The following is a 66,599-nucleotide window of genomic DNA, read 5'->3' on the forward strand; positions in this document are numbered from 1 at the left end:
TTGGGTTTTGGTTTAGTTGGTGTTGGGGGCTGGTTTAGTTGGTGTTGGGGTTTGATTTTGTTGGTGTTGGATCTGGTTTAGTTGATGTTGGATCAGGATTAGTTGGTGTTGGCGTCTGGTTTAGTTGGTTTTGGGTTTTGGTTTGGTTGGTGTTGGGGTTTGATTTTGTTGGTGTTGGATCTGCTTTAGTTGGTGTTGGATCTGGTTTAGTTGGTGTTGGGGTTTGGTTTAGTTGGTTTTGGATCTGGTTTAGTTGGTGTTGGGGTTTGGTTTACTTGGTGTTGGATCTGGTTTAGTTGGTGTTGGGGTTTGGTTAGGTTGGTGTTGGGGTCTGGTTTAGTTGGTGTTGGGGTTTGGTTTAGTTGCTGTTGGATCTGGTTTAGTTGGTGTTGGGGTCTACTTTAGTTTGTGTTGGGGTTTGGTTTAGTTGGTGTTGGATCTGGTTTAGTTGGTGTTGGTGTCTGGTTTAGTTGTTGTTGGGGTTTATTTTAGTTGGTGTTGGATCTGGTTTATTTGGTGTTGTGCTCTCGTTTAGTTGGTGTTGGGGTTTGGTTTAGTTGATATTGCGGTTTGATTTAGTTGGTGTTGGGGTTTGGTTTAATTGGTGTTGGGGTTTGGTTAAGTTGGTGTTGAGGTTTGGTTTAGTTGGTGTTGGGGTTTGGTTTAGTTGGTGTTGGGGTTTGGTTAAGTTGGTGTTGGGGTTTCGTTTATTTTGTGTTGGATCTGGTTTCTTTGGTGTTGGGGTCTGGTTTAGTTGGTGTTGTGGTTTGGTTTTGTGGGTGTTGGGTCTGGTTTAGTTGGTGTTGGGGACTGGTTTAGTTGGTGTTGGTGTCTGGTTTAGTTGGTGTTGGGGTTTGGTTTAGTTGGTGTTGGATCTGGTTTAGTTGGTGTTGGGGTCTGGATTTGTTGGTGTTTGGGTTTGGTTTAGTTGGTGTTGGATCTGGTTTAGTTGGTGTTGGGGTCTGGATTAGTTGGTGTTGGGGTTTTGTTAAGTTGGTGTTGGGGTCTGGTTTAGTTGGTGTTGGGGTTTGATTTAGTTGGTGTTGGATCTGGTTTAGTTGGTGTTGGGGTTTGGTTTAGTTGGTGTTGGGGTTTGTTTTAGTTGGTGTTGGGTCTCGTTTGGTTGTTATTTTGGTTTGGTTTTAGTTGGTGTTGGGGTCTGGTTTAGTTGGTGTTGGGGTCTGATTTAGTTGATGTTGGGGTCTGGTTAAGTTGGTGTTGGGGTCTGGTTTAGATGGGATGGGGGTTGGTTCAGTTGGTGTTGGGGTTTGATTTAGTTTGTGTTGGGGTTTGCTTTTGTTGGTGTTGGGTCTGGTTTAGATGGTGTTGGGTCTGGTTTAGTTGGTGTTGGTGTTTGGTTTTGTTGGTGTTGGGGTCTGGTTTAGTTGGTGTTGGGTCTGGTTTAGTTGTTGGGGTTTGGTTTAGTTGGTGTTGGGGTTTAGTTTTGTTGGTGTTGGGGTCTGGTTAGTTGGTGTTGGGGTTTGGTTTAGTTGGTGTTGGGGTCTGGTTTAGTTGGTGTTGGGATTAGGTTTAGTTGGTGTTGGATCTGGTTTAGTGGGTGTTGGGTCTGGATTAGTTGGTGTTGTGGTTTTGTTTAGTTGGTGTTGGGGTCTGGTTTAGCTGGTGTTGGGGTTTGGTTTATTTGGTGTTGGATCTGGTTTAGTTGGTGTTGGGGTCTGGTTTAGTTGCTGTTGGGGTTTAGTTTAGTTGGTGTTGGATCTGGTTTAGTTGGTGTTGGAGTCTGGATTAGTTGGTGTTGGGGTCTGGTTTAGTTGGTGTTGGGGTTTGGTTTAGTTGGTGTTGTGTCTGGTTTAGTTGGTGTTGGGGTTTGGTTTAGTTGGTGTTGGATCTGGTTTAGTAAGTGTTGGATCTGGTTTACTGGGGGTTGTGCTCTCATTTCGTTGGTGTTGGGGTTTGGTTTATTTGGTGTTGGGGTTTGATTTAGTTGGTGTTGGATCTGGTTTAGTTGGTTTTGGTGTTTGGTTTAGTTGGTGTTGGATCTGGTTTAGTTGGTGTTGGATCTGGTTTAGTTGGTGTTCGTGTCTGGTTTAGTTGATGCTGGATCTGGATTAGTTGGTGTTGGCGTCTGGTTTTGTTGGTTTTGGGTTTTGGTTTAGTTGGTGTTGGGGGCTGGTTTAGTTGGTGTTGGGGTTTGATTTTGTTGGTGTTGGATCTGGTTTAGTTGGTGTTGGATCTGGTTTACTTGGTGTTGAGGTTTGGTTGAGTTGGTGTTGGATCTGATTTAGTTGGTGTTGGCGTTTGGTTTAGTTGGTTTTGGATCTGGTTTAGTTGGCGTTGGGTTCTGGTTTAGTTGGTGTTGGGGTCTGGTTTAGTTGGTGTTGGGGTTTGGTTTAGTTGCTGTTGGATCTGGCTTAGTTGGTGTTGGGGTCTACTTTAGTTAGTGATGGGGTTTGGTTTAGTTGTTGTTGGATCTGGTTTAGTTGGTGTTTGTGTCTGGTTTAGTTGTTGTTGGGGTTTATTTTAGTTGGTGTTGGATCTGGTTTATTTGGTGTTGTGCTCTGGTTTAGTTGGTGTTGTGATCTCGTTTTGTTGGTGTTGGGGTTTGGTTTAGTTGATGTTGCGGTTTGATTTAGTTGGTGTTGGGGTTTGGTTTAATTGGTGTTGGGGTTTGGTTAAGTTGGTGTTGAGGTTTGGTTTCGTTTGTGTTGGGGTTTGGTTTAGTTGGTGTTGGGGTTTGGTTAAGTTGGTGTTGGGGTTTCGTTTATTTGGTGTTGGATCTGGTTTCTTTGGTGTTGGTGTCTGGATTAGTTGGTGTTGGGGTTTGGTTTAGTTGGTGTTGGTCTCGTTTAGTTGTTGTTGGGGTTTGGTTTAGTTGGTGTTGGGGTTTGGTTTAGTTGGTGTTGGGGGCTGGTTTAGTTAGTTTTGGGGTTTGATTTTATTGGTGTTGGATCTGGTTTAGTTGGTGTTGCATCTGGTTTAGTTGGTGTTGAGATTTGGTTTAGTTTGTGTTGGATCTGATTTAGTTGGTGTTGGGGTTTGGTTTAGTTGGTTTTGGATCTGGTTTAGTTGGTGTTGGGTTCTGGTTTAGTTGGTGTTGGATCTGGTTTAGTTGGTGTTGGGGTCTGGTTTAGTTGGTGTTGGGGTCTGGTTTAGTTGGTGTTCGGGTTTGGTTTTGTTGGTGTTGGGTCTGGTTTAGTTAGTGTTGGGGTCTGATTTAGTTGGTGTTGGGGTCTGGATTAGTTGGTGTTGGTCTCGTTTAGTTGTTGTTGGGGTTTCTTTAGTTGGTGTTGCGATTTGGTTTAGTTGGTGTTGTGTCTCGTTTAGTTGGTGTTGGGGCCTGCTTTAGTTGGTGTTGGGGTTTGGTTTAGTTGGTGTTGGGGTTTGGTTTAGTTGGTGTTGGGTCTCGTTTAGTTGGTAATTGTGGTTTGGTTTAGTTGGTGTTGCGCTCTCATTTAGTTGGTGTTGGGGTTTGGTTTAGTTGGTGTTGGGGTTTGATTTATTTGGTGTTGGGGTTTGGTTTAATTGGTGTTGGGGTTTGGTTAAGTTGGTGTTGAGGTTTGGTTTACTTGGTGTTGGGGTTTGGTTTAGTTGGTGTTTCGGTTTGGTTAAGTTGGTGTTGGGGTTTCGTTTATTTGGTTTTGGATCTGGTTCCTTTGGTGTTGGGGTCTGGTTTAGTTGGTGTTGGGGACTGGATTTGTTGGTGTTGGGGTTTGGTTTAGTTGGTGTTGGATCTGGTTTAGTTGGTGTTGGGGTCTGGATTAGTTGGTGTTGGGGTTTTGTTTAGTTGGTGTTGGGGACTGGTTTAGTTGGTGTTGGGGACTGGTTTAGTTGGTGTTGGGGTTTGATTTTGTTGGTGTTGGATCTGGTTTAGTTGATGTTGGATCAGGATTAGTTGGTGTTGGCGTCTGGTTTAGTTGGTTTTGGGTTTTGGTTTGGTTGGTGTTGGGGTTTGATTTTGTTGGTGTTGGATCTGCTTTAGTTGGTGTTGGATCTGGTTTAGTTGGTGTTGGGGTTTGGTTTAGTTGGTTTTGGATCTGGTTTAGTTGGTGTTGGGGTTTGGTTTACTTGGTGTTGGATCTGGTTTAGTTGGTGTTGGGGTTTGGTTAGGTTGGTGTTGGGGTCTGGTTTAGTTGGTGTTGGGGTTTGGTTTAGTTGCTGTTGGATCTGGTTTAGTTGGTGTTGGGGTCTACTTTAGTTTGTGTTGGGGTTTGGTTTAGTTGGTGTTGGATCTGGTTTAGTTGGTGTTGGTGTCTGGTTTAGTTGTTGTTGGGGTTTATTTTAGTTGGTGTTGGATCTGGTTTATTTGGTGTTGTGCTCTCGTTTAGTTGGTGTTGGGGTTTGGTTTAGTTGATATTGCGGTTTGATTTAGTTGGTGTTGGGGTTTGGTTTAATTGGTGTTGGGGTTTGGTTAAGTTGGTGTTGAGGTTTGGTTTAGTTGGTGTTGGGGTTTGGTTTAGTTGGTGTTGCGGTTTGGTTAAGTTGGTGTTGGGGTTTCGTTTATTTTGTGTTGGATCTGGTTTCTTTGGTGTTGGGGTCTGGTTTAGTTGGTGTTGTGGTTTGGTTTTGTGGGTGTTGGGTCTGGTTTAGTTGGTGTTGGGGACTGGTTTAGTTGGTGTTGGTGTCTGGTTTAGTTGGTGTTGGGGTTTGGTTTAGTTGGTGTTGGATCTGGTTTAGTTGGTGTTGGGGTCTGGATTTGTTGGTGTTTGGGTTTGGTTTAGTTGGTGTTGGATCTGGTTTAGTTGGTGTTGGGGTCTGGATTAGTTGGTGTTGGGGTTTTGTTAAGTTGGTGTTGGGGTCTGGTTTAGTTGGTGTTGGGGTTTGATTTAGTTGGTGTTGGATCTGGTTTAGTTGGTGTTGGGGTTTGGTTTAGTTGGTGTTGGGGTTTGTTTTAGTTGGTGTTGGGTCTCGTTTGGTTGTTATTTTGGTTTGGTTTTAGTTGGTGTTGGGGTCTGGTTTAGTTGGTGTTGGGGTCTGATTTAGTTGATGTTGGGGTCTGGTTAAGTTGGTGTTGGGGTCTGGTTTAGATGGGATGGGGGTTGGTTCAGTTGGTGTTGGGGTTTGATTTAGTTTGTGTTGGGGTTTGCTTTTGTTGGTGTTGGGTCTGGTTTAGATGGTGTTGGGTCTGGTTTAGTTGGTGTTGGTGTTTGGTTTTGTTGGTGTTGGGGTCTGGTTTAGTTGGTGTTGGGTCTGGTTTAGTTGTTGGGGTTTGGTTTAGTTGGTGTTGGGGTTTAGTTTTGTTGGTGTTGGGGTCTGGTTAGTTGGTGTTGGGGTTTGGTTTAGTTGGTGTTGGGGTCTGGTTTAGTTGGTGTTGGGATTAGGTTTAGTTGGTGTTGGATCTGGTTTAGTGGGTGTTGGGTCTGGATTAGTTGGTGTTGTGGTTTTGTTTAGTTGGTGTTGGGGTCTGGTTTAGCTGGTGTTGGGGTTTGGTTTATTTGGTGTTGGATCTGGTTTAGTTGGTGTTGGGGTCTGGTTTAGTTGCTGTTGGGGTTTAGTTTAGTTGGTGTTGGATCTGGTTTAGTTGGTGTTGGAGTCTGGATTAGTTGGTGTTGGGGTCTGGTTTAGTTGGTGTTGGGGTTTGGTTTAGTTGGTGTTGTGTCTGGTTTAGTTGGTGTTGGGGTTTGGTTTAGTTGGTGTTGGATCTGGTTTAGTAAGTGTTGGATCTGGTTTACTGGGGGTTGTGCTCTCATTTCGTTGGTGTTGGGGTTTGGTTTATTTGGTGTTGGGGTTTGATTTAGTTGGTGTTGGATCTGGTTTAGTTGGTTTTGGTGTTTGGTTTAGTTGGTGTTGGATCTGGTTTAGTTGGTGTTGGATCTGGTTTAGTTGGTGTTCGTGTCTGGTTTAGTTGATGCTGGATCTGGATTAGTTGGTGTTGGCGTCTGGTTTTGTTGGTTTTGGGTTTTGGTTTAGTTGGTGTTGGGGGCTGGTTTAGTTGGTGTTGGGGTTTGATTTTGTTGGTGTTGGATCTGGTTTAGTTGGTGTTGGATCTGGTTTACTTGGTGTTGAGGTTTGGTTGAGTTGGTGTTGGATCTGATTTAGTTGGTGTTGGCGTTTGGTTTAGTTGGTTTTGGATCTGGTTTAGTTGGCGTTGGGTTCTGGTTTAGTTGGTGTTGGGGTCTGGTTTAGTTGGTGTTGGGGTTTGGTTTAGTTGCTGTTGGATCTGGCTTAGTTGGTGTTGGGGTCTACTTTAGTTAGTGATGGGGTTTGGTTTAGTTGTTGTTGGATCTGGTTTAGTTGGTGTTTGTGTCTGGTTTAGTTGTTGTTGGGGTTTATTTTAGTTGGTGTTGGATCTGGTTTATTTGGTGTTGTGCTCTGGTTTAGTTGGTGTTGTGATCTCGTTTTGTTGGTGTTGGGGTTTGGTTTAGTTGATGTTGCGGTTTGATTTAGTTGGTGTTGGGGTTTGGTTTAATTGGTGTTGGGGTTTGGTTAAGTTGGTGTTGAGGTTTGGTTTCGTTTGTGTTGGGGTTTGGTTTAGTTGGTGTTGGGGTTTGGTTAAGTTGGTGTTGGGGTTTCGTTTATTTGGTGTTGGATCTGGTTTCTTTGGTGTTGGTGTCTGGATTAGTTGGTGTTGGGGTTTGGTTTAGTTGGTGTTGGTCTCGTTTAGTTGTTGTTGGGGTTTGGTTTAGTTGGTGTTGGGGTTTGATTTTATTGGTGTTGGATCTGGTTTAGTTGGTGTTGCATCTGGTTTAGTTGGTGTTGAGATTTGGTTTAGTTTGTGTTGGATCTGATTTAGTTGGTGTTGGGGTTTGGTTTAGTTGGTTTTGGATCTGGTTTAGTTGGTGTTGGGTTCTGGTTTAGTTGGTGTTGGATCTGGTTTAGTTGGTGTTGGGGTCTGGTTTAGTTGGTGTTGGGGTCTGGTTTAGTTGGTGTTCGGGTTTGGTTTTGTTGGTGTTGGGTCTGGTTTAGTTAGTGTTGGGGTCTGATTTAGTTGGTGTTGGGGTCTGGATTAGTTGGTGTTGGTCTCGTTTAGTTGTTGTTGGGGTTTCTTTAGTTGGTGTTGCGATTTGGTTTAGTTGGTGTTGTGTCTCGTTTAGTTGGTGTTGGGGCCTGCTTTAGTTGGTGTTGGGGTTTGGTTTAGTTGGTGTTGGGGTTTGGTTTAGTTGGTGTTGGGTCTCGTTTAGTTGGTAATTGTGGTTTGGTTTAGTTGGTGTTGCGCTCTCATTTAGTTGGTGTTGGGGTTTGGTTTAGTTGGTGTTGGGGTTTGATTTATTTGGTGTTGGGGTTTGGTTTAATTGGTGTTGGGGTTTGGTTAAGTTGGTGTTGAGGTTTGGTTTACTTGGTGTTGGGGTTTGGTTTAGTTGGTGTTTCGGTTTGGTTAAGTTGGTGTTGGGGTTTCGTTTATTTGGTTTTGGATCTGGTTCCTTTGGTGTTGGGGTCTGGTTTAGTTGGTGTTGGGGACTGGATTTGTTGGTGTTGGGGTTTGGTTTAGTTGGTGTTGGATCTGGTTTAGTTGGTGTTGGGGTCTGGATTAGTTGGTGTTGGGGTTTTGTTTAGTTGGTGTTGGGGACTGGTTTAGTTGGTGTTGGGGACTGGTTTAGTTGGTGTTGGGGTTTGGTTTAGTTGGTGTTGGATCTGGTTTAGTTGGTGTTGGGGTCTGGATTAGTTGGTGTTGGGGTTTTGTTTAGTTGGTGTTGGGGACTGGTTTAGTTGGTGTTGGGGACTGGTTTAGTTGGTGTTGGGGTTTGGTTTAGTTGGTGTTGGATCTGGTTTAGTTGGTGTTGGGGTCTGGATTTGTTGGTGTTGGGGTTTGGTTTAGTTGGTGTTGGATCTGGTTTAGTTGGTGTTGGATCTGGTTTAGTTGGTGTTGGGGTTTGCTTTTGTGGGTGTTGGGTCTGGATTAGTTGGTGTTGGGGACTGGTTTAGTTGGTGTTGGATCTGGTTTAGTTGGTGTTGGGGTCTGGATTTGTTGGTGTTGGGGTTTGGTTTAGTTGGTGTTGGAACTGGTTTAGTTGGTGTTGGGGTCTGGGTTAGTTGGTGTTGGGGTTTTGTTTAGTTGGTGTTGGGGTCTGGTTTAGTTGGTGTTGGGGTTTGGTTTAGTTGGTGTTGGATCTGGTTTAGTTGGTGTTGGGGTTTGGTTTAGTTGGTGTTGGGTCTCGTTTAGTTGTTATTGTGGTTTGGTTTTAGTTGGTGTTGGGGTTTGGTTTAGTTGGTTTTGGGGTCTGGTTTAGTTGGTGTTTGGGTCTTGTTTAGTTGGTGTTGGGGTCTGATTTAGTTGGTGTTGGGGTCTGGTTAAGTTGGTGTTGGGGTCTGGTTTAGTTGGGATGGGGTTTGGTTCAGTTGGTGTTGGGGTTTGATTTAGTTGGTGTTGGGGTTTGGTTTTGTTGGTGTTGGGTCTGGTTTAGTTGGTGTTGGGTCTGGTTTAGTTGGTGTTGGGGTTTGGTTTTGTTGGTGTTGGGGTCTGGTTTAGTTGGTGTTGGTCTCGTTTAGTTGTTGTTGGGGTTTGGTTTAGTTGGTGTTGGGGTTTGGTTTAGTTGGTGTTGGGTCTCGTTTAGTTGGTTTTGGGGTCTGCTTTAGTTGGTGTTGGGGTTTGGTTTAGTTGGTGTTGGATCTGGTTTAGTTGGTGCTGGTGTCTGGTTTAGTTGTTGTTGGGGTTTGGTTTAGTTGGTGTTGGGGTTTGGTTTAGTTGGTGTTGGGTCTCGTTTAGTTGGTATTGTGGTTTGGTTTAGTTGGTGTTGTGCTCTCGTTTAGTTGGTGTTGGGGTTTGGTTTAGTTGGTGTTGAGGTTTGATTTAGTTGGTGTTGGGGTTTGGTTTAATTGGAGTTGGGGTTTGGTTAAGTTGGTGTTGAGGTTTGGTTAAGTTGGTGTTGGGGTTTGGTTTAGTTGGTGTTGCGGTTTGGTTAAGTTGGTGTTGGGGTTTCGTTTATTTGGTGTTGGATCTGGTTTCTTTAGTGTTGGGGTCTGGTTTAGATGGTGTTGGGGTTTGGTTTTGTGGGTGTTGGGTCTGGTTTAGATGGTGTTGGGGACTGGTTTAGATGGTGTTGGATCTGGTTTAGTTGGTGTTGGGGTCTGGATTTGTTGGTGTTGGGGTTTGGTTTAGTTGGTGTTGGATCTGGTTTAGTTGGTGTTGGGGTCTGGATTAGTTGGTGTTGGGGCTTTGTTTAGTTGGTGTTGGGGTCTGGTTTAGTTGGTGTTGGGGACTGGTTTAGTTGGTGTTGGGGTCTGGTTTAGCTGGTGTTGGGGTTTGGTTTATTTGGTGTTGGATCTGGTTTAGTTGGTGTTGGGGTTTGGTTTTGTGGGTGTTGGGTCTGGATTAGTTGGTGTTGGGGACTGGTTTAGTTGGTGTTGGGGTCTGGTTTAGTTGGTGTTGGGGTTTGGTTTAGTTGGTGTTGGGTCTGGTTTAGTTGGTGTTGGGGTCTGGATTTGTTGGTGTTGGGGTTTGGTTTAGTTGGTGTTGGATCTGGTTTAGTTGGTGTTGGGGTCTGGATTAGTTGGTGTTGGGGTTTTGTTTAGTTGGTGTTGGGGTCTGGTTTAGTTGGTGTTGGGGTTTGGTTTAGTTGGTGTTGGATCTGGTTTAGTTGGTGTTGGGGTTTGGGTTAGTTGGTGTTGGGGACTGGTTTAGTTGGTGTTGGGGTCTGGTTTAGTTGGTGTTGGGGTTTGGTTTAGTTGCTGTTGGATCTGGTTTAGTTGGTGTTGGGGTCTGGATTTGTTGGTGTTGGGGTTTGGTTTAGTTGGTGTTGGGGTTTGGTTTAGTTGGTGTTGGGTCTCGTTTAGTTGGTGTTGGATCTGGTTTAGTTGGTGTTGGGGTTTGGTTTAGTTGGTGTTGGGGTTTGGTTTAGTTGGTGTTGGATCTCGTTTAGTTGGTATTGTGGTTTGGTTTAGTTGGTGTTGTGCTCTCGTTTAGTTGGTGTTGGGGTTTGGTTTAGTTGGTGTTGAGGTTTGATTTAGTTGGTGTTGGGGTTTGGTTTAATTGGAGTTGGGGTTTGATTAAGTTGGTGTTGAGGTTTGGTTTAGTTGGTGTTGGGGTTTGGTTTAGTTGGTGTTGGTGTTTGGTTAAGTTGGTGTTGGGGTTTCGTTTATTTGGTGTTGGATCTGGTTTCTTTAGTGTTGTGGTTTGGTTTAGTTGGTGTTGTGCTCTCGTTTAGTTGGTGTTGGGGTTTGGTTTAGTTGGTGTTGAGGTTTGATTTAGTTGGTGTTGGGGTTTGGTTTAATTGGAGTTGGGGTTTGGTTAAGTTGGTGTGGAGGTTTGGTTAAGTTGGTGTTGGGGTTTGGTTTAGTTGGTGTTGCGGTTTGGTTAAGTTGGTGTTTGGGTTTCGTTTATTTGGTGTTGGATCTGGTTTCTTTAGTGTTGGGGTCTGGTTTAGTTGGTGTTGGGGTTTGGTTTTGTGGGTGTTGGGTCTGGTTTAGTTGGTGTTGGGGACTGGTTTAGTTGGTGTTGGATCTGGTTTAGTTGGTGTTGGGGTGTGGATTTGTTGGTGTTGGGGTTTGGTTTAGTTGGTGTTGGGGTTTGGTTTAGTTGGTGTTGGGTCTCGTTTAGTTGGTGTTGGATCTGGTTTAATTGGTGTTGGGGTTTGGTTTAGTTGGTGTTGGGGTTTGGTTTAGTTGGTGTTGGATCTCGTTTAGTTGGTATTGTGGTTTGGTTTAGTTGGTGTTGTGCTCTCGTTTAGTTGGTGTTGGGGTTTGGTTTAGTTGGTGTTGAGGTTTGATTTAGTTGGTGTTGGGGTTTGGTTTAATTGGAGTTGGGGTTTGATTAAGTTGGTGTTGAGGTTTGGTTTAGTTAGTGTTGGGGTTTGGTTTAGTTGGTGTTGGATCTGGTTTAGTTGGTGTTGGGGTCTGGATTAGTTGGTGTTGGGGTTTTGTTAAGTTGGTGTTGGGGTCTGGTTTAGTTGGTGTTGGGGTTTGATTTAGTTGGTGTTGGATCTGGTTTAGTTGGTGTTGGGGTTTGGTTTAGTTGGTGTTGGGGTTTGTTTTAGTTGGTGTTGGGTCTCGTTTGGTTGTTATTTTGGTTTGGTTTTAGTTGGTGTTGGGGTCTGGTTTAGTTGGTGTTGGGGTCTGATTTAGTTGATGTTGGGGTCTGGTTAAGTTGGTGTTGGGGTCTGGTTTAGATGGGATGGGGGTTGGTTCAGTTGGTGTTGGGGTTTGATTTAGTTTGTGTTGGGGTTTGCTTTTGTTGGTGTTGGGTCTGGTTTAGATGGTGTTGGGTCTGGTTTAGTTGGTGTTGGTGTTTGGTTTTGTTGGTGTTGGGGTCTGGTTTAGTTGGTGTTGGGTCTGGTTTAGTTGTTGGGGTTTGGTTTAGTTGGTGTTGGGGTTTAGTTTTGTTGGTGTTGGGGTCTGGTTAGTTGGTGTTGGGGTTTGGTTTAGTTGGTGTTGGGGTCTGGTTTAGTTGGTGTTGGGATTAGGTTTAGTTGGTGTTGGATCTGGTTTAGTGGGTGTTGGGTCTGGATTAGTTGGTGTTGTGGTTTTGTTTAGTTGGTGTTGGGGTCTGGTTTAGCTGGTGTTGGGGTTTGGTTTATTTGGTGTTGGATCTGGTTTAGTTGGTGTTGGGGTCTGGTTTAGTTGCTGTTGGGGTTTAGTTTAGTTGGTGTTGGATCTGGTTTAGTTGGTGTTGGAGTCTGGATTAGTTGGTGTTGGGGTCTGGTTTAGTTGGTGTTGGGGTTTGGTTTAGTTGGTGTTGGTGTTTGGTTAAGTTGGTGTTGGGGTTTCGTTTATTTGGTGTTGGATCTGGTTTAATTGGTGTTGGGGTTTGGTTAAGTTGGTGTTGGGTTCTGGTTTAGCTGGTGTTCGGGTTTGGTTTTGTTGGTGTTGGGTCTGGTTTAGTTAGTGTTGGGGTCTGATTTAGTTGGTGTTGGGGTCTGGATTAGTTGGTGTTGGTCTCGTTTAGTTGTTGTTGGGGTTTCTTTAGTTTGTGTTGCGATTTGGTTTAGTTCGTGTTGTGTCTCGTTTAGTTGGTGTTGGGGTCTGCTTTAGTTGGTGTTGGGGTTTGGTTTAGTTGGTGTTGGATCTGGTTTAGTTTGTGTTGGTGTCTGGTTTAGTTGTTGTTGGGGTTTGGTTTAGTTGGTGTTGGGGTTTGGTTTAGTTGGTGTTGGGTCTCGTTTAGTTGGTATTGTGGTTTGGTTTAGTTGGTGTTGCGCTCTCGTTTAGTTGGTGTTGGGGTTTGGTTTAGTTGGTGTTGGGGTTTGGTTAAGTTGGTGTTGAGGTTTGGTTTAGTTGGTTTTGGGGTTTGGTTTAGATGGTGTTGCGGTTTGGTGAAGTTGGTGTTGGGGTTTCGTTTACTTGGTTTTGGATCTGGTTTCTTTGGTGTTGGGGACTGGTTTAGTTGGTGTTGGGGACTGGTTTAGTTGGTGTTGGGGTCTGGTTTAGTTGGTGTTGGGGTTTGGTTTAGTTGGTGTTGGATCTGGTTTAGTTGGTGTTGGGGTCTGGATTTGTTGGTGTTGGGGTTTGGTTTAGTTGGTGTTGGACCTGGTTTAGTTGGTGTTGGGGTCTGGATTAGTTGGTGTTGGGGTTTTGTTTAGTTGGTGTTGGGGTCTGGTTTAGTTGGTGTTGGGGACTGGTTTAGTTGGTGTTGGGGTCTGGTTTAGCTGGTGTTGGGGTTTGGTTTAGTTGGTGTTGGATCTGGTTTAGTTGGTGTTGGGGTTTGGTTTTGTGGGTGTTGGGTCTGGATTAGTTGGTGTTGGGGACTGGTTTAGTTGGTGTTGGGGTCTGGTTTAGTTGGTGTTGGGGTTTGGTTTAGTTGGTGTTGGATCTGGTTTAGTTGGTGTTGGGGTCTGGATTTGTTGGTGTTGGGGTTTGGTTTAGTTGGTGTTGGATCTGGTTTAGTTGGTGTTGGGGACTGGTTTAGTTGGTGTTGGGGTCTGGTTTAGTTGGTGTTGGGGTTTGGTTTAGTTGGTGTTGGATCTGGTTTAGTTGGTGTTGGGGACTGGTTTAGTTGGTGTTGGGGTCTGGTTTAGTTGGTGTTGTGGTTTGGTTTAGTTGGTGTTGGATCTGGTTTAGTTGGTGTTGGGGACTGGTTTAGTTGGTGTTGCGGTCTGGATTTGTTGGTGTTGGGGTTTGGTTTAGTTGGTGTTGGATCTGGTTTAGTTGGTGTTGGGTCTGGATTAGTTGGTGTTGGGGACTGGTTTAGTTGGTGTTGGGGTCTGGTTTAGTTGGTGTTGGGGTTTGGTTTAGTTGGTGTTGGATCTGGTTTAGTTGGTGTTGGGGTCTGGATTAGTTGGTGTTGGGGTTTTGTTTAGTTGGTGTTGGGGTCTGGTTTAGTTGGTGTTGGGGTTTGGTTTAGTTGGTGTTGGATCTGGTTTAGTTGGTGTTGGGGTTTGGTTTAGTTGGTGTTGGGGTTTGGTTTAGTTGGTGTTGGGTCTCGTTTAGTTGTTATTGTGGTTTGGTTTTAGTTGGTGTTGGGGTTTGGTTTAGTTGGTTTTGGGGTCTGCTTTAGTTGGTGTTTGGGTCTTGTTTAGTTGGTGTGGGGGTCTGATTTAGTTGGTGTGGGGGTCTGGTTAAGTTGGTGTTGGGGTCTGGATTTGTTGGTGTTGGGGTTTGGTTTAGTTGGTGTTGGGGTTTGGTTTAGTTGGTGTTGGGTCTCGTTTAGTTGGTGTTGGATCTGGTTTAGTTGGTGTTGGGGTTTGGTTTAGTTGGTGTTGGGGTTTGGTTTAGTTGGTGTTGGATCTCGTTTAGTTGGTATTGTGGTTTGGTTTAGTTGGTGTTGTGCTCTCGTTTAGTTGGTGTTGGGGTTTGGTTTAGTTGGTGTTGAGGTTTGATTTAGTTGGTGTTGGGGTTTGGTTTAATTGGAGTTGGGGTTTGATTAAGTTGGTGTTGAGGTTTGGTTTAGTTGGTGTTGGGGTTTGGTTTAGTTGGTGTTGGTGTTTGGTTAAGTTGGTGTTGGGGTTTCGTTTATTTGGTGTTGGATCTGGTTTCTTTAGTGTTGTGGTTTGGTTTAGTTGGTGTTGTGCTCTCGTTTAGTTGGTGTTGGGGTTTGGTTTAGTTGGTGTTGAGGTTTGATTTAGTTGGTGTTGGGGTTTGGTTTAATTGGAGTTGGGGTTTGGTTAAGTTGGTGTTGAGGTTTGGTTAAGTTGGTGTTGGGGTTTGGTTTAGTTGGTGTTGCGGTTTGGTTAAGTTGGTGTTTGGGTTTCGTTTATTTGGTGTTGGATCTGGTTTCTTTAGTGTTGGGGTCTGGTTTAGTTGGTGTTGGGGTTTGGTTTTGTGGGTGTTGGGTCTGGTTTAGTTGGTGTTGGGGACTGGTTTAGTTGGTGTTGGATCTGGTTTAGTTGGTGTTGGGGTGTGGATTTGTTGGTGTTGGGGTTTGGTTTAGTTGGTGTTGGGGTTTGGTTTAGTTGGTGTTGGGTCTCGTTTAGTTGGTGTTGGATCTGGTTTAGTTGGTGTTGGGGTTTGGTTTAGTTGGTGTTGGGGTTTGGTTTAGTTGGTGTTGGATCTCGTTTAGTTGGTATTGTGGTTTGGTTTAGTTGGTGTTGTGCTCTCGTTTAGTTGGTGTTGGGGTTTGGTTTAGTTTGTGTTGAGGTTTGATTTAGTTGGTGTTGGGGTTTGGTTTAATTGGAGTTGGGGTTTGATTAAGTTGGTGTTGAGGTTTGGTTTAGTTAGTGTTGGGGTTTGGTTTAGTTGGTGTTGGTGTTTGGTTAAGTTGGTGTTGGGGTTTCGTTTATTTGGTGTTGGATCTGGTTTCTTTTGTGTTGGGGTCTGGTTTAGTTGGTGTTGGGGTTTGGTTTTGTGGGTGTTGGGTCTGGTTTAGTTGGTGTTGGGGTCTGGATTAGTTGGTGTTGGGGTTTGGTTTAGTTGGTGTTGGATCTGGTTTAGTTGGTATTGGGGTCTGGATTAGTTGGTGTTCGTGTTTTGTTTAGTTGGTGTTGGGGTCTGGTTTAGTTGGTGTTGGGGTTTCGTTTAGTTGGTGTTGGATCTGGTTTAGTTGGTGTTGGGGTTTGGTTTAGTTGGTGTTGGTCTCGTTTAGTTGTTGTTGGGGTTTGGTTTAGTTGGTGTTGGGGTTTGGTTTAGTTGGTGTTGGGGGCTGGTTAGGTTTGTTTTGGGGTTTGATTTTATTGGTGTTGGATCTGGTTTAGTTGGTGTCCATCTGGTTTAGTTGGTGTTGAGATTTGGTTTAGTTGGTGTTGGATCTGATTTAGTTGGTGTTGGGGTTTGGTTTAGTTGGTTTTGGATCTGGTTTAGTTGGTGTTGGGTTCTGGTTTAGTTGGTGTTGGATCTGGTTTAGTTGGTGTTGGGGTCTGGTTTAGTTGGTGTTGGGGTCTGGTTTAGTTGGTGTTGGGGTTTGGTTTAGTGGCTGTTGGATCTGGTTTAGTTGGTGTTGGGGTCTACTTTAGTTGGTGTTGGGGTTTGGTTTACTTGGTGTTGGATCTGGTTTAGATGGTGTTGGTGTCTGGTTTAGTTGTTGTTGGGGTTTATTTTAGTTGGTGTTGGATCTGGTTTATTTGGTGTTGTGGTCTGGTTTAGTTGGTGTTGTGCTCTCGTTTAGTTGGTGTTGGGGTTTGGTTTAGTTGATGTTGCGGTTTGAATTAGTTGGTGTTGGGGTTTGGTTTAATTGGTTTTGGGGTTTGGCTAAGTTGGTGTTGAGGTTTGGTTTAGTTGGTGTTGGGGTTTGGTTTAGTTGGTGTTGGTGTTTGGTTAAGTTGGTGTTGGGGTTTCGTTTATTTGGTGTTGGATCTGGTTTAATTGGTGTTGGGGTTTGGTTAAGTTGGTGTTGGGTTCTGGTTTAGTTGGTGTTCGGGTTTGGTTTTGTTGGTGTTGGGTCTGGTTTAGTTAGTGTTGGGGTCTGATTTAGTTGGTGTTGGGGTCTGGATTAGTTGGTGTTGGTCTCGTTTAGTTGTTGTTGGGGTTTCTTTAGTTTGTGTTGCGATTTGGTTTAGTTCGTGTTGTGTCTCGTTTAGTTGGTGTTGGGGTCTGCTTTAGTTGGTGTTGGGGTTTGGTTTAGTTGGTGTTGGATCTGGTTTAGTTTGTGTTGGTGTCTGGTTTAGTTGTTGTTGGGGTTAGGTTTAGTTGGTGTTGGGGTTTGGTTTAGTTGGTGTTGGGTCTCGTTTAGTTGGTATTGTGGTTTGGTTTAGTTGGTGTTGCGCTCTCGTTTAGTTGGTGTTGGGGTTTGGTTTAGTTGGTGTTGGGGTTTGGTTAAGTTGGTGTTGAGGTTTGGTTTAGTTGGTTTTGGGGTTTGGTTTAGTTGGTGTTGCGGTTTGGTGAAGTTGGTGTTGGGGTTTCGTTTACTTGGTTTTGGATCTGGTTTCTTTGGTGTTGGGGACTGGTTTAGTTGGTGTTGGGGACTGGTTTAGTTGGTGTTGGGGTCTGGTTTAGTTGGTGTTGGGGTTTGGTTTAGTTGGTGTTGGATCTGGTTTAGTTGGTGTTGGGGTCTGGATTTGTTGGTGTTGGGGTTTGGTTTAGTTGGTGTTGGACCTGGTTTAGTTGGTGTTGGGGTCTGGATTAGTTGGTGTTGGGGTTTTGTTTAGTTGGTGTTGGGGTCTGGTTTAGTTGGTGTTGGGGACTGGTTTAGTTGGTGTTGGGGTCTGGTTTAGCTGGTGTTGGGGTTTGGTTTAGTTGGTGTTGGATCTGGTTTAGTTGGTGTTGGGGTTTGGTTTTGTGGGTGTTGGGTCTGGATTAGTTGGTGTTGGGGACTGGTTTAGTTGGTGTTGGGGTCTGGTTTAGTTGGTGTTGGGGTTTGGTTTAGTTGGTGTTGGATCTGGTTTAGTTGGTGTTGGGGTCTGGATTTGTTGGTGTTGGGGTTTGGTTTAGTTGGTGTTGGATCTGGTTTAGTTGGTGTTGGGGACTGGTTTAGTTGGTGTTGGGGTCTGGTTTAGTTGGTGTTGGGGTTTGGTTTAGTTGGTGTTGGATCTGGTTTAGTTGGTGTTGGGGACTGGTTTAGTTGGTGTTGGGGTCTGGTTTAGTTGGTGTTGTGGTTTGGTTTAGTTGGTGTTGGATCTGGTTTAGTTGGTGTTGGGGACTGGTTTAGTTGGTGTTGGGGTCTGGATTTTTTGGTGTTGGGGTTTGGTTTAGTTGGTGTTGGATCTGGTTTAGTTGGTGTTGGGTCTGGATTAGTTGGTGTTGGGGACTGGTTTAGTTGGTGTTGGGGACTGGTTTAGTTGGTGTTGGGGTTTGGTTTAGTTGGTGTTGGATCTGGTTTAGTTGGTGTTGGGGTCTGGATTAGTTGGTGTTGGGGTTTTGTTTAGTTGGTGTTGGGGTCTGGTTTAGTTGGTGTTGGGGTTTGGTTTAGTTGGTGTTGGATCTGGTTTAGTTGGTGTTGGGGTTTGGTTTAGTTGGTGTTGGGGTTTGGTTTAGTTGGTGTTGGGTCTCGTTTAGTTGTTATTGTGGTTTGGTTTTAGTTGGTGTTGGGGTTTGGTTTAGTTGGTTTTGGGGTCTGCTTTAGTTGGTGTTTGGGTCTTGTTTAGTTGGTGTTGGGGTCTGATTTAGTTGGTGTGGGGGTCTGGTTAAGTTGGTGTTGGGGTCTGGTTTAGTTGGGATGGGGTTTGGTTCAGTTGGTGTTGGGGTTTGATTTAGTTGGTGTTGGGGTTTGGTTTAGTTGGTGTTGGGGTCTGGTTTAGTTGGTGTTGGGTCTCGTTTAGTTGGTATTGTGGTTTGGTTTAGTTGGTGTTGCGCTCTAGTTTAGTTGGTGTTGGGGTTTGGTTTAGTTGGTGTTGGGGTTTGGTTAAGTTGGTGTTGAGGTTTGGTTTAGTTGGTTTTGGGGTTTGGTTTAGTTGGTGTTGCGGTTTGGTGAAGTTGGTGTTGGGGTTTCGTTTACTTGGTTTTGGATCTGGTTTCTTTGGTGTTGGGGACTGGTTTAGTTGGTGTTGGGGACTGGTTTAGTTGGTGTTGGGGTCTGGTTTAGTTGGTGTTGGGGTTTAGTTTAGTTGGTGTTGGATCTGGTTTAGTTGGTGTTGGGGTCTGGATTTGTTGGTGTTGGGGTTTGGTTTAGTTGGTGTTGGACCTGGTTTCGTTGGTGTTGGGGTCTGGATTAGTTGGTGTTGGGGTTTTGTTTAGTTGGTGTTGGGGTCTCATTTAGTTGGTGTTGGGGACTGGTTTAGTTGGTGTCGGGTCTGGTTTAGCTGGTGTTGGGGTTTGGTTTAGTTGGTGTTGGATCTGGTTTAGTTGGTGTTGGGGTTTGGTTTTGTGGGTGTTGGGTCTGGATTAGTTGGTGTTGGGGACTGGTTTAGTTGGTGTTGGGGTCTGGTTTAGTTGGTGTTGGGGTTTGGTTTAGTTGGTGTTGGATCTGGTTTAGTTGGTGTTGGGGTCTGGATTTGTTGGTGTTGGGGTTTGGTTTAGTTGGTGTTGGATCTGGTTTAGTTGGTGTTGGGGTCTGGTTTAGTTGGTGTTGGGGTCTGGTTTAGTTGGTGTTGGGGTTTGGTTTAGTTGGTGTTGGATCTGGTTTAGTTGGTGTTGGGGTCTGGATTAGTTGGTGTTGGGGTTTTGTTTAGTTGGTGTTGGGGTCTGGTTTAGTTGGTGTTGGGGTTTGGTTTAGTTGGTGTTGGGGTTTGGTTTTGTTGGTGTTGGGTCTGGTTTAGTTGGTGTTGGGTCTCGTTTAGTTGTTATCGTGGTTTGGTTTTAGTTGGTGTTGGGGTTTGGTTTAGTTGGTTTTGGGGTCTGCTTTAGTTGGTGTTTGGGTCTTGTTTAGTTGGTGTTGGGGTCTGATTTAGTTGGGATGGGGTTTGGTTCAGTTGGTGTTGGGGTTTGATTTAGTTGGTGTTGGGGTTTGGTTTTGTTGGTGTTGGGTCTGGTTTAGTTGGTGTTGGGTCTCGTTTAGTTGGTATTGTGGTTTGGTTTAGTTGGTGTTGCGCTCTCGTTTAGTTGGTGTTGGGGTTTGGTTTAGTTGGTGTTGGGGTTTGGTTAAGTTGGTGTTGAGGTTTGGTTTAGTTGGTTTTGGGGTTTGGTTTAGTTGGTGTTGCGGTTTGGTGAAGTTGGTTTTGGGGTTTCGTTTACTTGGTTTTGGATCTGGTTTCTTTGGTGTTGGGGACTGGTTTAGTTGGTGTTGGGGACTGGTTTAGTTGGTCTTGGGGTCTGGTTTAGTTGGTGTTGGGGTTTGGTTTAGTTGGTGTTGGATCTGGTTTAGTTGGTGTTGGGGTCTGGATTTGTTGGTGTTGGGGTTTGGTTTAGTTGGTGTTGGACCTGGTTTAGTTGGTGTTGGGGTCTGGATTAGTTGGTGTTGGGGTTTTGTTTAGTTGGTGTTGGGGTCTGGTTTAGTTGGTGTTGGGGACTGGTTTAGTTGGTGTTGGGGTCTGGTTTAGCTGGTGTTGGGGTTTGGTTTAGTTGGTGTTGGATCTGGTTTAGTTGGTGTTGGGGTTTGGTTTTGTGGGTGTTGGGTCTGGATTAGTTGGTGTTGGGGACTGGTTTAGTTGGTGTTGGGGTCTGGTTTAGTTGGTGTTGGGGTTTGGTTTAGTTGGTGTTGGATCTGGTTTAGTTGGTGTTGGGGTCTGGATTTGTTGGTGTTGGGGTTTGGTTTAGTTGGTGTTGGATCTGGTTTAGTTGGTATTGGGGACTGGTTTAGTTGGTGTTGGGGTCTGGTTTAGTTGGTGTTGGGGTTTGGTTTAGTTGGTGTTGGATCTGGTTTAGTTGGTGTTGGGGACTGGTTTAGTTGGTGTTGGGGTCTGGCTTAGTTGGTGTTGGGGTTTGGTTTAGTTGGTGTTGGATCTGGTTTAGTTGGTGTTGGGGACTGGTTTAGTTGGTGTTGGGGTCTGGATTTGTTGGTGTTGGGGTTTGGTTTAGTTGGTGTTGGATCTGGTTTAGTTGGTGTTGGGTCTGGATTAGTTGGTGTTGGGGACTGGTTTAGTTGGTGTTGGGGTCTGGTTTAGTTGGTGTTGGGGTTTGGTTTAGTTGGTGTTGGATCTGGTTTAGTTGGTGTTGGGGTCTGGATTAGTTGGTGTTGGGGTTTTGTTTAGTTGGTGTTGGGGTCTGGTTTAGTTGGTGTTGGGGTTTGGTTTAGTTGGTGTTGGATCTGGTTTAGTTGGTGTTGGGGTTTGGTTTAGTTGGTGTTGGGGTTTGGTTTAGTTGGTGTTGGGTCTCGTTTAGTTGTTATTGTGGTTTGGTTTTAGTTGGTGTTGGGGTTTGGTTTAGTTGGTTTTGGGGTCTGCTTTAGTTGGTGTTTGGGTCTTGTTTAGTTGGTGTTGGGGTCTGATTTAGTTGGTGTGGGGGTCTGGTTAAGTTGGTGTTGGGGTCTGGTTTTGTTGGGATGGGGTTTGGTTCAGTTGGTGTTGGGGTTTGATTTAGTTGGTGTTGGGGTTTGGTTTTGTTGGTGTTGGGTCTGGTTTAGTTGGTGTTGGGTCTGGTTTAGTTGGTGTTGGGGTTTGGTTTTGTTGGTGTTGGGGTCTGGTTTAGTTGGTGTTGGTCTCGTTTAGTTGTTGTTGGGGTTTGGTTTAGTTGGTGTTGGGGTCTGGATTTGTTGGTGTTGGGGTTTGGTTTAGTTGGTGTTGGGGTTTGGTTTAGTTGGTGTTGGGTCTCGTTTAGTTGGTGTTGGATCTGGTTTAGTTGGTGTTGGGGTTTGGTTTAGTTGGTGTTGGGGTTTGATTTAGTTGGTGTTGGATCTCGTTTAGTTGGTATTGTGGTTTGGTTTAGTTGGTGTTGTGCTCTCGTTTAGTTGGTGTTGGGGTTTGGTTTAGTTGGTGTTGAGGTTTGATTTAGTTGGTGTTGGGGTTTGGTTTAATTGGAGTTGGGGTTTGATTAAGTTGGTGTTGATGTTTGGTTTAGTTGGTGTTGGGGTTTGGTTTAGTTGGTGTTGGTGTTTGGTTAAGTTGGTGTTGGGGTTTCGTTTATTTGGTGTTGGATCTGGTTTCTTTAGTGTTGGGGTCTGGTTTAGTTGGTGTTGGTGTTTGGTTTTGTGGGTGTTGGGTCTGGTATAGTTGGTGTTGGGGACTGGTTTAGTTGGTGTTGGGGTCTGGTTTAGTTGGTGTTGGGGTTTGGTTTAGTTGGTGTTGGATCTGGTTTAGTTGGTGTTGGGGTCTGGATTTGTTGGTGTTGGGGTTTGGTTTAGTTGGTGTTGGATCTGGTTTAGTTGGTGTTGGGGTCTGGATTAGTTGGTGTTGGGGATTTGTTTAGTTGGTGTTGGGGTCTGGTTTAGTTGGTGTTGGGGTTTCGTTTAGTTGGTGTTGGATCTGGTTTAGTTGGTGTTGGGGTTTGGTTTAGTTGGTGTTGGTCTTGTTTAGTTGTTGTTGGGGTTTGGTTTAGTTGGTGTTGTGGTTTGGTTTAGTTGGTGTTGGGGCTGGTTAGGTTGGTTTTGGGGTTTGATTTTATTGTTGTTGGATCTGGTTTAGTTGGTGTTCCATCTGGTTTATTTGGTGTTGAGATTTGGTTTAGTTGGTGTTGGATCTGATTTAGTTGGTGTTAGGGTTTGGTTTAGTTGGTTTTGGATCTGGTTTAGTTGGTGTTGGGTTCTGGTTTAGTTGGTGTTGGATCTGGTTTAGTTGGTGTTGGGGTCTGGTTTAGTTGGTGTTGGGGTCTGGTTTAGTTGGTGTTGGGGTTTGGTTTAGTGGCTGTTGGATCTGGTTTAGTTGGTGTTGGGGTCTACTTTAGTTGGTGTTGGGGTTTGGTTTACTTGGTGTTGGATCTGGTTTAGATGGTGTTGGTGTCTGGTTTAGTTGCTGTTGGGGTTTATTTTAGTTAGTGTTGGATCTGGTTTATTTGGTGTTGTGCTGTGGTTTAGTTGGTGTTGTGCTCTCGTTTAGTTGGTGTTGGGGTTTGGTTTAGTTGATGTTGCGGTTTGATTTAGTTGGTGTTGGGGTTTGGTTTAATTGGTGTTGGGGTTTGGCTAAGTTGGTGTTGAGGTTTGGTTTAGGTGGTGTTGGGGTTTGGTTTAGTTGGTGTTGGGGTTTGGTTAAGTTGGTGTTGGGGTTTCGTTTATTTGGTGTTGGATCTGGTTTAATTGGTGTTGGGGTTTGGTTAAGTTGGTGTTGGGTTCTGGTTTAGTTGGTGTTCGGGTATGGTTTTGTTGGTGTTGGGTCTGGTTTAGTTAGTGTTGGGGTCTGATTTAGTTGGTGTTGGGGTCTGGATTAGTTGGTGTTGGTCTCGTTTAGTTGTTGTTGGTGTTTCTTTAGTTGGTGTTGCGATTTGGTTTAGTTGGTGTTGTGTCTCGTTTAGTTGGTGTTGGGGTCTGCTTTAGTTGGTGTTGGGGTTTGGTTTAGTTGGTGTTGGATCTGGTTTAGTTTGTGTTGGTGTCTGATTTAGTTGTTGTTGGGGTTTGGTTTAGTTGGTGTTGGGGTTTGGTTTAGTTGGTGTTGGGTCTCGTTTAGTTGGTATTGTGGTTTGGTTTAGTTGGTGTTGCACTCTCGTTTAGTTGGTGTTGGGGTTTGGTTTAGTTGGTGTTGGGGTTTGGTTAAGTTGGTGTTGAGGTTTGGTTTAGTTGGTGTTGGGGTTTGGTTTAGTTGGTGTTGCGGTTTGGTTAAGTTGGTGTTGGGGTTTCGTTTATTTGGTTTTGGATCTGGTTTCTTTGGTGTTGGGGTCTGGTTTAGTTGGTGTTGGGGACTGGTTTAGTTGGTGTTGGATCTGGTTTAGTTGGTGTTGGGGTCTGGATTTGTTGGTGTTGGGGTTTTGTTTAGTTGGTGTTGGGGTCTGGTTTAGTTGGTGTTGGGGACTGGTTTAGTTGGTGTTGGGGTCTGGTTTAGCTGGTGTTGGGGTTTGGTTTAGTTGGTGTTGGATCTGGTTTAGTTGGTGTTGGGGTTTGGTTTTGTGGGTGTTGGGTCTGGATCAGTTGGTGTTGGGGACTTGTTTAGTTGGTGTTGGGGTCTGGTTTAGTTGGTGTTGGGGTTTGGTTTAGTTGGTGTTGGATCTGGTTTAGTTGGTGTTGGGGTCTGGATTTGTTGGTGTTGGGGTTTGGTTTAGTTGGTGTTGGATCTGGTTTAGTTGGTGTTGGGGTCTGGATTAGTTGGTGTTGGGTTTTTGTTTAGTTGGTGTTGGGGTCTGGTTTAGTTGGTGTTGGGGTTTGGTTCAGTTGGTGTTGGATCTGGTTTAGTTGGTGTTGGGGTTTGGTTTAGTTGGTGTTGGGGTTTGGTTTAGTTGGTGTTGGGTCTCGTTTAGTTGTTATTGTGGTTTGGTTTTAGTTGGTGTTGGGGTTTGGTTTAGTTGGTTTTGGGGTCTGGTTTAGTTGGTGTTTGGGTCTTGTTTAGTTGGTGTTGGGGTCTGATTTAGTTGGTGTTGGGGTCTGGTTAAGTTGGTGTTGGGGTCTGGTTTAGTTGGGATGGGGTTTGGTTCAGTTGGTGTTGGGGTTTGATTTAGTTGGTGTTGGGGTTTGGTTTTGTTGGTGTTGGGTCTGGTTTAGTTGGTGTTGGGTCTGGTTTAGTTGGTGTTGGGGTTTGGTTTTGTTGGTGTTGGGGTCTGGTTTAGTTGGTGTTGGTCTCGTTTAGTTGTTGTTGGGGTTTGGTTTAGTTGGTGTTGGGGTTTGGTTTAGTTGGTGTTGGGTCTCGTTTAGTTGTTATTGTGGTTTGGTTTTATTTGGTGTTGGGGTTTGGTTTTGTTGGTTTTGGGGTCTGGTTTAGTTGGTGTTTGGGTCTTGTTTAGTTGGTGTTGGGGTCTGATTTTGTTGGTGTTGGGGTCTGGTTAAGTTGGTGTTGGGGTCTGGTTTAGTTGGGATTGGGTTTGGTTCAGTTGGTGTTGGGGTTTGGTTTTGTTGGTGTTGGGTCTCGTTTAGTTGGTGTTGGATCTGGTTTAGTTGTTGTTGGGGTTTGGTTTAGTTGGTGTTGGGGTTTGGTTTAGTTGGTGTTGGGTCTCGTTTAGTTGGTATTGTGGTTTGGTTTAGTTGGTGTTGTGCTCACGTTTAGTTGGTGTTGGGGTTTGGTTTAGTTGGTGTTGAGGTTTGATTTAGTTGATGTTGGGGTTTGGTTTAATTGGAGTTGGGGTTTGGTTAAGTTGGTGTTGAGGTTTGGTTTAGTTGGTGTTGGGGTTTGGTTTAGTTGGTGTTGCGGTTTGGTTAAGTTGGTGTTGGGGTTTCGTTTATTTGGTGTTGGATCTGGTTTCTTTAGTGTTGGGGTCTGGTTTAGTTGGTGTTGGTGTTTGGTTTTGTCCGTGTTGGGTCTGGTTTAGTTGGTGTTGGGGACTGGTTTAGTTGGTGTTGGGGTCTGGTTTAGTTGGTGTTGGGGTTTGGTTTAGTTGCTGTTGGATCTGATTTAGTTGGTGTTGGGGTCTGGAATTGTTGGTGTAGGGGTTTGGTTTAGTTGGGTTTGGGGTTTGGTTTAGTTGGTGTTGGGTCTCGTTTAGTTGGTGTTGGGGTCTGCTTTAGTTGATGTTGGGGTTTGGTTTAGTTGGTGTTGGATCTGGTTTAGTTGGTGTTGGTGTCTGGTTTAGTTGTTGTTGGGGTTTGGTTTAGTTGGTGTTGGGGTTTGGTTTAGTTGGTGTTGGATCTCGTTTAGTTGGTATTGTGGTTTGGTTTAGTGGGTGTTGTGCTCTCGTTTAGTTGGTGTTGGGGTTTGGTTTAGTTGGTGTTGAGGTTTGATTTATTTGGTGTTGGGGTTTGGTTTAATTGGAGTTGGGGTTTGATTAAGTTGGTGTTGAGGTTTGGTTTAGTTGGTGTTGGGGTTTGGTTTAGTTGGTGTTGGTGTTTGGTTAAGTTGGTGTTGGGGTTTCGTTTATTTGGTGTTGGATCTGGTTTCTTTAGTGTTGGGGTCTGGTTTAGTTGGTGTTGGTGTTTGGTTTTGTGGGTGTTGAGTCTGGTTTAGTTGGTGTTGGGGACTGGTTTAGTTGGTGTTGGGGTCTGGTTTAGTTGGTGTTGGGGTTTGGTTTAGTTGGTGTTGGATCTGGTTTAGTTGGTGTTGGGGTCTGGATTTGTTGGTGTTGGGGTTTGGTTTAGTTGGTGTTGGATCTGGTTTAGTTGGTGTTGGGGTCTGGATTAGTTGGTGTTGGGGTTTTGTTTAGTTGGTGTTGGGGTCTGGTTTAGTTGGTGTTGGGGTTTCGTTTAGTTGGTGTTGGGGTTTGGTTTAGTTGGTGTTGGGGTTTGGTTTAGTTGGTGTTGGGTCTCGTTTAGTTGGTATTGTGGTTTGGTTTAGTTGGTGTTGCACTCTCGTTTAGTTGGTGTTGGGGTTTGGTTTAGTTGGTGTTGGGGTTTGGTTAAGTTGTTGTTGAGGTTTGGTTTAGTTGGTGTTGGGGTTTGGTTTAGTTGGTGTTGCGGTTTGGTTAAGTTGGTGTTGGGGTTTCGTTTATTTGGTTTTGGATCTGGTTTCTTTGGTGTTGGAGTCTGGTTTAGTTGGTGTTGGGGACTGGTTTAGTTGGTGTTGGATCTGGTTTAGTTGGTGTTGGGGTCTGGATTTGTTGGTGTTGGGGTTTTGTTTAGTTGGTGTTGGGGTCTGGTTTAGTTGGTGTTGGGGACTGGTTTAGTTGGTGTTGGGGTCTGGTTTAGCTGGTGTTGGGGTTTGGTTTAGTTGGTGTTGGATCTGGTTTAGTTGGTGTTGGGGTTTGGTTTTGTGGGTGTTGGGTCTGGATTAGTTGGTGTTGGGGACTTGTTTAGTTGGTGTTGGGGTCTGGTTTAGTTGGTGTTGGGGTTTGGTTTAGTTGGTGTTGGATCTGGTTTAGTTGGTGTTGGGGTCTGGATTTGTTGGTGTTGGGGTTTGGTTTAGTTGGTGTTGGATCTGGTTTAGTTGGTGTTGGGGTCTGGATTAGTTGGTGTTGGGGTTTTGTTTAGTTGGTGTTGGGGTCTGGTTTAGTTGGTGTTGGGGTTTGGTTCAGTTGGTGTTGGATCTGGTTTAGTTGGTGTTGTGGTTTGGTTTAGTTGGTGTTGGGTCTCGTTTAGTTGTTATTGTGGTTTGGTTTTAGTTGGTGTTGGGGTTTGGTTTAGTTGGTTTTGGGGTCTGGTTTAGTTGTTGTTTGGGTCTTGTTTAGTTGGTGTTGGGGACTGGTTTAGTTGGTGTTGGGGTCTGGTTTAGCTGGTGTTGGGGTTTGGTTTAGTTGGTGTTGGATCTGGTTTAGTTGGTGTTGGGGTTTGGTTTTGTGGGTGTTGGGTCTGGATTAGTTGGTGTTGGGGACTTGTTTAGTTGGTGTTGGGGTCTGGTTTAGTTGGTGTTGGGGTTTGGTTTAGTTGGTGTTGGATCTGGTTTAGTTGGTGTTGGGGTCTGGATTTGTTGGTGTTGGGGTTTGGTTTAGTTGGTGTTGGATCTGGTTTAGTTGGTGTTGGGGTCTGGATTAGTTGGTGTTGGGGTTTTGTTTAGTTGGTGTTGGGGTCTGGTTTAGTTGGTGTTGGGGTTTGGTTCAGTTGGTGTTGGATCTGGTTTAGTTGGTGTTGGGGTTTGGTTTAGTTGGTGTTGGGTCTCGTTTAGTTGTTATTGTGGTTTGGTTTTAGTTGGTGTTGGGGTTTGGTTTAGTTGGTTTTGGGGTCTGGTTTAGTTGGTGTTTGGGTCTTGTTTAGTTGGTGTTGGGGTCTGATTTAGTTGGTGTTGCGGTCTGGTTAAGTTGGTGTTGGGGTCTGGATAGTTGGGATGGGGTTTGGTTCAGTTGGTGTTGGGGTTTGATTTAGTTGGTGTTGGGGTTTGGTTTTGTTGGTGTTGGGTCTGGTTTAGTTGGTGTTGGGTCTGGTTTAGTTGGTGTTGGGGTTTGGTTTTGTTGGTGTTGGTGTCTGGTTTAGTTGGTGTTGGTCTCGTTTAGTTGTTGTTGGGGTTTGGTTTAGTTGGTGTTGGGGTTTGCTTTAGTTGGTGTTGGGTCTCGTTTAGTTGTTATTGTGGTTTGGTTTTATTTGGTGTTGGGGTTTGGTTTTGTTGGTTTTGGGGTCTGGTTTAGTTGGTGTTTGGGTCTTGTTTAGTTGGTGTTGGGGTCTGATTTTGTTGGTGTTGGGGTCTGGTTAAGTTGGTGTTGGGGTCTGGCTTAGTTGGGATTGGGTTTGGTTCAGTTGGTGTTGGGGTTTGGTTTTGTTGGTGTTGGGTCTCGTTTAGTTGGTGTTGGATCTGGTTTAGTTGTTGTTGGGGTTTGGTTTAGTTGGTGTTGGGGTTTTGTTTAGTTGGTGTTGGGTCTCGTTTAGTTGGTATTGTGGTTTGGTTTAGTTGGTGTTGTGCTCACGTTTAGTTGGTGTTGGGGTTTGGTTTAGTTGGTGTTGAGGTTTGATTTAGTTGATGTTGGGGTTTGGTTTAATTGGAGTTGGGGTTTGGTTAAGTTGGTGTTGAGGTTTGGTTTAGTTGGTGTTGGGGTTTGGTTTAGTTGGTGTTGCGGTTTGGTTAAGTTGGTGTTGGGGTTTCGTTTATTTGGTGTTGGATCTGGTTTCTTTAGTGTTGGGGTCTGGTTTAGTTGGTGTTGGTGTTTGGTTTTGTGGGTGTTGGGTCTGGTTTAGTTGGTGTTGGGGACTGGTTTAGTTGGTGTTGGGGTCTGGTTTAGTTGGTGTTGGGGTTTGGTTTAGTTGCTGTTGGATCTGATTTAGTTGGTGTTGGGGTCTGGAATTGTTGGTGTAGGGGTTTGGTTTAGTTGGGTTTGGGGTTTGGTTTAGTTGGTGTTGGGTCTCGTTTAGTTGGTGTTGGGGTCTGCTTTAGTTGATGTTGGGGTTTGGTTTAGTTGGTGTTGGATCTGGTTTAGTTGGTGTTGGTGTCTGGTTTAGTTGTTGTTGGGGTTTGGTTTAGTTGGTGTTGGGGTTTGGTTTAGTTGGTGTTGGATCTCGTTTAGTTGGTATTGTGGTTTGGTTTAGTGGGTGTTGTGCTCTCGTTTAGTTGGTGTTGGGGTTTGGTTTAGTTGGTGTTGAGGTTTGATTTATTTGGTGTTGGGGTTTGGTTTAATTGGAGTTGGGGTTTGATTAAGTTGGTGTTGAGGTTTGGTTTAGTTGGTGTTGGGGTTTGGTTTAGTTGGTGTTGGTGTTTGGTTAAGTTGGTGTTGGGGTTTCGTTTATTTGGTGTTGGATCTGGTTTCTTTAGTGTTGGGGTCTGGTTTAGTTGGTGTTGGTGTTTGGTTTTGTGGGTGTTGAGTCTGGTTTAGTTGGTGTTGGGGACTGGTTTAGTTGGTGTTGGGGTCTGGTTTAGTTGGTGTTGGGGTTTGGTTTAGTTGGTGTTGGATCTGGTTTAGTTGGTGTTGGGGTCTGGATTTGTTGGTGTTGGGGTTTGGTTTAGTTGGTGTTGGATCTGGTTTAGTTGGTGTTGGGGTCTGGATTAGTTGGTGTTGGGGTTTTGTTTAGTTGGTGTTGGGGTCTGGTTTAGTTGGTGTTGGGGTTTCGTTTAGTTGGTGTTGGATCTGGTTTAGTTGGTGTTGGGGTTTGGTTTAGTTGGTGTTGGGGTTTGTTTTAGTTGGTGTTGGGTCTCGTTTTGTTGTTATTGTGGTTTGGTTTTAGTTGGTGTTGGGGTTTGATTTAGTTGGTTTTGGGGTCTGGTTTAGTTGGTGTTTGGGTGTGGTTTAGTTGGTGTTGGGGTCTGATTTAGTTGGTGTTGGGGTCTGTTTAAGTTGGTGTTGGGGTCTGGTTTAGTTGGGATGGTGTTTGGTTCAGTTGGTGTTGGGGTTTGATTTAGTTGGTGTTGGGGTTTGGTTTTGTTGGTGTTGGGTCTGGTTTAGTTGTTGTTGGGGTTTGCTTTAGTTGGTGTTGGGGTTTGGTTTAGTTGGTGTTGGGGTCTGGTTTAGTTGGTGTTGGGATTTGGTTTAGTTGGTGTTGGATCTGGTTTAGTTGGTGTTGTGGTCTGGATGTGTTGGTGTTGGGGTTTGGTTTAGTTGGTGTTGGATCTGGTTTAGTTGGTGTTGGGGTCTGGATTAGTTGGTGTTGGGGTTTTGTTTAGTTGGTGTTGGGGTCTGGTTTAGCTGGTGTTGGGGTTTGGTTTATTTGGTGTTGGATCTGGTTTAGTTGGTGTTGGGGTTTGGTTTAGTTGATGTTGCGGTTTGATTTAGTTGGTGTTGGGGTTTGGTTTAATTGGTGTTGGGGTTTGGTTAAGTTGGTGTTGAGGTTTGGTTTAGTTGGTGTTGGGGTTTGGTTTAGTTGGTGTTGGGGTTTGCTTAAGTTGGTGTTGGGGTTTCGTTTATTTGGTGTTGGATCTGGTTTAATTGGTGTTGGGTTTTGGTTAAGTTGGTGTTGGGGTTTGGTTTAGTTGGTTTTGGGGTCTGGTTTAGTTGGTGTTTGGGTCTTGTTTAGTTGGTGTTGGGGTCTGATTTAGTTGGTGTTGGGGTCTGGTTATGTTGGTGTTGGGGTCTGGTTTAGTTGGGATGGGGTTTGGTTCAGTTGGTGTTGGGGTTTGATTTAGTTGGTGTTGGGGTTTGGTTTTGTTGGTGTTGGGTCTGGTTTAGTTGGTGTTGGGTCTGGTTTAGTTGGTGTTGGGGTTTGGTTTTGTTGGTGTTGGGGTCTGGTTTAGTTGGTGTTGGTCTCGTTTAGTTGTTGTTGGGGTTTGGTTTAGTTGGTGTTGGGGTTTGGTTTAGTTGGTGTTGGGTCTCGTTTAGTTGTTATTGTGGTTTGGTTTTAGTTGGTGTTGGGGTTTGGTTTTGTTGGTTTTGGGGTCTGGTTTAGTTGGTTTTTGGGTCTTGTTTAGTTGGTGTTGGGGTCTGATTTAGTTGGTGTTGGGGTCTGGTTAAGATGGTGTTGGGGTCTGGTTTAGTTGGGATTGGGTTTGGTTCAGTTGGTGTTGGGGATTGATTTAGTTGTTGTTGGGGTTTTGTTTAGTTGGTGCTGGGGTTTGGTTTAGTTGGTGTTGGGTCTCGTTTAGTTGGTATTGTGGTTTGGTTTAGTTGGTGTTGTGCTCTCGTTTAGTTGGTGTTGGGGTCTGATTTAGTTGGTGTTGAGGTTTGATTTAGTTGGTGTTGGGGTTTGGTTTAATTGGAGTTGGGGTTTGGTTAAGTTGGTGTTGAGGTTTGGTTTAGTTGGTGTTGGGGTTTGGTTTAGTTGGTGTTGTGGTTTGGTTAAGTTGGTGTTGGGGTTTCGTTTATTTGGTGTTGGATCTGGTTTCTTTAGTGTTGGGGTCTGGTTTAGTTGGTGTTGGTGTTTGGTTTTGTGGGTGTTGGGTCTGGTTTAGTTGGTATTGGGGACTGGTTTAGTTGGTGTTGGGGTCTGGTTTAGTTGGTGTTGGGGTTTGGTTTAGTTGCTGTTGGATCTGGTTTAGTTGGTGTTGGGGTCTGGAATTGTTGGTGTAGGGGTTTGGTTTAGTTGGGTTTGGGGTTTGGTTTAGTTGGTGTTGGGTCTCGTTTAGTTGGTGTTGGGGTCTGCTTTAGTTGATGTTGGGGTTTGGTTTAGTTGGTGTTGGATCTGGTTTAGTTGGTGTTGGTGTCTGGTTTAGTTGTTGTTGGGGTTTGGTTTAGTTGGTGTTGGGGTTTGGTTTAGTTGGTGTTGGATCTCGTTTAGTTGGTATTGTGGTTTGGTTTAGTTGGTGTTGTGCTCTCGTTTAGTTGGTGTTGGGGTTTGGTTTAGTTGGTGTTGAGGTTTGATTTAGTTGGTGTTGGGGTTTGGTTTAATTGGAGTTGGGGTTTGATTAAGTTGGTGTTGAGGTTTGGTTTAGTTGGTGTTGGGGTTTGGTTTAGTTGGTGTTGGTGTTTGGTTAAGTTGGTGTTGGGGTTTCGTTTATTTGGTGTTGGATCTGGTTTCTTTAGTGTTGGGGTCTGGTTTAGTTGGTGTTGGTGTTTGGTTTTGTGGGTGTTGGGTCTGGTTTAGTTGGTGTTGGGGACTGGTTTAGTTGGTGTTGGGGTCTGGTTTAGTTGGTGTTGGGGTTTGGTTTAGTTGGTGTTGGATCTGGTTTAGTTGGTGTTGGGGTCTGGATTTGTTGGTGTTGGGGTTTGGTTTAGTTGGTGTTGGATCTGGTTTAGTTGGTGTTGGGGTCTGGATTAGTTGGTGTTGGGGTTTTGTTTAGTTGGTGTTGGGGTCTGGTTTAGTTGGTGTTGGGGTTTGGTTTAGTTGGTGTTGGGGTTTGTTTTAGTTGGTGTTGGGTCTCGTTTTGTTGTTATTGTGGTTTGGTTTTAGTTGGTGTTGGGGTTTGATTTAGTTGGTTTTGGGGTCTGGTTTAGTTGGTGTTTGGGTGTGGTTTAGTTGGTGTTGGGGTCTGATTTAGTTGGTGTTGGGGCCTGTTTAAGTTGGTGTTGGGGTCTGGTTTAGTTGGGATGGTGTTTGGTTCAGTTGGTGTTGGGGTTTGATTTAGTTGGTGTTGGGGTTTGGTTTTGTTGGTGTTGGGTCTGGTTTAGTTGTTGTTGGGGTTTGCTTTAGTTGGTGTTGGGGTTTGGTTTAGTTGGTGTTGGGGTCTGGTTTAGTTGGTGTTGGGATTTGGTTTAGTTGGTGTTGGATCTGGTTTAGTTGGTGTTGGGGTTTGGTTTAGTTGGTGTTGGGGTCTGGTTTAGTTGGTGTTGGGGTTTGGTTTAGTTGGTGTTGGATCTGGTTTAGTTGGTGTTGGGGTCTGGATTAGTTGGTGTTGGGGTTTTGTTTAGTTGGTGTTGGGGTCTGGTTTAGCTGGTGTTGGGGTTTGGTTTATTCGGTGTTGGATCTGGTTTAGTTGGTGTTGGGGTTTGGTTTAGTTGATGTTGCGGTTTGATTTAGTTGGTGTTGGGGTTTGGTTTAATTGGTGTTGGGGTTTGGTTAAGTTGGTGTTGAGGTTTGGTTTAGTTGGTGTTGGGGTTTGGTTTAGTTGGTGTTGGGGTTTGCTTAAGTTGGTGTTGGGGTTTCGTTTATTTGGTGTTGGATCTGGTTTAATTGGTGTTGGGGTTTGGTTAAGTTGGTGTTGGGGTTTGGTTTAGTTGGTTTTGGGGTCTGGTTTAGTTGGTGTTTGGGTCTTGTTTAGTTGGTGTTGGGGTCTGATTTAGTTGGTGTTGGGGTCTGGTTATGTTGGTGTTGGGGTCTGGTTTAGTTGGGATGGGGTTTGGTTCAGTTGGTGTTGGGGTTTGATTTAGTTGGTGTTGGGGTTTGGTTTTGTTGTTGTTGGGTCTGGTTTAGTTGGTGTTGGGTCTGGTTTAGTTGGTGTTGGGGTTTGGTTTTGTTGGTGTTGGGGTCTGGTTTAGTTGGTGTTGGTCTCGTTTAGTTGTTGTTGGGGTTTGGTTTAGTTGGTGTTGGGGTTTGGTTTAGTTGGTGTTGGGTCTCGTTTAGTTGTTATTGTGGTTTGGTTTTAGTTGGTGTTGGGGTTTGGTTTTGTTGGTTTTGGGGTCTGGTTTAGTTGGTTTTTGGGTCTTGTTTAGTTGGTGTTGGGGTCTGATTTAGTTGGTGTTGGGGTCTGGTTAAGTTGGTGTTGGGGTCTGGTTTAGTTGGGATTGGGTTTGGTTCAGTTGGTGTTGGGGTTTGATTTAGTTGGTGTTGGGGTTTGGTTTTGTTGGTGTTGGGTCTGGTTTAGTTGGTGTTGGGGTCTGGTTTAGTTGGTGTTGGTCTCGTTTAGTTGTTGTTGGGGTTTGGTTTAGTTGGTGTTGGGGTTTGGTTTAGTTGGTGTTGGGTCTCGTTTAGTTGGTGTTGGGGTCTGCTTTAGTTGGTGTTGAGGTTTGGTTTAGTTCGTGTTGGATCTGGTTTAGTTGGTGTTGGTGTCTGGTTTAGTTGTTGTTGGGGTTTTGTTTAGTTGGTGTTGGGGTTTGGTTTAGTTGGTGTTGGGTCTCGTTTAGTTGGTATTGTGGTTTGGTTTAGTTGGTGTTGTGCTCTCGTTTAGTTGGTGTTGGGGTTTGGTTTAGTTGGTGTTGAGGTTTGATTTAGTTGGTGTTGGGGTTTGGTTTAATTGGAGTTGGGGTTTGGTTAAGTTGGTGTTGGGGTTTGGTTTAGTTGGTGTTGTGGTTTGGTTAAGTTGGTGTTGGGGTTTCGTTTATTTGGTGTTGGATCTGGTTTCTTTAGTGTTGGGGTCTGGTTTAGTTGGTGTTGGTGTTTGGTTTTGTGGGTGTTGGGTCTGGTTTAGTTGGTATTGGGGACTGGTTTAGTTGGTGTTGGGGTCTGGTTTAGTTGGTGTTGCGGTTTGGTTTAGTTGCTGTTGGATCTGGTTTAGTTGGTGTTGGGGTCTGGAATTGTTGGTGTAGGGGTTTGGTTTAGTTGGGTTTGGGGTTTGGTTTAGTTGGTGTTGGGTCTCGTTTAGTTGGTGTTGGGGTCTGCTTTAGTTGATGTTGGGGTTTGGTTTAGTTGGTGTTGGATCTGGTTTAGTTGGTGTTGGTGTCTGGTTTAGTTGTTGTTGGGGTTTGGTTTAGTTGGTGTTGGGGTTTGGTTTAGTTGGTGTTGGATCTCGTTTAGTTGGTATTGTGGTTTGGTTTAGTTGGTGTTGTGCTCTCGTTTAGTTGGTGTTGGGGTTTGGTTTAGTTGGTGTTGAGGTTTGATTTAGTTGGTGTTGGGGTTTGGTTTAATTGGAGTTGGGGTTTGATTAAGTTGGTGTTGAGGTTTGGTTTAGTTGGTGTTGGGGTTTGGTTTAGTTGGTGTTGGTGTTTGGTTAAGTTGCTGTTGGGGTTTCGTTTATTTGGTGTTGGATCTGGTTTCTTTAGTGTTGGGGTCTGGTTTAGTTGGTGTTGCTGTTTGGTTTTGTGGGTGTTGAGTCTGGTTTAGTTGGTGTTGGGGACTGGTTTAGTTGGTGTTGGGGTCTGGTTTAGTTGGTGTTGGGGTTTGGTTTAGTTGGTGTTGGATCTGGTTTTGTTGGTGTTGGGGTCTGGATTTGTTGGTGTTGGGGTTTGGTTTAGTTGGTGTTGGATCTGGTTTAGTTGGTGTTGGGGTCTGGATTAGTTGGTGTTGGGGTTTTGTTTAGTTGGTGTTGGGGTCTGGTTTAGTTGGTGTTAGGGTTTCGTTTAGTTGGTGTTGGATCTGGTTTAGTTGGTGTTGGGGTTTGGTTTAGTTGGTGTTGGGGTTTGTTTTAGTTGGTGTTGGGTCTCGTTTTGTTGTTATTGTGGTTTGGTTTTAGTTGGTGTTGGGGTTTGATTTAGTTGGTTTTGGGGTCTGGTTTAGTTGGTGTTTGGGTGTGGTTTAGTTGGTGTTGCGGTTTGATTTAGTTGGTGTTGGGGTTTGGTTTAATTGGTGTTGGGGTTTGGTTAAGTTGGTGTTGAGGTTTGGTTTAGTTGGTGTTGGGGTTTGGTTTAGTTGGTGTTGGGGTTTGCTTAAGTTGGTGTTGGGGTTTCGTTTATTTGGTGTTGGATCTGGTTTAATTGGTGTTGGGGTTTGGTTAAGTTGGTGTTGGGGTTTGGTTTAGTTGGTTTTGGGGTCTGGTTTAGTTGGTGTTTGGGTCTTGTTTAGTTGGTGTTGGGGTCTGATTTAGTTGGTGTTGGGGTCTGGTTATGTTGGTGTTGGGGTCTGGTTTAGTTGGGATGGGGTTTGGTTCAGTTGGTGTTGGGGTTTGATTTAGTTGGTGTTGGGGTTTGGTTTTGTTGGTGTTGGGTCTGGTTTAGTTGGTGTTGGGTCTGGTTTAGTTGGTGTTGGGGTTTGGTTTTGTTGGTGTTGGGGTCTGGTTTAGTTGGTGTTGGTCTCGTTTAGTTGTTGTTGGGGTTTGGTTTAGTTGGTGTTGGGGTTTGGTTTAGTTGGTGTTGGGTCTCGTTTAGTTGTTATTGTGGTTTGGTTTTAGTTGGTGTTGGGGTTTGGTTTTGTTGGTTTTGGGGTCTGGTTTAGTTGGTTTTTGGGTCTTGTTTAGTTGGTGTTGGGGTCTGATTTAGTTGGTGTTGGGGTCTGGTTAAGTTGGTGTTGGGGTCTGGTTTAGTTGGGATTGGGTTTGGTTCAGTTGGTGTTGGGGTTTGATTTAGTTGGTGTTGGGGTTTGGTTTTGTTGGTGTTGGGTCTGGTTTAGTTGGTGTTGGGTCTGGTTTAGTTGGTGTTGGGGTTTGGTTTTGTTGGTGTTGGGGTCTGGTTTAGTTGGTGTTGGTCTCGTTTAGTTGTTGTTGGGGTTTGGTTTAGTTGGTGTTGGGGTTTGGTTTAGTTGGTGTTGGGTCTCGTTTAGTTGGTGTTGGGGTCTGCTTTAGTTGGTGTTGGGGTTTGGTTTAGTTGGTGTTGGATCTGGTTTAGTTGGTGTTGGTGTCTGGTTTAGTTGTTGTTGGGGTTTTGTTTAGTTGGTGTTGGGGTTTGGTTTAGTTGGTGTTGGGTCTCGTTTAGTTGGTATTGTGGTTTGGTTTAGTTGGTGTTGTGCTCTCGTTTAGTTGGTGTTGGGGTTTGGTTTAGTTGGTGTTGAGGTTTGATTTAGTTGGTGTTGGGGTTTGGTTTAATTGGAGTTGGGGTTTGGTTAAGTTGGTGTTGGGGTTTGGTTTAGTTGTTGTTGTGGTTTGGTTAAGTTGGTGTTGGGGTTTCGTTTATTTGGTGTTGGATCTGGTTTCTTTAGTGTTGGGGTCTGGTTTAGTTGGTGTTGGTGTTTGGTTTTGTGGGTGTTGGGTCTGGTTTAGTTGGTATTGGGGACTGGTTTAGTTGGTGTTGGGGTCTGGTTTAGTTGGTGTTGGGGTTTGGTTTAGTTGCTGTTGGATCTGGTTTAGTTGGTGTTGGGGTCTGGAATTGTTGGTGTAGGGGTTTGGTTTAGTTGGGTTTGGGGTTTGGTTTAGTTGGTGTTGGGTCTCGTTTAGTTGGTGTTGGGGTCTGCTTTAGTTGATGTTGGGGTTTGGTTTAGTTGGTGTTGGATCTGGTTTAGTTGGTGTTGGTGTCTGGTTTAGTTGTTGTTGGGGTTTGGTTTAGTTGGTGTTGGGGTTTGGTTTAGTTGGTGTTGGATCTCGTTTAGTTGGTATTGTGGTTTGGTTTAGTTGGTGTTGTGCTCTCGTTTAGTTGGTGTTGGGGTTTGGTTTAGTTGGTGTTGAGGTTTGATTTAGTTGGTGTTGGGGTTTGGTTTAATTGGAGTTGGGGTTTGATTAAGTTGGTGTTGAGGTTTGGTTTAGTTGGTGTTGGGGTTTGGTTTAGTTGGTGTTGGTGTTTGGTTAAGTTGCTGTTGGGGTTTCGTTTATTTGGTGTTGGATCTGGTTTCTTTAGTGTTGGGGTCTGGTTTAGTTGGTGTTGGTGTTTGGTTTTGTGGGTGTTGAGTCTGGTTTAGTTGGTGTTGGGGACTGGTTTAGTTGGTGTTGGGGTCTGGTTTAGTTGGTGTTGGGGTTTGGTTTAGTTGGTGTTGGATCTGGTTTAGTTGGTGTTGGGGTCTGGATTTGTTGGTGTTGGGGTTTGGTTTAGTTGGTGTTGGATCTGGTTTAGTTGGTGTTGGGGTCTGGATTAGTTGGTGTTGGGGTTTTGTTTAGTTGGTGTTGGGGTCTGGTTTAGTTGGTGTTAGGGTTTCGTTTAGTTGGTGTTGGATCTGGTTTAGTTGGTGTTGGGGTTTGGTTTAGTTGGTGTTGGGGTTTGTTTTAGTTGGTGTTGGGTCTCGTTTTGTTGTTATTGTGGTTTGGTTTTAGTTGGTGTTGGGGTTTGATTTAGTTGGTTTTGGGGTCTGGTTTAGTTGGTGTTTGGGTGTGGTTTAGTTGGTGTTGGGGTCTGATTTAGTTGGTGTTGGGGTCTGTTTAAGTTGGTGTTGGGGTCTGGTTTAGTTGGGATGGTGTTTGGTTCAGTTGGTGTTGGGGTTTGATTTAGTTGGTGTTGGGGTTTGGTTTTGTTGGTGTTGGGTCTGGTTTAGTTGTTGTTGGGGTTTGCTTTAGTTGGTGTTGGGGTTTGGTTTAGTTGGTGTTGGGGTCTGGTTTAGTTGGTGTTGGGATTTGGTTTAGTTGGTGTTGGATCTGGTTTAGTTGGTGTTGTGGTCTGGATGTGTTGGTGTTGGGGTTTGGTTTAGTTGGTGTTGGATCTGGTTTAGTTGGTGTTGGGGTCTGGATTAGTTGGTGTTGGGGTTTTGTTTAGTTGGTGTTGGGGTCTGGTTTAGCTGGTGTTGGGGTTTGGTTTATTTGGTGTTGGATCTGGTTTAGTTGGTGTTGGGGTTTGGTTTAGTTGATGTTGCGGTTTAATTTAGTTGGTGTTGGGGTTTGGTTTAGTTGGTGTTGGGGTTTGGTTAAGTTGGTGTTGGGGTTTCGTTTATTTGGTGTTGGATCTGGTTTAATTGGTGTTGGGGTTTGGTTAAGTTGGTGTTGGGGTCTGGTTTAGTTGGTGTTGGGGTCTGGATTAGTTGGTGTTGTTCCCGTTTAGTTGTTGTTGGGGTTTCTTTAGTTGGTGTTGCGATTTGGTTTAGTTGGTGTTGGGTCTCGTTTAGTTGGTGTTGGGGTCTGCTTTAGTTGGTGTTGGGGTTTGGTTTAGTTGGTGTTGGATCTGGTTTAGTTTGTGTTGGTGTCTGGTTTAGTTGTTGTTGGGGTTTGGTTTAGTTGGTGTTGGGGTTTGGTTTAGTTGGTGTTGGGTCTCGTTTAGTTGGTATTGTGGTTTGGTTTAGTTGGTGTTGCGCTCTCGTTTCCTTGGTGTTGGGCTTTGGTTTAATTGGTGTTGGGGTTTGGTTAAGTTGGTGTTGAGGTTTGGTTTAGTTGGTGTTGGGGTTTGGTTTAGTTGGTGTTGCGGTTTGGTTAAGTTGGTGTTGGGGTTTCGTTTATTTGGTTTTGGATCTGTTTCTTTGGTGTTGGGGTCTGGTTTAGTTGGTGTTGGGGTTTGGTTTTTTGGGTGTTGGGTCTGGATTAGTTGGTGTTGGGGACTGGTTTAGTTGGTGTTGGATCTGGTTTAGTTGGTGTTGGGGTCTGGATTTGTTGGTGTTGGGGTTTGGTTTAGTTGGTGTTGGATCTGGTTTAGTTGGTGTTGGGGTCTGGATTAGTTGGTGTTGGGGTTTTGTTTAGTTGGTGTTGGGGTCTGGTTTAGTTGGTGTTGGGGTTTGGTTTAGTTGGTGTTGGATCTGGTTTAGTTGGTGTTGGGGTTTGGTTTAGTTGGTGTTGGGGTTTGGTTTAATTGGAGTTGGGGTTTGATTAAGTTGGTGTTGAGGTTTGGTTTAGTTGGTGTTGGGGTTTGGTTTAGTTGGTGTTGGTGTTTGGTTAAGTTGGTGTTGGGGTTTCGTTTATTTGGTGTTGGATCTGGTTTCTTTAGTGTTGGGGTCTGGTTTAGTTGGTGTTGGTGTTTGGTTTTGTGGGTGTTGGGTCTGGTTTAGTTGGTGTTGGGGACTGGTTTAGTTGGTGTTGGGGTCTGGTTTAGTTGGTGTTGGGGTTTGGTTTAGTTGGTGTTGGATCTGGTTTAGTTGGTGTTGGGGTCTGGATTTGTTGGTGTTGGGGTTTGGTTTAGTTGGTGTTGGATCTGGTTTAGTTGGTGTTGGGGTCTGGATTAGTTGGTGTTGGGGTTTTGTTTAGTTGGTGTTGGGGTCTGGTTTAGTTGGTGTTGGGGTTTCGTTTAGTTGGTGTTGGATCTGGTTTAGTTGGTGTTGGGGTTTGGTTTAGTTGGTGTTGGGGTTTGTTTTAGTTGGTGTTGGGTCTCGTTTTGTTGTTATTGTGGTTTGGTTTTAGTTGGTGTTGGGGTTTGATTTAGTTGGTTTTGGGGTCTGGTTTAGTTGGTGTTTGGGTGTGGTTTAGTTGGTGTTGGGGTCTGATTTAGTTGGTGTTGGGGTCTGTTTAAGTTGGTGTTGGGGTCTGGTTTAGTTGGGATGGTGTTTGGTTCAGTTGGTGTTGGGGTTTGATTTAGTTGGTGTTGGGGTTTGGTTTTGTTGGTGTTGGGTCTGGTTTAGTTGTTGTTGGGGTTTGCTTTAGTTGGTGTTGGGGTTTGGTTTAGTTGGTGTTGGGGTCTGGTTTAGTTGGTGTTGGGATTTGGTTTAGTTGGTGTTGGATCTGGTTTAGTTGGTGTTGTGGTCTGGATGTGTTGGTGTTGGGGTTTGGTTTAGTTGGTGTTGGATCTGGTTTAGTTGGTGTTGGGGTCTGGATTAGTTGGTGTTGGGGTTTTGTTTAGTTGGTGTTGGGGTCTGGTTTAGCTGGTGTTGGGGTTTGGTTTATTTGGTGTTGGATCTGGTTTAGTTGGTGTTGGGGTTTGGTTTAGTTGATGTTGCGGTTTGATTTAGTTGGTGTTGGGGTTTGGTTTAATTGGTGTTGGGGTTTGGTTAAGTTGGTGTTGAGGTTTGGTTTAGTTGGTGTTGGGGTTTGGTTTAGTTGGTGTTGGGGTTTGCTTAAGTTGGTGTTGGGGTTTCGTTTATTTGGTGTTGGATCTGGTTTAATTGGTGTTGGGGTTTGGTTAAGTTGGTGTTGGGGTTTGGTTTAGTTGGTTTTGGGGTCTGGTTTAGTTGGTGTTTGGGTCTTGTTTAGTTGGTGTTGGGGTCTGATTTAGTTGGTGTTGGGGTCCGGTTATGTTGGTGTTGGGGTCTGGTTTATTTGGGATGGGGTTTGGTTCAGTTGGTGTTGGGGTTTGATTTAGTTGGTGTTGGGGTTTGGTTTTGTTGGTGCTGGGTCTGGTTTAGTTGGTGTTGCGTCTGGTTTAGTTGGTGTTGGGGTTTGGTTTTGTTGGTGTTGGGGTCTGGTTTAGTTGGTGTTGGTCTCGTTTAGTTGTTGTTGGGGTTTGGTTTAGTTGGTGTTGGGGTTTGGTTTAGTTGGTGTTGGGTCTCGTTTAGTTGGTATTGTGGTTTGGTTTAGTTGGTGTTGTGCTCTCGTTTCGTTGGTGTTGGGGTTTGGTTTAGTTGGTGTTGAGGTTTGATTTAGTTGGTGTTGGGGTTTGGTTTAATTGGAGTTGGGGTTTGGTTAAGTTGGTGTTGAGGTTTGGTTTAGTTGGTGTTGGGGTTTGGTTTAGTTGGTGTTGCGGTTTGGTTAAGTTGGTGTTGGGGTTTCGTTTATTTGGTGTTGGATCTGGTTTCTTTAGTGTTGGGGTCTGGTTTAGTTGGTGTTGGTGTTTGGTTTTGTGGGTGTTGGGTCTGGTTTAGTTGGTGTTGGGGACTGGTTTAGTTGGTGTTGGGGTCTGGTTTTGTTGGTGTTGGAGTTTGGTTTAGTTGCTGTTGGATCTGGTTTAGTTGGTGTTGGGGTCTGGAATTGTTGGTGTAGGGGTTTGGTTTAGTTGGGTTTGGGGTTTGGTTTAGTTGGTGTTGGGTCTCGTTTAGTTGGTGTTGGGGTCTGCTTTAGTTGATGTTGGGGTTTGGTTTAGTTGGTGTTGCGGTTTGGTTAAGTTGGTGTTGGGGTTTCGTTTATTTGGTGTTGGATCTGGTTTCTTTAATGTTGGGGTCTGGTTTAGTTGGTGTTGGTGTTTGGTTTTGTGGGTGTTGGGTCTGGTTTAGTTGGTGTTGGGGACTGGTTTAGTTGGTGTTGGGGTCTGGTTTAGTTGGTGTTGGGATTTGGTTTAGTTGCTGTTGGATCTGGTTTAGTTGGTGTTGGGGTCTGGAATTGTTGGTGTAGGGGTTTGGTTTAGTTGGGTTTGGGGTTTGGTTTAGTTGGTGTTGGGTCTCGTTTAGTTGGTGTTGGGGTCTGCTTTAGTTGATGTTGGGGTTTGGTTTAGTTGGTGTTGGATCTGGTTTAGTTGGTGTTGGTGTCTGGTTTAGTTGTTGTTGGGGTTTGGTTTAGTTGGTGTTGGGGTTTGGTTTAGTTGGTGTTGGATCTCGTTTAGTTGGTATTGTGGTTTGATTTAGTTGGTGTTGTGCTCTCGTTTAGTTGGTGTTGGGGTTTGGTTTAGTTGGTGTTGAGGTTTGATTTAGTTGGTGTTGGGGTTTGGTTTAATTGGAGTTGGGGTTTGATTAAGTTGGTGTTGAGGTTTGGTTTAGTTGGTGTTGGGGTTTGGTTTAGTTGGTGTTGGTGTTTGGTTAAGTTGGTGTTGGGGTTTCGTTTATTTGGTGTTGGATCTGGTTTCTTTAGTGTTGGGGTCTGGTTTAGTTGGTGTTGGTGTTTGGTTTTGTGGGTGTTGGGTCTGGTTTAGTTGGTGTTGGGGACTGGTTTAGTTGGTGTTGGGGTCTGGTTTAGTTGGTGTTGGGGTTTGGTTTAGTTGGTGTTGGATCTGGTTTTGTTGGTGTTGGGGTCTGGATTTGTTGGTGTTGGGGTTTGGTTTAGTTGGTGTTGGATCTGGTTTAGTTGGTGTTGGGGTCTGGATTAGTTGGTGTTGGGGTTTTGTTTAGTTGGTGTTGGGGTCTGGTTTAGTTGGTGTTGGGGTTTCGTTTAGTTGGTGTTGGATCTGGTTTAGTTGGTGTTGGGGTTTGGTTTAGTTGGTGTTGGGGTTTGTTTTAGTTGGTGTTGGGTCTCGTTTTGTTGTTATTGTGGTTTGGTTTTAGTTGATGTTGGGGTTTGATTTAGTTGGTTTTGGGGTCTGGTTTAGTTGGTGTTTGGGTGTGGTTTAGTTGGTGTTGGGGTCTGATTTAGTTGGTGTTGGGGTCTGTTTAAGTTGGTGTTGGGGTCTGGTTTAGTTGGTGTTGGGGTTTGGTTTAGTTGGTGTTGGATCTGGTTTAGTTGGTGTTGGGGTTTGGTTTAGTTGGTGTTGGGGTTTGGTTTAATTGGAGTTGGGGTTTGATTAAGTTGGTGTTGAGGTTTGGTTTAGTTGGTGTTGGGGTTTGGTTTAGTTGGTGTTGGTGTTCGGTTAAGTTGGTGTTGGGGTTTCGTTTATTTGGTGTTGGATCTGGTTTCTTTAGTGTTGGGGTCTGGTTTAGTTGGTGTTGGTGTTTGGTTTTGTGGGTGTTGGGTCTGGTTTAGTTGGTGTTGGGGACTGGTTTAGTTGGTGTTGGGGTCTGGTTTAGTTGGTGTTGGGGTTTGGTTTAGTTGGTGTTGGATCTGGTTTAGTTGGTGTTGGGGTCTGGATTTGTTGGTGTTGGGGTTTGGTTTAGTTGGTGTTGGATCTGGTTTAGTTGGTGTTGGGGTCTGGATTAGTTGGTGTTGGGGTTTTGTTTAGTTGGTGTTGGGGTCTGGTTTAGTTGGTGTTGGGGTTTCGTTTAGTTGGTGTTGGATCTGGTTTAGATGGTGTTGGGGTTTGGTTTAGTTGGTGTTGGGGTTTGTTTTAGTTGGTGTTGGGTCTCGTTTTGTTGTTATTGTGGTTTGGTTTTAGTTGGTGTTGGGGTTTGATTTAGTTGGTTTTGGGGTCTGGTTTAGTTGGTGTTTGGGTGTGGTTTAGTTGGTGTTGGGGTCTGATTTACTTGGTGTTGGGGTCTGTTTAAGTTGGTGTTGGGGTCTGGTTTAGTTGGGATGGTGTTTGGTTCAGTTGGTGTTGGGGTTTGATTTAGTTGGTGTTGGGGTTTGGTTTTGTTGGTGTTGGGTCTGGTTTAGTTGTTGTTGGGGTTTGCTTTAGTTGGTGTTGGGGTTTGGTTTAGTTGGTGTTGGGGTCTGGTTTAGTTGGTGTTGGGATTTGGTTTAGTTGGTGTTGGATCTGGTTTAGTTGGTGTTGTGGTCTGGATGTGTTGGTGTTGGGGTTTGGTTTAGTTGGTGTTGGATCTGGTTTAGTTGGTGTTGGGGTCTGGATTAGTTGGTGTTGGGGTTTTGTTTAGTTGGTGTTGGGGTCTGGTTTAGCTGGTGTTGGGGCTTGGTTTATTTGGTGTTGGATCTGGTTTAGTTGGTGTTGGGGTTTGGTTTAGTTGATGTTGCGGTTTGATTTAGTTGGTGTTGGGGTTTGGTTTAATTGGTGTTGGGGTTTGGTTAAGTTGGTGTTGAGGTTTGGTTTAGTTGGTGTTGGGGTTTGGTTTAGTTGGTGTTGGGGTTTGCTTAAGTTGGTGTTGGGGTTTCGTTTATTTGGTGTTGGATCTGGTTTAATTGGTGTTGGGGTTTGGTTTAGTTGGTGTTGGGGTTTGGTTTAGTTGGTTTTGGGGTCTGGTTTAGTTGGTGTTTGGGTCTTGTTTAGTTGGTGTTGGGGTCTGATTTAGTTGGTGTTGGGGTCTGGTTATGTTGGTGTTGGGGTCTGGTTTATTTGGGATGGGGTTTGGTTCAGTTGGTGTTGGGGTTTGATTTAGTTGGTGTTGGGGTTTGGTTTTGTTGGTGTTGGGTCTGGTTTAGTTGGTGTTGGGTCTGGTTTAGTTGGTGTTGGGGTTTGGTTTTGTTGGTGTTGGGGTCTGGTTTAGTTGGTGTTGGTCTCGTTTAGTTGTTGTTGGGGTTTGGTTTAGTTGGTGTTGGGGTTTGGTTTAGTTGGTGTTGGGTCTCGTTTAGTTGTTATTGTGGTTTGGTTTTAGTTGGTGTTGGGGTTTGGTTTTGTTGGTTTTGGGGTCTGGTTTAGTTGGTGTTTGGGTCTTGTTTAGTTGGTGTTGGGGTCTGATTTAGTTGGTGTTGGGGTCTGGTTAAGTTGGTGTTGGGGTCTGGTTTAGTTGGGATTGGGTTTGGTTCAGTTGGTGTTGGGGTTTGATTTAGTTGGTGTTGGGGTTTGGTTTTGTTGGTGTTGGGTCTGGTTTAGTTGGTGTTGGGTCTGGTTTAGTTGGTGTTGGGGTTTGGTTTTGTTGGTGTTGGGGTCTGGTTTAGTTGGTGTTGGTCTCGTTTAGTTGTTGTTGGGGTTTGGTTTAGTTGGTGTTGGGGTTTGGTTTAGTTGGTGTTGGGTCTCGTTTAGTTGGTGTTGGGGTCTGCTTTAGTTGGTGTTGGGGTTTGGTTTAGTTGGTGTTGGATCTGGTTTAGTTGGTGTTGGTGTCTGGTTTAGTTGTTGTTGGGGTTTGGTTTAGTTGGTGTTGGGGTTTGGTTTAGTTGGTGTTGGGTCTCGTTTAGTTGGTATTGTGGTTTGGTTTAGTTGGTGTTGTGCTCTCGTTTAGTTGGTGTTGGGGTTTGGTTTAGTTGGTGTTGAGGTTTGATTTAGTTGGTGTTGGGGTTTGGTTTAATTGGAGTTGGGGTTTGGTTAAGTTGGTGTTGAGGTTTGGTTTAGTTGGTGTTGGGGTTTGGTTTAGTTGGTGTTGCGGTTTGGTTAAGTTGGTGTTGGGGTTTCGTTTATTTGGTGTTGGATCTGGTTTCTTTAGTGTTGGGGTCTGGTTTAGTTGGTGTTGGTGTTTGGTTTTGTGGGTGTTGGGTCTGGTTTAGTTGGTGTTGGGGACTGGTTTAGTTGGTGTTGGGGTCTGGTTTAGTTGGTGTTGGGGTTTGGTTTAGTTGCTGTTGGATCTGGTTTAGTTGGTGTTGGGGTCTGGAATTGTTGGTGTAGGGGTTTGGTTTAGTTGGGTTTGGGGTTTGGTTTAGTTGGTGTTGGGTCTCGTTTAGTTGGTGTTGGGGTCTGCTTTAGTTGATGTTGGGGTTTGGTTTAGTTGGTGTTGGATCTGGTTTAGTTGGTGTTGGTGTCTGGTTTAGTTGTTGTTGGGGTTTGGTTTAGTTGGTGTTGGGGTTTGGTTTAGTTGGTGTTGGATCTCGTTTAGTTGGTATTGTGGTTTGGTTTAGTTGGTGTTGTGCTCTCGTTTAGTTGGTGTTGGGGTTTGGTTTAGTTGGTGTTGAGGTTTGATTTAGTTGGTGTTGGGGTTTGGTTTAATTGGAGTTGGGTTTGATTAAGTTGGTGTTGAGGTTTGGTTTAGTTGGTGTTGGGGTTTGGTTTAGTTGGTGTTGGTGTTTGGTTAAGTTGGTGTTGGGGTTTCGTTTATTTGGTGTTGGATCTGGTTTCTTTAGTGTTGGGGTCTGGTTTAGTTGGTGTTGGTGTTTGGTTTTGTGGGTGTTGGGTCTGGTTTAGTTGGTGTTGGGGACTGGTTTAGTTGGTGTTGGGGTCTGGTTTAGTTGGTGTTGGTGTTTGGTTTAGTTGGTGTTGGATCTGGTTTAGTTGGTGTTGGGGTCTGGATTTGTTGGTGTTGGGGTTTGGTTTAGTTGTTGTTGGATCTGGTTTAGTTGGTGTTGGGGTCTGGATTAGTTGGTGTTGGGGTTTTGTTTAGTTGGTGTTGGGGTCTGGTTTAGTTGGTGTTGGGGTTTCGTTTAGTTGGTGTTGGATCTGGTTTAGTTGGTGTTGGGGTTTGGTTTAGTTGGTGTTGGGGTTTGTTTTAGTTGGTGTTGGGTCTCGTTTTGTTGTTATTGTGGTTTGGTTTTAGTTGGTGTTGGGGTTTGATTTAGTTGGTTTTGGGGTCTGGTTTAGTTGGTGTTTGGGTGTGGTTTAGTTGGTGTTGGGGTCTGATTTAGTTGGTGTTGGGGTCTGTTTAAGTTGGTGTTGGGGTCTGGTTTAGTTGGGATGGTGTTTGGTTCAGTTGGTGTTGGGGTTTGATTTAGTTGGTGTTGGGGTTTGGTTTTGTTGGTGTTGGGTCTGGTTTAGTTGTTGTTGGGGTTTGCTTTAGTTGGTGTTGGGGTTTGGTTTAGTTGGTGTTGGGGTCTGGTTTAGTTGGTGTTGGGATTTGGTTTAGTTGGTGTTGGATCTGGTTTAGTTGGTGTTGTGGTCTGGATGTGTTGGTGTTGGGGTTTGGTTTAGTTGGTGTTGGATCTGGTTTAGTTGGTGTTGTGGTCTGGATTAGTTGGTGTTGGGGTTTTGTTTAGTTGGTGTTGGGGTCTGGTTTAGCTGGTGTTGGGGTTTGTTTTATTTGGTGTTGGATCTGGTTTAGTTGGTGTTGGGGTTTGGTTTAGTTGATGTTGCGGTTTGATTTAGTTGGTGTTGGGGTTTGGTTTAATTGGTGTTGGGGTTTGGTTAAGTTGGTGTTGAGGTTTGGTTTAGTTGGTGTTGGGGTTTGGTTTAGTTGGTGTTGGGGTTTGGTTAAGTTGGTGTTGGGGTTTCGTTTATTTGGTGTTGGATCTGGTTTAATTGGTGTTGGGGTTTGGTTAAGTTGGTGTTGGGGTCTGGTTTAGTTGGTGTTGGGGTCTGGATTAGTTGGTGTTGTTCCCGTTTAGTTGTTGTTGGGGTTTCTTTAGTTGGTGTTGCGATTTGGTTTAGTTGGTGTTGGGTCTCGTTTAGTTGGTGTTGGGGTCTGCTTTAGTTGGTGTTGGGGTTTGGTTTAGTTGGTGTTGGATCTGGTTTAGTTTGTGTTGGTGTCTGGTTTAGTTGTTGTTGGGGTTTGGTTTAGTTGGTGTTGGGGTTTGGTTTAGTTGGTGTTGGGTCTCGTTTAGTTGGTATTGTGGTTTGGTTTAGTTGGTGTTGCGCTCTCGTTTCGTTGGTGTTGGGGTTTGGTTTAGTTGGGGTTGGGGTTTGATTTAGTTGGTGTTGGGCTTTGGTTTAATTGGTGTTGGGGTTTGGTTAAGTTGGTGTTGAGGTTTGGTTTAGTTGGTGTTGGGGTTTGGTTTAGTTGGTGTTGCGGTTTGGTTAAGTTGGTGTTGGGGTTTCGTTTATTTGGTTTTGGATCTGGTTTCTTTGGTGTTGGGGTCTGGTTTAGTTGGTGTTGGGGTTTGGTTTTGTGGGTGTTGGGTCTGGATTAGTTGGTGTTGGGGACTGGTTTAGTTGGTGTTGGATCTGGTTTAGTTGGTGTTGGGGTCTGGATTTGTTGGTGTTGGGGTTTGGTTTAGTTGGTGTTGGATCTGGTTTAGTTGGTGTTGGGGTCTGGATTAGTTGGTGTTGGGGTTTTGTTTAGTTGGTGTTGGGGTCTGGTTTAGTTGGTGTTGGGGTTTGGTTTAGTTGGTGTTGGATCTGGTTTAGTTGGTGTTGGGGTTTGGTTTAGTTGGTGTTGGGTTTTGGTTTAGTTGGTGTTGGGTCTCGTTTAGTTGTTATTGTGGTTTGGTCTTCGTTGGTGTTGGGGTTTGGTTTAGTTGGTTTTGGGGTCTGGTTTAGTTGGTGTTTGGGTCTTGTTTAGTTGGTGTTGGGGTCTGATTTAGTTGGTGTTGGGGTCTGGTTAAGTTGGTGTTGGGGTCTGGTTTCGTTGGGATGGGGTTTGGTTCAGTTGGTGTTGGGGTTTGATTTAGTTGGTGTTGGGGTTTTGTTTAGTTGGTGTTGGGGTCTGGTTTTGTTGGTGTTTGGGTCTGATTTAGTTGGTGTTGGTCTCGTTTAGTTGTTGTTGGGGATTGGTTTAGTTGGTGTTGGGGTTTGGTTTAGTTGGTGTTGGGTCTCGTTTACTTGGTGTTGGGGTCTGCTTTAGTTGGTGTTGGGGTTTGGTTTAGTTGGTGTTGGATCTGGTTTAGTTTGTGTTGGTGTCTGGTTTAGTTGTTGTTGGGGTTTGGTTTAGTTGGTGTTGGGGTTTGGTTTAGTTGGTGTTGGGTCTCGTTTAGTTGGTATTGTGGTTTGGTTTAGTTGGTGTTGCGCTCTCGTTTCGTTGGTGTTGGGGTTTGGTTTAGTTGGGGTTGGGGTTTGATTTAGTTGGTGTTGGGCATTGGTTTAATTGGTGTTGGGGTTTGGTTAAGTTGGTGTTGAGGTTTGGTTTAGTTGGTGTTGGGGTTTGGTTTAGTTGGTGTTGCGGTTTGGTTAAGTTGGTGTTGGGGTTTCGTTTATTTGGTTTTGGATCTGGTTTCTTTGGTGTTGGGGTCTGGTTTAGTTGGTGTTGGGGTTTGGTTTTGTGGGTGTTGGGTCTGGATTAGTTGGTGTTGGGGACTGGTTTAGTTGGTGTTGGATCTGTTTTAGTTGGTGTTGGGGTCTGGATTTGTTGGTGTTGGGGTTTGGTTTAGTTGGTGTTGGATCTGGTTTAGTTGGTGTTGGGGTCTGGATTAGTTGGTGTTGGGGTTTTGTTTAGTTGGTGTTGGGGTCTGGTTTAGTTGGTGTTGGGGTTTGGTTTAGTTGGTGTTGGATCTGGTTTAGTTGGTGTTGGGGTTTGGTTTAGTTGGTGTTGGGTTTTGGTTTAGTTGGTGTTGGGTCTCGTTTAGTTGTTATTGTGGTTTGGTCTTCGTTGGTGTTGGGGTTTGGTTTAGTTGGTTTTGGGGTCTGGTTTAGTTGGTGTTTGGGTCTTGTTTAGTTGGTGTTGGGGTTGGATTTAGTTGGTGTTGGGGTCTGGTTAAGTTGGTGTTGTGGTCTGGTTTAGTTGGGATGGGGTTTGGTTCAGTTGGTGTTGGGGTTTGATTTAGTTGGTGTTGGGGTTTTGTTTAGTTGGTGTTGGGGTCTGGTTTTGTTGGTGTTGGGGTCTGATTTAGTTGGTGTTGGTCTCGTTTCGTTGTTGTTGGGGATTGCTTTAGTTGGTGTTGGGGTTTGGTTTAGTTGGTGTTGGGTCTCGTTTAGTTGGTGTTGGGGTCTGCTTTAGTTGGTGTTGGGGTTTGGTTTAGTTGGTGTTGGATCTGGTTTAGTTGGTGTTGGTGTCTGGCTTAGTTGTTGTTGGGGTTTGGTTTAGTTGGTGTTGGGGTTTGGTTTAGTTGGTGTTGGGTCTCGTTTAGTTGGTATTGTGGTTTGGTTTAGTTGGTGTTGTGCTCTCGTTTAGTTGGTGTTGGCGTTTGGTTTAGTTGGTGCTGAGGTTTGATTTAGTTGGTGTTGGGGTTTGGTTTAATTGGAGTTGGGGTTTGGTTAAGTTGGTGTTGAGGTTTGGTTTAGTTGGTGTTGGGGTTTGGTTTAGTTGGTGTTGCTGTTTGGTTAAGTTGGTGTTGGGGTTTCGTTTATTTGGTGTTGGATCTGGTTTCTTTAGTGTTGGGGTCTGGTTTAGTTGGTGTTGGGGTTTGGTTTTGTGGGTGTTGGGTCTGGTTTAGTTGGTGTTGGGGACTGGTTCAGTTGGTGTTGGGGTCTGGTTTAGTTGGTGTTGGGGTTTGGTTTAGTTGGTGTTGGATCTGGTTTAGTTGGTGTTGGGGTCTGGATTTGTTGGTGTTGGGGTTTGGTTTAGTTGGTGTTGGGGTTTGGTTTAGTTGGTGTTGGGTCTCGTTTAGTTGGTGTTGGGGTCTGCTTTAGTTGGTGTTGGGGTTTGGTTTAGTTGGTGTTGGATCTGGTTTAGTTGGTGTTGGTGTCTGGTTTCGTTGTTGTTGGGGTTTGGTTTAGTTGGTGTTGGGGTTTGGTTTAGTTGGTGTTGGGGTTTGGTTTAGTTGGTGTTGGATCTGGTTTAGTTGGTGTTGGTGTCTGGTTTAGTTGGTGTTGGGGTCTGCTTTAGTTGGTGTTGGGGTTTGGTTTAGTTGGTGTTGGATCTGGTTTAGTTGGTGTTGGTGTCTGGTTTAGTTGTTGTTGGGGTTTGGTTTAGTTGGTGTTGGGGTTTGGTTTAGTTGGTGTTGGGTCTCGTTTAGTTGGTATTGTGGTTTGGTTTAGTTGGTGTTGTGCTCTCGTTTAGTTGGTGTTGGGGTTTGGTTTAGTTGGTGCTGAGGTTTGATTTAGTTGGTGTTGGGGTTTGGTTTAATTGGAGTTGGGGTTTGGTTAAGTTGGTGTTGAGGTTTGGTTTAGTTGGTGTTGGGGTTTGGTTTAGTTGGTGTTGCTGTTTGGTTAAGTTGGTGTTGGGGTTTCGTTTATTTGGTGTTGGATCTGGTTTCTTTAGTGTTGGGGTCTGGTTTAGTTGGTGTTGGGGTTTGGTTTTGTGGGTGTTGGGTCTGGTTTAGTTGGTGTTGGGGACTGGTTCAGTTGGTGTTGGGGTCTGGTTTAGTTGGTGTTGGGGTTTGGTTTAGTTGGTGTTGGATCTGGTTTAGTTGGTGTTGGGGTCTGGATTTGTTGGTGTTGGGGTTTGGTTTAGTTGGTGTTGGGGTTTGGTTTAGTTGGTGTTGGGTCTCGTTTAGTTGGTGTTGGGGTCTGCTTTAGTTGGTGTTGGGGTTTGGTTTAGTTGGTGTTGGATCTGGTTTAGTTGGTGTTGGTGTCTGGTTTCGTTGTTGTTGGGGTTTGGTTTAGTTGGTGTTGGGGTTTGGTTTAGTTGGTGTTGGATCTCGTTTAGTTGGTATTGTGGTTTGGTTTAGTTGGTGTTGTGCTCTCGTTTAGTTGGTGTTGGGGTTTGGTTTAGTTGGTGTTGAGGTTTGATTTAGTTGGTGTTGGGGTTTGGTTTAGTTGGTGTTGTGGTTTGGTTAAGTTGGTGTTGGTGTTTGGTTAAGTTGGTGTTGGGGTTTCGTTTATTTGGTGTTGGATCTGGTTTCTTTAGTGTTGGGGTCTGGTTTTGTGGGTGTTGGGTCTGGTTTAGTTGGTGTTGGGTCTGGTTTAGTTGGTGTTGGGGTTTGGGTTTGTTGGTGTTGGAGTTTTGTTTAGTTGTTGTTGGGTTTTGGTTTAGTTGGTGTTGGGGTTTGGTTTAGTTGGTGTTGGATCTGGTTTAGTTGGTGTTGTGGTCTGATTTAGTTGGTGTTGGGGTCTGGTTTAGTTGGTGTTGGGGTTTGGTTCAGTTGGTATTGGGGTCTGGTTTAGTTGTTTTTGGGGTTTTGTTTAGTTGGTTTTGGGGTTTGGTTTAGTTGGTGTTGGATCTGGTTTAGTTGGTGTTGGGGTTTAGTTTAGTTGGTGTTGGATCTAGTTTAGTTGGTGTTGGGGTCTGGTTCAGTTGGTATTGGGGTCTGGTTTAGTTGTTGTTGGGGTTTTGTTTAGTTGGTGTTGGGGTTTGGTTTAGTTGGTGTTGGATCTGGTTTAGTTGGTGTTGGGGTCTGGTTTAGTTGGTGTTGGGGTTTGGTTTAGTTGGTGTTGGATCTTGTTTAGTTGGTGTTGGGGTTTTGTTTAGTTGTTGTTGGGTTTTGGTTTAGTTTTTGTTGGGGTTTTGTTTAGTTGGTGTTGGGTTCTGGTTTAGTTGGTGTTGGGGTCTGGTTTAGTTGGTGTTGGGGTTTGGTTTTGTTGGTGTTGGATCTGGTTTATTTGGTGTTGGGACCTGGTTTCGTTCGTGTTGGGGTCTGGTTTATTTGGTGTTGGGGTTTGGTTTCATTGGTGTTAGTTCTGCTTTAGTTGGTGTTGGATCTGGTTTATGTGATGTTGGATCTGGTTTAGTTGGTGTTGGGCTGTCGTTTAGTTTGTGTTGGGGTTTGGTTTCGTTGGTGTTGGTGTTTGCTTTAGTTGGTGTTGGTGTTTGGTTTAGTTGGTGTTGGGGTCTGGTTTAGTTGGTGATGGGTCTGGTTTAGTTGGTGTTGGGGTTTGGTTTAGTTGATGTTGGGGTTTGGTTTATTTGGTGTTGGATCTGGTTTAGTTGGTGTTGGGGTTTGGTTTAGTTGGTTTTGGATCTGATTTAGTTGGAGTTCGGGTTTGGTTTAATTGGTTTTGGATCTGGTTTATATTGTGTTGGGGTCTTGTTTAGTTGATGTTGGATCTGGTTTAGTTGGTATTGGTTTTTGGTTTAGTTGGTGTTGGATCTGGTTTAGTTGGTGTTGGGGTCTGGTTTAGTTGGTGTTGTGGTCTGGTTTAGTTGGTGTTGGGGTTTGGTTTAGTTGGTGTTGGGGTCTGATTTAGTTGGTGTTGAGGTCTGGTTTAGTTGGTGTTGGGGTTTGGTTTAGTTGGTGTTGGATCTAGTTTAGTTGGTGTTGGATCTAGTTTAGTTGGTGTTGGTGTTTGGTTTAGTTGGTGTTGGATCTGGTTTAGTTGGTGTTGGGGTCTGGTTTAGTTGGTGTTGGGGTTTGGTTTAGTTGGTGTTGGATCTGGTTTTGTTGGTGTTGGGGTTTGGTTTAGTTGGTGTTGGGGTTTGATTTACTTGGTGTTGGGGTTTGGTTAAGTTGGTGTTGGGGTTTGGTTTAGTTGGTGTTGGGGTTTGGTTTAGTTGGTGTTGGGGTTTGGTTAAGTTGGTGTTGGTGTTTGGTTTAGTTGGTGTTGGATCTGGTTTCTTTGGTGTTGGTGTCTGGTTTAGTTGTTGTTGCGGTTTGGTTTAGTTGGTGTTGGGGTCTGGTTTAGTTGGTGTCGGGGTCTGGTTTAGTTTTTGTTGGGGTTTTGTTTAGTTGGTGTTGGGTTCTGGTTTAGTTCGTGTTGGGGTCTGGTTTATTTGGTGTTGGGGTTTGGTTTCATTGGTGTTAGTTCTGCTTTAGTTGGTGTTGGATCTGGTTTAGTTGGTGTTGGATCTGGTTTAGTTGGTGTTGGGCTGTCGTTTAGTTTGTGTTGGTGTTTGGTTTCGTTGGTGTTGGGGTTTGATTTAGTTGGTGTTGGTGTTTGGTTTAGTTGGTGTTGGGGTCTGGTTTAGTTGGTGTTGGGTCTGGTTTAGTTGGTGTTGGTGTTTGGTTTAGTTGGTGTTGGGGTCTGGTTTAGTCGGTGTTGGATCTGGTTTAGTTGGTGTTGGGGTTTGGTTTAGTTGGTGTTGGATCTGATTTAGTTGGAGTTTGGGTTTGGTTTAATTGGTTTTGGATCTGGTTTAGATTGTGTTATGGTCTGGTTTAGTTGATGTTGGATCTGGTTTAGTTTTTATTGGCTTTAGGTTTAGTTGGTGTTGGATCTGGTTTAGTTGGTGTTGCGGTCTGGTTTAGTTGGTGTTGTGGTCTGGTTCAGTTGGTGTTGGGGTCTGATTTAGTTGGTGTTGGGGTCTGGTTTAGTTGGTGTTGGGGTTTAGTTTGGTTGGCGTTGGATCTAGTTTAGTTGGTGTTGTGGTCTGGTTCAGTTGGTGTTGGGGTTTGGTTTAGTTGGTGTTGGGGTTTGGTTTAGTTGTTGTTGGGGTTTTGTTTTGTTACTGTTGGGGTCTGGTTTAGTTGGTGTTTGTGTCTCATTTATTTGGTGTTGGGGTTTTGTTTTGTTGGTGCTGCGGTCTGGTTTAGTTGGTGTTGGGGTCTGGTTAAGTTTTTGTTGGGGTTTTGTTTAGTTGGTGTTGGGTTCTGGTTTAGTTGGTGTTGGGGTCTGGTTTAGTTGGTGTTGGGGTTTGGTTTTGTTGGTGTTGCATCTGGTTTATTTGGTGTTGGGACCTGGTTTAGTTGGTGTTGGGGTCTGGTTTATTTGGTGTTGGGGTTTGGTTTCATTGGTGTTAGTTCTGCTTTAGTTGGTGTTGGATCTGGTTTAGTTGATGTTGGATCTGGTTTAGTTGGTGTTGGGCTGTCGTTTAGTTTGTGTTGGAGTTTGGTTTCGTTGGTGTTGGTGTTTGATTTAGTTGGTGTTGGTGTTTGGTTTAGTTGGTGTTGGGGTCTGGTTTAGTTGGTGTTGGGTCTGGTTTAGTTGATGTTGGGGTTTGGTTTATTTGGTGTTGGATCTGGTTTAGTTGGTGTTGGGGTTTGGTTTAGTTGGTGTTGAATCTGATTTAGTTGGAGTTCGGGTTTGGTTTAATTGGTTTTGGATCTGGTTTAGATTGTGTTGGGGTCTGGTTTAGTTGATGTTGGATCTGGTTTAGTTTTTATTGGCTTTAGGTTTAGTTGGTGTTGGATCTGGTTTAGTTGGTGTTGGGGTCTGGTTTAGTTGGTGTTGTGGTCTGGTTTAGTTGGTGTTGGGGTTTGGTTTAGTTGGTGTTGGGGTCTCATTTAGTTGGTGTTGGGGTCTGGTTTAGATGGTGTTGGGGTTTAGTTTAGTTGGTGTTGGATCTAGTTTAGTTGGTGTTGGGGTCTGGTTCAGTTGGTATTGGGGTCTGGTTTAGTTGTTGTTGGGGTTTTGTTTAGTTGGTGTTGGGGTTTGGTTTAGTTGGTGTTGGATCTGGTTTAGTTGGTGTTGGGGTCTGGATTAGTTGGTGTTGGGGTTTTGTTTAGTTGTTGTTGGGTTTTGGTTTAGTTGGTGTTGGGGTTTGATTTAGTTGGTGTTGGGCTCTGGTTTAGTTGGTGTTGGGGTCTGGTTTAGTTGGTGTTGGGGTTTTGTTTAGTTGTTGTTGGGTTTTGGTTTAGTTGGTGTTGGGGTTTGGTTTAGTTGGTGTTGGATCTGGTTTAGTTGGTGTTGGGGTCTGGTTTAGTTGGTGTTGGGGTTTGGTTTAGTTGGTGTTGGATCTGGTTTAGTTGGTGTTGGTGTCTGGTTTAGTTGTTGTTGGGGTTTGGTTTAGTTGGTGTTGGGGTTTGGTTTAGTTGGTGTTGAGTCTCGTTTAGTTGGTATTGTGGTTTGGTTTAGTTGGTGTTGTGCTCTCGTTTAGTTGGTGTTGGGGTTTGGTTTAGTTGGTGCTGAGGTTTGATTTAGTTGGTGTTGGGGTTTGGTTTAATTGGAGTTGGGGTTTGGTTAAGTTGGTGTTGAGGTTTGGTTTAGTTGGTGTTGGGGTTTGGTTTAGTTGGTGTTGCTGTTTGGTTAAGTTGGTGTTGGGGTTTCGTTTATTTGGTGTTGGATCTGGTTTCTTTAGTGTTGGGGTCTGGTTTAGTTGGTGTTGGGGTTTGGTTTTGTGGGTGTTGGGTCTGGTTTAGTTGGTGTTGGGGACTGGTTCAGTTGGTGTTGGGGTCTGGTTTAGTTGGTGTTGGGGTTTGGTTTAGTTGGTGTTGGATCTGGTTTAGTTGGTGTTGGGGTCTGGATTTGTTGGTGTTGGGGTTCGGTTTAGTTGGTGTTGGGGTTTGGTTTAGTTGGTGTTGGGTCTCGTTAAGTTGGTGTTGGGGTCTGCTTTAGTTGGTGTTGGGGTTTGGTTTAGTTGGTGTTGGATCTGGTTTAGTTGTTGTTGGTGTCTGGTTTCGTTGTTGTTGGGGTTTGGTTTAGTTGGTGTTGGGGTTTGGTTTAGTTGGTGTTGGATCTCGTTTAGTTGGTATTGTGGTTTGGTTTAGTTGGTGTTGTGCTCTCGTTTAGTTGGTGTTGGGGTTTGGTTTAGTTGGTGTTGAGGTTTGATTTAGTTGGTGTTGGGGTTTGGTTTAATTGGAGTTGGGGTTTGATTAAGTTGGTGTTGATGTTTGGTTTAGTTGGTGTTGGGGTTTGGTTAAGTTGGTGTTGGTGTTTGGTTAAGTTGGTGTTGGGGTTTCGTTTATTTGGTGTTGGATCTGGTTTCTTTAGTGTTGGGGTCTGGTTTTGTGGGTGTTGGGTCTGGTTTAGTTGGTGTTGGGTCTGGTTTAGTTGGTGTTGGGGTTTGGGTTTGTTGGTGTTGGAGTTTTGTTTAGTTGTTGTTGGGTTTTGGTTTAGTTGGTGTTGGGGTTTGGTTTAGTTGGTGTTGGATCTGGTTTAGTTGGTGTTGTGGTCTGATTTAGTTGGTGTTGGGGTCTGGTTTAGTTGGTGTTGGGGTTTGGTTCAGTTGGTATTGGGGTCTGGTTTAGTTGTTGTTGGGGTTTTGTTTAGTTGGTTTTGGGGTTTGGTTTAGTTGGTGTTGGATCTGGTTTAGTTGGTGTTGGGGTTTAGTTTAGTTGGTGTTGGATCTAGTTTAGTTGGTGTTGGGGTCTGGTTCAGTTGGTATTGGGGTCTGGTTTAGTTGTTGTTGGGGTTTTGTTTAGTTGGTGTTGGGGTTTGGTTTAGTTGGTGTTGGATCTGGTTTAGTTGGTGTTGGGGTCTGGTTTAGTTGGTGTTGGGGTTTGGTTTAGTTGGTGTTGGATCTTGTTTAGTTGGTGTTGGGGTTTTGTTTTGTTGTTGTTGGGTTTTGGTTTAGTTTTTGTTGGGGTTTTGTTTAGTTGGTGTTGGGTTCTGGTTTAGTTGGTGTTGGGGTCTGGTTTAGTTGGTGTTGGGGTTTGGTTTTGTTGGTGTTGGATCTGGTTTATTTGGTGTTGGGACCTGGTTTCGTTCGTGTTGGGGTCTGGTTTATTTGGTGTTGGGGTTTGGTTTCATTGGTGTTAGTTCTGCTTTAGTTGGTGTTGGATCTGGTTTATGTGATGTTGGATCTGGTTTAGTTGGTGTTGGGCTGTCGTTTAGTTTGTGTTGGGGTTTGGTTTTGTTGGTGTTGGTGTTTGCTTTAGTTGGTGTTGGTGTTTGGTTTAGTTGGTGTTGGGGTCTGGTTTAGTTGGTGATGGGTCTGGTTTAGTTGGTGTTGGGGTTTGGTTTAGTTGATGTTGGGGTTTGGTTTATTTGGTGTTGGATCTGGTTTAGTTGGTGTTGGGGTTTGGTTTAGTTGGTGTTGGATCTGATTTAGTTGGAGTTCGGGTTTGGTTTAATTGGTTTTGGATCTGGTTTATATTGTGTTGGGGTCTTGTTTAGTTGATGTTGGATCTGGTTTAGTTGGTATTGGTTTTTGGTTTAGTTGGTGTTGGATCTGGTTTAGTTGGTGTTGGGGTCTGGTTTAGTTGGTGTTGTGGTCTGGTTTAGTTGGTGTTGGGGTTTGGTTTAGTTGGTGTTGGGGTCTGATTTAGTTGGTGTTGAGGTCTGGTTTAGTTGGTGTTGGGGTTTGGTTTAGTTGGTGTTGGATCTAGTTTAGTTGGTGTTGGATCTAGTTTAGTTGGTGTTGGTGTTTGGTTTAGTTGGTGTTGGATCTGGTTTAGTTGGTGTTGGGGTCTGGTTTAGTTGGTGTTGGGGTTTGGTTTAGTTGGTGTTGGATCTGGTTTTGTTGGTGTTGGGGTTTGGTTTAGTTGGTGTTGGGGTTTGATTTACTTGGTGTTGGGGTTTGGTTAAGTTGGTGTTGGGGTTTGGTTTAGTTGGTGTTGGGGTTTGGTTTAGTTGGTGTTGGGGTTTGGTTAAGTTGGTGTTGGTGTTTGGTTTAGTTGGTGTTGGATCTGGTTTCTTTGGTGTTGGTGTCTGGTTTAGTTGTTGTTGCGGTTTGGTTTAGTTGGTGTTGGGGTCTGGTTTAGTTGGTGTCGGGGTCTGGTTTAGTTTTTGTTGGGGTTTTGTTTAGTTGGTGTTGGGTTCTGGTTTAGTTCGTGTTGGGGTCTGGTTTATTTGGTGTTGGGGTTTGGTTTCATTGGTGTTAGTTCTGCTTTAGTTGGTGTTGGATCTGGTTTAGTTGGTGTTGGATCTGGTTTAGTTGGTGTTGGGCTGTCGTTTAGTTTGTGTTGGTGTTTGGTTTCGTTTGTGTTGGGGTTTGATTTAGTTGGTGTTGGTGTTTGGTTTAGTTGGTGTTGGGGTCTGGTTTAGTTGGTGTTGGGTCTGGTTTAGTTGGTGTTGGTGTTTGGTTTAGTTGGTGTTGGGGTCTGGTTTAGTCGGTGTTGGATCTGGTTTAGTTGGTGTTGGGGTTTGGTTTAGTTGGTGTTGGATCTGATTTAGTTGGAGTTTGGGTTTGGTTTAATTGGTTTTGGATCTGGTTTAGATTGTGTTATGGTCTGGTTTAGTTGATGTTGGATCTGGTTTAGTTTTTATTGGCTTTAGGTTTAGTTGGTGTTGGATCTGGTTTAGTTGGTGTTGCGGTCTGGTTTAGTTGGTGTTGTGGTCTGGTTCAGTTGGTGTTGGGGTCTGATTTAGTTGGTGTTGGGGTCTGGTTTAGTTGGTGTTGGGGTTTAGTTTGGTTGGCGTTGGATCTAGTTTAGTTGGTGTTGTGGTCTGGTTCAGTTGGTGTTGGGGTTTGGTTTAGTTGGTGTTGGGGTTTGGTTTAGTTGTTGTTGGTGTTTTGATTTGTTACTGTTGGGGTCTGGTTTAGTTGGTGTTTGTGTCTCATTTATTTGGTGTTGGGGTTTTGTTTTGTTGGTGCTGCGGTCTGGTTTAGTTGGTGTTGGGGTCTGGTTAAGTTTTTGTTGGGGTTTTGTTTAGTTGGTGTTGGGTTCTGGTTTAGTTGGTGTTGGGGTCTGGTTTAGTTGGTGTTGGGGTTTGGTTTTGTTGGTGTTGCATCTGGTTTATTTGGTGTTGGGACCTGGTTTAGTTGGTGTTGGGGTCTGGTTTATTTGGTGTTGGGGTTTGGTTTCATTGGTGTTAGTTCTGCTTTAGTTGGTGTTGGATCTGGTTTAGTTGATGTTGGATCTGGTTTAGTTGGTGTTGGGCTGTCGTTTAGTTTGTGTTGGAGTTTGGTTTCGTTGGTGTTGGTGTTTGATTTAGTTGGTGTTGGTGTTTGGTTTAGTTGGTGTTGGGGTCTGGTTTAGTTGGTGTTGGGTCTGGTTTAGTTGATGTTGGGGTTTGGTTTATTTGGTGTTGGATCTGGTTTAGTTGGTGTTGGGGTTTGGTTTAGTTGGTGTTGAATCTGATTTAGTTGGAGTTCGGGTTTGGTTTAATTGGTTTTGGATCTGGTTTAGATTGTGTTGGGGTCTGGTTTAGTTGATGTTGGATCTGGTTTAGTTTTTATTGGCTTTAGGTTTAGTTGGTGTTGGATCTGGTTTAGTTGGTGTTGGGGTCTGGTTTAGTTGGTGTTGTGGTCTGGTTTAGTTGGTGTTGGGGTTTGGTTTAGTTGGTGTTGGGGTCTCATTTAGTTGGTGTTGGGGTCTGGTTTAGATGGTGTTGGGGTTTAGTTTAGTTGGTGTTGGATCTAGTTTAGTTGGTGTTGGGGTCTGGTTCAGTTGGTATTGGGGTCTGGTTTAGTTGTTGTTGGGGTTTTGTTTAGTTGGTGTTGGGGTTTGGTTTAGTTGGTGTTGGATCTGGTTTAGTTGGTGTTGGGGTCTGGATTAGTTGGTGTTGGGGTTTTGTTTAGTTGTTGTTGGGTTTTGGTTTAGTTGGTGTTGGGGTTTGGTTTAGTTGGTGTTGGGCTCTGGTTTAGTTGGTGTTGGGGTCTGGTTTAGTTGGTGTTGGGGTTTTGTTTAGTTGTTGTTGGGTTTTGGTTTAGTTGGTGTTGGGGTTTGGTTTAGTTGGTGTTGGATCTGGTTTAGTTGGTGTTGGGGTCTGGTTTAGTTGGTGTTGGGGTTTGGTTTAGTTGGTGTTGGATCTGGTTTAGTTGGTTTTGGGGTTTGGTTTAGTTGGTGTTGGGGTTTGATTTAGTTGGTGTTGGGGTTTGGTTAAGTTGGTGTTGGGGTTTGGTTTAGTTGGTGTTGGGGTTTGGTTTAGTTGATGTTGGGGTTTGGTTATGTTGGTGTTGCTGTTTGGTTTAGTTGGTGTTGGATCTGGTTTAGTTGGTGTTGGGGTGTTGTTTAGTTGGTGTTGGAGTCTGGTTTAGTTGGTGTTGGATCGGGTTTCTTTGGTGTTGGTGTCTGGTTTAGTTGGTGTTGGGGTGTTGTTTAGTTGGTGTTGGGGTCTGGTTTAGTTGGTGTTGGATCGGGTTTCTTTGGTGTTGGTGTCTGGTTTAGTTGGTGTTGGGTCTGGTTTAGTTGGTGTTGGGGTTTGGTTTAGTTGGTGTTGGGGTTTGGTTTTGTTGGTGTTGGGTCTTGTTTAGTTGGTGTTGGGGACTGGTTTAGTTGGTGTTGGTCTGGTTTAGATGTTGTTGTGGTTTGGTTTAGTTGGTGTTGGGGTTTGGTTTTGTTGGTGTTGGGTCTGGTTTAGTTGGTGTTGGGGACTGGTTTAGTTGGTGTTGGTCTGGTTTAGTTGTTGTTGTGGTCTGGTTTAGTTGGTATTGGGGTTTGGTTTAGTTGGTGTTGGGGTTTGGTTTAGTTGGTTTTGGGGTCTGGTTTAGTTGGTGTTTGGGTCTGGTTTAGTTGGTGTTGGTGTTTGGTTAATTGGTGTTGGGGTCTGGTTTAGTTGGTGTTGGGGTCTGGTTTATTTGTCGTTGGGGTTTGGTTTAGTTGCTTTTGGTTCCGGTTTAGTTTTTGTTGGGGTTTTGTTTAGTTGGTGTTGGGGTCTGGTTTAGTTGGTGTTGGGGTCTGGTTTAGTTGGTGTTGGGGTTTGGTTTAGTTGGTGTTGGGGTCTGGTTTAGTTGATGTTGTGTCTGGTTTAGTTGGTTTTGGTGTTTGGTTTAGTTGGTGTTGGGGTGTGGTTTAGTTGGTGTTGGGTCTGGTTTAGTTGGTGTTGGGGTTTGGTTTAGTTGATGTTGGGGTTTCGTTTAGTTGGTGTTGGATCTGGTTTAGTTGGTGTTGGGTCTGGTTTAGTTGGTGTTGGGGTTTGGTTTAGTTGATGTTGGGGTTTCGTTTAGTTGGTGTTGGATCTGGTTTAGTTGGTGTTGGGGTTTGGTTTAGTTGGTGTTGGATCTGATTTATTTGGAATTCGGGTTTTGTTTAATTGGTTTTGGATCTGGTTTAGTTGGTGTTGGGGTCTGGTTTAGTTGATGTTGGATCTGGTTTAGTTGGTGTTGGGGTCTGGTTCAGTTGGTGTTGGTGTCTGGTTTAGTTGGTGATGGGGTTTGGTTTAGTTGGTGTTGGGGTCTGATTTAGTTGGTGTTGGGGTCTGCTTTTGTTGGTGTTGGGGTTTGGTTTAGTTGGTGTTGGATCTAGTTTAGTTGGTGTTGGGGTCTGGTTCAGTTGGTGTTGGGGTTTGATTTAGTTGGTGTTGGGGTCTGGTTAATTTGGTGTTGGGGTCTGGTTTACCTGGGTCGAGGCGTGATGGATAATTGCAACATTTTTCAGATTTTTCAAGATCACGAACCTCAGCTGGCAACCCCCCTCCCCCTCCAATGTCGAAGCTTTAAGCTGGCAAGGAAAGAACTAGCGTGTATACAGTCACTTTTATCCAGCCAATGAATTACTTTTAGAAGAACAGCCTCTATTGTTATGCAGGCAAATACAGCCATCAATTTATGCTCAGCAAGATCCCACAAACAACAGTGAGATAATAAAAGCAAAATACTGCGGATGCTGGAAATCTGAAATCAAAACAAGAAATGTTGGAACCACTCAGCAGGTCTGGCAACATCTATGGAAAGAGAAGCAGAGTTAATATTTCGGGTCAGTGACCCTTCTTCGGAACTGGGTTCCGAAGAAGTGTCACTGACCTGAAACGTTAACAGTGAGTTAATGATCAGTTGTTCTGTTTTGGCGATGCTGGATGAGAGATGGAATGTTGGCTCAGGCACTGGGAGAACACCCCTGGATTTATCTACAAAACTACCATGGGATTTTTACATCCAACTGGACAGATGAAATGTCTCATCTGAAAGACAGCATCTCTGACAGTGCAGCACTCCTTCAGTGCACTGGAGCATCAGCCTAGATCACGTGCTCAAGTCCCTGGAGTGGGACATGAACCCATGGGCTTCCAGCTCAGTAGACAGCACAACCCAATGAACCAATCTGACATTTAAAGAAGTACTGAGGTTTATCCAGTGTCTGACAATCCTCCAATATCCCGCTTAAATCTCATCAACAACAACAAATCGCACTTATGCTGGCGGGGGGTGGAATTTTATCCTGGCGGTGGGGGTCTCGATGTCCAGAGAAAACCGATGCCGAGATCCCCGTGTTGCTTTTTCTCCGGAAGGCCCACTGAATTTCGTGCAAATCAGGCACTTAAGTGGACAGAGTTGGGCCTTCCACAGGATTAAGGGCCCCGTCACCGGAAGCCCCGCCCTTGCAGAGCTGCCGGCCAATCAGAGGTCAGCAGCTGCAGCATCGAGGCGCAGGCGGTGGCTGCCGCTGCAGGTGCACCTAACAGAGGTCGAGGAGTGTTGCTGGAACCAGGCCTCAGGTAGGTCTGGGTGGGAGGGGTCTCGCGGGGTGGGGGTCGCGGGGGAAGGGGAAGGCGGCAGCAAGGGCAGGGGGGGGTGGCCCTCAGCACGCCCCCCTTTCCCGATGCCCGGTTCTTCGTTCAGGAACTGTGCCGTTTAACGAGGCCCTCTCCCACCCCCTCGGAGCCAGGAAGCAGCCCGCACGGTTCCTTGTGCCGTGCTTCCCATGCGGTGACAGGGCCGCCGCCGCACGGGTAATGGTAGCTGCAGCAGGAAGAGGACCTTAATTGGGGGTTAATTGCCCAGTTAAGGGCCTCAATTGGTAGTGGGGTGGGAAAGCCCCTCACAGGCCTTCTGGCCCTGGACTACATTTGGACAGAGGCGTGATGGTGGCAGGAACACGCACCCCCCCTCCAACCCCCCCACCATCCCCCCCTCCCCCACCCCACCTTTATGCTCTCCCTGTCTCGAAACCTGCCGCAGGGGAGAGCATAAAATTTCCCCTCCCACCCAACCAGTGTCTTTAATGTAGTAAAATGTCCCAAGGTGCTTCACAGGCTGTTATCAAACAAAATTTGACACAGGGCCACGTAAGGAAAGATTGGGACAGGTGATTAAAGGCTTGGTGAGAGAGGTAGGTTTTAAGGAGCATCTACAAGGAGAAGAAAGAGGTCAAGAGCGGAAAAGGTTTAGGGAGGGAATTTCGGAGCTGAGGGCCCAGGCAGGTCAGGCATGGCTGCCAATGGTGGAGTGAAGGAAAATGGGGATGAGCAAGAGCCCAGAATTAGAAGAATACAGGGATCTCGGAGGGTTGTAGGGCTAGAGAAGATTCCAGAGGTAGGGTGGGAAGAGAGCACAGAGGGATTTGAAAACAAAGATGGCAACTTTGAAATTGAAGCTTTGCTGGACCGGGAGCCATTATAGATCAGCCAGTACAGGGATGATGGGTGAACATGACAGCAAATGTTTGGACGAGTGGAAGTTTGTGGAGGTTGGAAGGGGGTTGGAGTGGGGGTGGGGGGGGGAGATCAGTGGAATTGTCGAGTTTAGAGGTAACAAAGGCATGGACGAAAAACACAGGTGTTTTCCTCTGTTGGAAGGGGACGGGACAAAACAAAGAGCTGTGGACTTTCCGCTCATAAACCTAACACTGCCCCCGTGTTATCAGTAAGTCCTCTTCTGTGACACGGAGGCCCCAGTGAGGTAACCAGGGAAAGGGAAACAGGAGGGTGTTTCTTAAAGAGCAAAACTGAAACAGGATTGTTGATGCAAAGGCTTTTTTCTACCGAATGATTAAATGCAACATTTTTTGTTTTGCTTGTTTCAAAGTTCAAAGGAGACAAAAGTGAGTTGGAAGCTGGAAATTTCTGCCTATCAAGTGAAGGAGAAACAAGGGAGGGCAAGGGGACAGCATGGGGGAGCTGGGCAAGCAGTAGAAATGAGTCTGGGGGTCTCCGGCAATGGCTCAGTCTGTAAATGCACCGCCCATTGCAGGATCTGGAGAAGTCCTCATTAGTTGGATCCAGTTTGACTGGTGGCCTCAGTGCCTTCAGGTTATGGAAGGGGGAGAGGAAAGCAACCAGTGCTCCGGCTATTAATGGCTGTCCAATGGGTGGCTGCTGGATAAATGCAGGCACACACGGTGTTCAAAAGAAAGACTTGCATTTATATAGCACCTTTTCCAACCTCAGGACGCCCGCGAAGAACTTTGCAGCGATTGAAGTACTTGTTGTAATGTGGGGAAAGTGACAGCCAATTTGCACACAGCAAGCTTCCCACAAACAGCAAAGTAACAATGGCCGGATAATCTGCTTTTCAGTGATGTTGATTGAGAGATAAATATTGGCCCAGGACTCTCCTGCTCTTCTTCAAAATTGTGCCATCGGATCTCTTATGTTCAAACTGAGATAGTAGACAGGACCTCAGTTACATCTCATCTGAAAGACAGGGCAGGTGTCCTTCCATACTGTGCTGAACTCTCAGCCTAAATCTTATGCTTAAGTTCCTGGGTTATAATGATCTGCTGGTTCTGAGACAAAGGAGAGATACCAGTGAGCTAATGCAGTTAGGGCCAGCTTGGCCTCTGCTTTTCATGGACTAGCCCATGATACACATAGTCTAAGCTCACATTACGAATGAGACATTGGAGACCTCTGACCCTCACAAAGCACCTTCAGGAAAGGAGGGGAGGAAATTACAGGGACTCGAAAAATATGTACGAGGAAAAGGTTTTGGTGTTAATTCAGGCCAATGTCACGGGAAAATACTTGGCGCTGTCGCAAACTGTGAATGTGCGTTGAGGGGTGGAACAGCGGAGGCAGAAGTAAAAGTATGTCTGACAGCATTGACCTAAACGGGGATGCTAAGGTTTGGGTCACTGTTTGGGGGAACAGATCATATGAATTAGAAGTAGGAGGAGGCTACTTGCCCCCTCCTCCCCGCAAAGCCTGCTCTGCCATTCAACAAGATCGTGACTCATCTGATTGTAACCTCAACTCCACATTCCCACAATAACCTTTCACCCCCTTACAACAATCTTGTACTTTCATAGTCACTGTTACTAGCAGTGTAATTCCAGACTTATTTCACTAACTGAATTTAAATTCCCCAGTTGTCATAGTAGGATTTGAACTTAGGTCTCCAGATCATGAATCCAGGCCTCTGGATTAGTGGGTCCAATAACAAAGCCATCATGCTACCATACTGACTTACTAACCCACTCCTCCTCCTAATTAATTGTTTGTATTCTTATCAAAAATCTATCTACCTCTGCCTTAACGATTCAAAGACTCTGCGTCCACTGCCTTTTGCGAAGAGAATTCCAAAGACTAACGACCCTCATCTCTGTCTTAAATGGATGAACTCTTATTTTTAAACAGTGACCCCTAGTTCTAGATTCTCCCACAAGCTGAAACATCCTTTCCACATCTACCCTGTCAGGACCCCTCAGAATCAATCAAGTCATCTCTTACTCTTCTAAACTCCAGCGGATACAAGCCTAGCCTGTCCAACCTTTCCTCATAAGACAACTCACCCATTCCAGGTATTAGTCTAGTAAGCCTTCTCTGAATTGCTTCCAATGCATTTACACCCTTCCTTAAATAAAGAGACTAATACTGTACACAGTACTCCAGATGTGGTCTCACCAATGCCCAGTATTACTGAAGCATAACCTCCCTACTTTTATATTCAATTTCCCATCGCAATAAATGATAATATTCTATTAGCTTCCCTAATTACTTGCTGTACCTGCATCCCAACCTTTTGCTTAAAAGCAACCAATGTCATTCAGCATTAAAGAGGAACTGACATGACATCACAACACAGAGAAAGGTTCAAGCACATTTGTTAAGATCACATAATTCAGCTCCACCCTCTCCCAATGGCCAAGTTTTACAAGAACGTGCATTTAGACAGTCACTTTTATCCAGCCAATGAATTACCCTCGGAAGTGCAGCTACTGTTGTTAGGTAAGTAAGTGCAGCGGTCAGTTTACACACAGCAAGATCCCACAAACAGACAAATGATCAGATTTGATGGTGTTGGTTGAGGGGGAACATTGGCTGGGACACCAGGGGACCTCCCATACTCTTCCTTGGAATAAGTACCTGAACAGGCAGGGGGAAGCTTCAGTTTAACGCCTCATCTAAAAGACGGCATCTCCAACACTGCAGCACTCCCTTGCGAGTGGGACCACTGTCCGACTCAGAGACCCACTGAGCCACAGCTGACAATGTGCAAAGGCAGCCGGTACCCAGTCGCCGATCATGGGCAGGCGGCCTTGAAAGAGTTAAACCAGCCAAAGAAACTGAAGCCAATGTTTGTGTTTGGATCTGCTCGCTGTGCCAGCAGTCTCGCACTGTTCAAAAATTGAATGACTTCTGTGAAATAAACAGACTCAGTGTTTCTTTGCTGTGAGGATGTTGATGATAGGAATGGGCTGCTGCTGGTTGCAGTAAGAGCCAGGAGCAGGTATTACCAGTTTTCTGCATAATTTAATATTCATTTGGCAATCTTCAGGCCACAGACATGCAGCAGAACGATGATATTGGGATGTTTTACGGCTGTAATCGTATCGAGATAATCTCTGAGCTGCTGTCTATGGTTTTCCAGAACTGCCAGTGAATTAAAAATAGTATTTAGTAAATAAATCCTGTCATTTTGTTAATTGAAGAACACAAAGAAAATGGAGATTTAAAAAAAAAAATTGCCTCCAGCAATGTGGCATTGAATTATTAAATTGCCAGGAGGAATAGAGTAGGCAAGGTGCCAACAGAGGGGAGGGCTTGCAGCAGTTTGTAAGAGGGTAAGCTTTATATATTGACGCCACCCTAAAGCAGCGCTCTGGAGCAGTGAGAAAGTCCCAGGGGTTTTTAAATATCTAACATCTGAATCTCACCATTGCAAGTACACTCAGGTATGCTGCTCTGCGTGTTAACTCGACATATTGCGTCTTTATGTAGAAAAATGTCCGAAAGCACTTCACAGAAGTGATTATCAGTCAGAATTTGACACCGAGTCACGTAAGGAAATATTAGGACAGGTAAACAAATTGTTTCAGAGAGGTCGTCACTGTTGTAATGTCGGAAACTCAACCACCAATTTGCGCACAGCAAGCTCCCACAAACAGCAATGTTATAATGACCCGATCATCTGCCTTAGTGCTGTTTGATTGAGGAATAAACATTGCCCGGGAAGCTGGGGAGAAATCTCTCGCTCTTTGTCAAAATAGTGTCATGAGATTGTTTACATTCAGCTCCCCCGCCGCCCCCCGCCAAAGAGCAGACAGGTTCTCGGTTCAACATCTCATCCAAGAAACAACCCCTCTGCCAGTGCAGCGCTCCCTGTACAGGAGTGTCATCCCTTTGTGATGAAGCATATGGAGTGGGACTCAAACCCACAACTATCTGAGCAAGAGTACTACCCACTGAGCCACAGTTGATATCTTGAGCTGAATTCTCAGAGTCTCTGAAATGGGGGGACAGGACCCCACCCCCCAGAAATACCAGCGCTGGGCAGTGGCACAGACAATAATCACCAGGGTAGGGTGAGGGCTGGACAGAGATCCCAATCGCTTCCCAATTGAGACCAGTTAAATCTGTTAAAAAGCTCATTAAGAGCTTGTGAAGGGGGGGGGGGGGGACCTTTAAATTTTTAAAGGGGCAGGCAGGTAACTCACACCTTCAGAAACTGCGCAGCTGAAGGCAGGGGAGATCAAGAGTGGAGACCCAGTCATGGCTGTCCCAGGGCATCACCCCGGCCCCATAAGAGGGGCAGCAGGGTAAAGGGGGACTGGGCACTTGGTACCGGCCAGTGAGATGCATCGACAGGAAGGGCTTCCACTTCCTCCACGTCCAACTGGTCTGTGACCACAACAAGGGCTTCCTCCATGTGTGCGCTCACTTTCCTGGCCACTGCCATGACTCCTTCATCCTCCACCAGTCCACACTGCCTCAGATCTTCACTCCAACCCCCAAGTACATGGATGGATCCTCGGGGACAAGGGAAATCCCTTGAAGAGATGTATACTGACCCGTCTACAGGAGCCCCAGACAGATGCACAGCGTCAATACAACCTACAACCCCTGCTCAGCAGGACAACCATCAAGCAGGCCATCGAGCTTCTGAAGATGCGATTCCAGTAGCAGGACCTGTCGGGTGGCGCCCTGTGATACCCTCCTGCGAGGGTCTCAGTCATTGTAGTGGTCTGCTGCCTTCTCCATAACATGGCCCTCCAGAGAGGTGTGCACTTTGAGGACGGTGAGGTCCAGGGGAGGCGGCGGAATAGTGGTATTGTCACTGGACTAGTAATTCAGAGGCCCAGGCTAGTGCTCTGGGGTCATGGGTTCGAATCCCACCACAGCAGATGGTGAAATTTGAATTCAATTAATAAATCTGGAATTAAAAAGCTAGTCTAATGGTGACCATGAAGCCATTGTCGATTGTTGTAAAAACCCATCTGGTTCACTAATGTCCTTTAGGGAAGAAAATCTGCCGTCCTTGCCTGGTCTGGCCTACATGTGACTCCAGACCCACAGCAATGTGATTGACTCTTAAGTGCCCTCTGAAATGGCCTAGCAAGCCACCCAGTTCAAGGGCAACTAGGGTTGGGAAATAAATGCTAGCCTTAGCCAGCGGTGCCCACATCCCACGAAAATTTTAAAAAAAGGAAGGTGACGGCTCATCAGGGGAGGAGCTGGAGGCGGGAGAGGAGGAGGTACCCCAGCTGCATGATGCCATTTTCATGGCACAAAATTCAGCCCCTTGTCCTTGCAGGAAAGAAGGGGGGAAAGGACAGATAAAGGATAACTGGGCTCAAATAGCCTAGATTGCCAAATGAGCTCCACCCCTCTTTGCCTTACTAAATGAG

This window comes from Heterodontus francisci, chromosome 40, assembly GCF_036365525.1.
Source record: "Heterodontus francisci isolate sHetFra1 chromosome 40, sHetFra1.hap1, whole genome shotgun sequence".
NCBI classification, from domain to species: domain Eukaryota; kingdom Metazoa; phylum Chordata; class Chondrichthyes; order Heterodontiformes; family Heterodontidae; genus Heterodontus; species Heterodontus francisci.